Raw genomic sequence first — 72089 nt, 5'->3', positions numbered from 1 at the left:
TATCATGAAATAAGGAAATAAATAATAACTTTATTATTGCCTCTAGGGCATATTTCCTTCAAAGATGCCATGCAAGTTCTTTTCCATAAGCACGTATGACTATGTTCGGAATACATACCTACATTATATCAATGAACTGGAGCTAGTTCTATGTCACCCTAGGTTATGACTGTTACATGATGAACCGCATCCGGCATAATTCTCCATCACCGATCCATTGCCTACGAGCTTTCCATATATTGTTCTCCGCTTATTTACTTTTCCGTTGCTATTGCTATCATCACTACAAAATACCAAAAATATTACTTTTACTACTGTTACCTTTTGTTACCGTTATCACCACTATCATATTACTTTTCTACTAAACACTTTGCTGCAGATATTAAGTTTTCAGGTGTGGTTGAATTGACAACTCAGCTGCTAATACTTGAGAATATTCTTTGGCTCCCCTTATGTCAAATCAATAAATTTGGGTTGAATACTCTACCCTCGAAAACTGTTGCGATCCCCTATACTTGTGGGTTATCAAGACTATTTTCTGGCACCGTTGCCGGGGAGCATAGCTCTATTCTTTGAGTCACTTGGGATATATATCTTCTTATCATTATGAAGAATTTGAGAGATCCAAAAACCAAGATCTATCCCTCAACTACGAGGGGAGGTAAGGAACTGCCATCTAGCTCTACACTTGATTCACCTTCTGTTTTGAGTAAGCTTGCGACACCTGCTTCTGCTATTCGTTCTGATATGTCGCATGTTATTGATGATGCCACTTCTACTATGCATGATACTTATGATGAAACTACCTCTATGCCTGATACTACTATGCCACTTAGTGCTTTTCTTGATGAACAACTTGCTAGGGCTAGAGAAATTGAAAATATTGAATCTAATGATACTGATGAAAGTGATGATGAAGAACCACTTGCCATCCTAAGGGTTATGTTTTTTTATCAAGATGCTTCTTTAGCTATTTTAGCTTGCAGAAATAGAACTGAACTTAAAAAATTATTAGCTAAATGGAGTAAGCAATCTCTAAATGCTAGAATGAAACCTGACCCTGCTTTTGCTACTTCACCTATCTTTGTTACTGATAAGGATTATGAATTCTCTGTTGATCCTGATATAATTACTTTGGTTGAATCTAATCCTTTTCATGGTTATGAATCTGAAACTGTTGTGGCACATCTTACTAAATTGAATGATATAGCTATCCTGTTCACTAAAGATGAGAGAACTCGCTACTTTTACACCCTTAAAATATTTCCGTTCTAATTAAAGGGTGATGCTAAGATATGGTTTAATTCTCTTGATCCTGGTTGTGTGCGTAGTCCCCAGGATATGATTTATTACTTCTCTGCTAAATATTTCCCTGCTCATAAGAAACAAGCTGCTTTAAGGGATATATATAATTTTGTGCAAATTGAAGAAGAGAGTCTCCCACAAGCTGGGGGGAGGCTTCTCCAATTACTTAATGCTTTGCCTGATCATCCTCTTAAGAAAAATGAAATACTTGATATCTTTTATAATGGACTAACCGATGCCTCCAGAGATTACCTGGATAGTTGTGCTGGTTCTGTTTTCAGGGAAAGAACACCAGATGAAGCTGAAATTCTATTGAATAATATGTTGACAAATGAAAATAATTGGACACCTTCGGAGCCAATTCCTGATCCTATTCCTAAATCAACTCCGAAGAAGAGGGGTATTCTATTTCTCAGTCCTGAAGATATGCAAGAGGCAAAGAAATCTATGAAAGAAAAAGGTATTAAAGCTGAAGATGTTAAGAATTTACCTCCTGTTGAAGAAAAACATGGTCTTAATTTACCGCTTGTTGAAGAAACATATAATCCAAATCCTTTACCTATTGAAGAAACTCATGGTCTTGATAACCCGACACAGGTAGTAAAGGTAAATTCTCTCTATAGATATGATAAAGCTATAATTCCATTTACTAAAATTGCTAGCCCATGCTTAGACGAGTTTGATAAATTTATGGCTAAGCAAGAAGATTTTAATGCTTATTTTGGTAGACAATTAAAATACAATTCAAATATGCTTGGACACTTGGGTGATTATATGGCTAATGTTAAAAGTGAACTTAAAATTATTAGTAAACATGCTTCTATGGTTACCACTCAAGTAGAACAAGTACTTAAATCTCAAAATGATTTGCTCAATGAATTGAATAATAAGAATAATGATTATGCTGTTAGAGTGGCTACTAGAACTGGTAGAATGACTCAGGAACCTTTATATCCTGAAGGCCATCCTAAGAGAATTGAGCAAGATTCTCAAAGAAATAATATAGATGCACCTAGTCCTTCTAAAAGGAAGAAAAAGAAAAATGATAGGACTTTGCATGCTTCTGGTGATCCTATTGTTGAAACACCTGAGAATCCAAATGATATTTCTATTTCTGATGTTGAAACACAATCTGGTAATGTACCTGAAACTAGTGATAATGTTAATGATAATGTTCATAATAATGCTCAACCTAGTAATGATAATGACATAGAAATTGAACCTGTTGTTGATCTTGATAACCCACAATCAAAGAATCAACGTTATGATAAGAAAGACTTTGTTGCTAGGAAACATGGTAAAGAAAGAGAGCCTTGGGTTCAGAAACCCATGCCTTTTCCTCCCAAACCATCCAAGAAAAAGGATGATGAGGATTTTGAGCGCTTTGCTGAAATGATTAGACCTATCTTTTTGCGTATGCGATTAACTGATATGCTTAAAACCAATCCGTATGCTAAGTACATGAAAGATATTATTACAAATAAAAGAAAGATATCGGAAGCTGAAATTTCCACCATGCTTGCTAATTACACTTTTAAGGGTGAAATGCCAAAGAAACTTAGAGATCCCGGTGTACCCACTATACCATGCTCTATTAAAAGAAACTATGTTAAAACTGCTTTGTGTGATCTTGGAGCCGGTGTTAGTGTTATGCCTCTCTCTTTATATCGTAGACTTGATTTGAATAAGTTGACACCTACTGAAATATCTTTGCAAATGGCTGATAAATCAACTTCTATACCTGTCGGTATTTGTGAGGATGTGCCTGTTGTAGTTGCAAACGTTACTATTTTAACGGACTTTGTTATTCTTGATATTCCCAAGGACGATAGTATGTCTATTATTATTGGAAGACCCTTTTTGAATACTGTGGGGGCTGTTATTGATTGCAATAAAGGCAATGTCACTTTTCATGTTAATGGTAATGAGCATACGGTACACTTTCTGAGGAAACAACCCCAAGTTCATAGTATCAACTCTATTGGAAAAATTCCATCGATTATATTTGGAGGTTTTGAATTTCCTCTTCCTACTGTCAAGAAGAAATATGATATTCTTATTATTGGGGATGTGCATATCCCCGTTGAGGTAACATAGTGTCATTCAAAATTTCCCCGGTTCCATGTTATTCGGAATGAGTTCGTTAACAAGACTTGATCAACCTTGTTAGTGGATTCCTTTTGATGATCATGAGATGGATGAAACTAGAAGGCACAACTTTCTGTATCCCACTTTTACTTTCTATTATTTATATTAAATAAAATAAAAATAAATATTTATCTGTCTATTATCTGATTATCCGTGCAATATGAAAATACCTCAAAAATAAAAGTTCTCCAAATGCCCTGAAAATTAAATATGATTTTTTTCTAGAATATTTGAGGATTTATGGAACTGAGAACACACCAGGGGGGCCAACCACCTGCCCACAAGGGTGGAGGGCGCGCCCCCTGCCTCGTGGGCCCACGGTGGCCCTCCTCCACTTATCCTTTCACCCATACACTCCTTCTTCCTCCCCCAAACACGAATAACCAGCTCAAACCCAAGTCCAAGCTCGTTTTGCTGCCATTTTCGATCTCCTTGCTCAAAGCACCTCTCATAAAACTGCTTGGGGAGATTGTTCCTTGGTATGTGACTCCTCCATTGGTCCAATTAGTTTTTTTTCTAGTGCTTTATTCATTGCAAATTTTTGCTGCTTAGGTGACCCTGTTCTTGAGCTTGCATGTCAAATTTATATGGTTCCAAGTACTTTTGATGCATGATATAGGCCCTAGGCACTTGTAGGAGTAGTTACTATCAATATTACTGAGTTTGGTTTACTTTTATTTTGAAGTTACTAAAAAAATTCAGAATTTTACAGAGGAAGAAAAATGCTTAGGAAAATGTTCCAAGGTGGTTCTTCAAGGAAGCAAGGACCCAGTCTTGCAATGCGTGCTGCTGACAAAGAGCCACCAAGAGACGCTCCAGTGCGTCCTTGCGAGTGGCCTTCTGAAAATTTTATGGATCGAGCGGGAATAAAAGAAGAATTCAACGCATATTTGCGTAACGCCGATCTCGTGAGCTTTGAGGAAGAGAAGTGCAGTCAGTATCATAATCTCACTAGTTCCTTTGTGAGGAGGTTTGAATTTTCAACTTCACGTAATTCTCCAACTGTCCTGTTTGATCTTTATGATAAATCTTATACCATGGACTTAGAGGATTTTACCACTGCATGCAAACTTCCACAATGGGGTAGTATAAGGGATCCTCGCAAATCTGAATTTAGAGATTTTCTTGCTAATATAACTATAGGAGAATCTAGAGATATTACACAAGCTACCATAGGGAGCATTCACTTTCCTGCTATACATTATTTTGCTCTCTTCATAGGTAGATGCATAATGGTAAAGATGAGGCATGTCACGTGTGTGTCCCTGACCTCAGTATTCTTAGGAGTGCTGTGTTGGGAGACAAATCATATAATTTGGGAGCCATTATTGCACGTAGGTTGCATCTTAATAGACGTAATGGAGATTTCTTTGGTGGAATTTATGCAACCCATATAGATAATTTTCTTGTTATAGATGTACGCGAAGATGATATTGAATTACCACCTGCTTACCTAGACTTTAATGCTATGGTTCATCACCAGTTTGTTGAGAGGAATGAATCACCTCTCCAGTACGACTAATCTTTGACAGACGCCGTGTTGTCCGTATTACTCTCCCCGCCCCTGCCTTCTTTGATTATCAGGCAAGAGGAGGATATACTATTACCAGAGAGGAGGCAGATGAGTACGAGAGGAGAGAGGAGGCCACTCGTCACCATGCTGCAGCTCAGCAGGCGATAGCTGCTGCATCACAGTACGACCCCAGCTACTATTATGGATATCAGCCAGGCCAGCCATGGCCATAGACCAACTTAGGCCAAAATCCTAAGCTTGGGGGAGTACGTATTTCTCACCAACATTACATTTATGTTCACACACTCATTGCTAGATGTCGGTGCTCATACTTTTTGAAAGTACATGTAGTCCCCATGTGTGGTTTTGGTAATTAAATAACAATCCTATAGGACTAATATTTGCATTGAGATATACATTTGAAGGTTAGTCCCATTGAAAAATGATTGAAGAATAATGGAAGACAACTTCTTTGAAGCAACAATTACATCGAGATGATCAAAATGGAGTTCATTGGAGTATCTTAAGGGTTGCGATGCTTAGAGCTATGGTTTGAGCCATAATGGATCAAGATCTTAAAAGGATGATTTGTATGATGAATTCTAGGAGTGGCTCAAAGATATGATCATAATGGACTCATGTGTTGAGTCATGATTGAGAAATATATTCAAGTGAAGAATTCAACATACCCTTCATGACGTCAAGATTAAACATGGAGTAGAGATATCGGTTGACCAAGATGAAGCTTGGAGATCGAACTCTAAATGGTCAACACACGAGCGCAAACAATGCACCACATAGGATCTTGTGGTATGATAAGAAATTATCAATTGCACTCTGTGTACTAACCCATACTATGTGTTGCCTATGGTTTTGAGGGTTAGGTGATTCTCATGGGCTCGCATCGAGAGAGAGAGAGAGAGAGAGATCTCAAGTGTCCATGAGAGGATGACATCAAGTGTTGATGATCATGGTTGACAAGGGCAAGTTAAAGATAGCCATCCCGAAGGATTACATGCTTGAAGCTTGTGGATGATCACGTGATGAATGTATGAAGATGAATACAATGCAATGCTCCCCGCATGGCTTATGGGGGAGCTACTTGAAGCCTTCACCAAGTCTCATGATCAAGATCATCGCTCTGACTTGAGCCAAGCATAAAGGTCAACATCAAGCTCAATTGGAATGCTTTAGTCAAAGGTATTAGTTCCTTTGGCTTTAGTTGTGCGGATCGATGACCATCGAAAAGGATATATGCTCAATAATGAGTTTCCGGAAGCTATCTAATATAGTTCTTTTATGATTCTTGAGTTATAGGGATCCCGCACTATTAAGAGGGGATCAAAGGGGTTAGTGATAGATTTGCTCAAGTCAACATCTTATATTTCTACTTCCTCACATCATATTCCAACATAGGCCTATTTTACTCCTATCCAACACAATTCCACTCATATCCTATATACCAAATAAATCCATAGCCAACTAGGTTCCCCAAAATATATGATCTAACCTTTGCATACTTTGCATCCTCCATTTTGGTTTATCTTGGGTGGTTCTCTATGTGAGGACCTGGAGCTTTTCCATAGCTTCAAAACGAGCCCAAGATCATCAAAATCGGAGTCCGGATGAGAAAGTTATGGATGTTTTACTTTTGGGGCGCCTGCAGTTTTTGTGTTGGCCGGATATCCGGGACTTGGCCTGGAAATCCGGCCGTAGATGTCCAGAATCGTGTTGAAATGCTGGTTGTGTCCTCCGGATGTCCGGCAACTTGGGCCAGATGTCCGGGGCCCCAACTTGGGCCAGATGTCCGGGCTTTGGCCAGATGTCCGGCCCAACACAGCCACTTACTCACAAACGGCTAGTTTTCTAGGCTTGCTATATATACCCCTCTACTAATCCGGTAGAGGGTTGAGCAACACATTCATATGAACCCTAGAACACAAAAGGCTCCCTCTCACTTCTCCTACGCCAAATCTTATATCCCGGAGAGATTAGTGAGAGTTCTTGAGAGATTTTCCAATCAAGTGATAGATCCACTCCCTCTCCCTCTCTTGACCAAAGGAATTCGTGATTTGAGCAAGTCTTGAGCATTTCCCCTTTGTTCTTGTTACTCTTGGAGGTTGGAGACTCCTAGGCGGTAGGAGTGCTCCGGTGAGGAATCAACTTGTGATTTGTCCCCCGGAAAGTTTGTGAAGGTTTGGAGGCCACCTCAAGGTCTACCACTAGTGGATGAGAATCGCCTTCGTGGTGATATCTCAAGGAGAATAGGGTGAGCCTTCGTGGCGTTGGTGTGCCTTCGTGGTAACATCCACCTCTCTAACGGTGACTAGCTTCCCTCCAAGGAAGTGAACATCGGGATACATCCTCGTCTTTGTGACTTTGGTTATCCCTAACCCTAACTCCTTACTTGTGGTTTACTTTGGTCACTTGATCGTGCATTCACTATATCTTGTTGTCCTCATTATATTGTGTTGGCCATTCCCTTGAAGAGATTATTTAGGCCTACACTTTATATTCGCAATTCATACTTTCTACTATTGTTCTATCTTATGCTTAGTGTGAATTGCTAGCTTGTAACATTCATTTCCATATCTTGTGACATAACTTGTGTAAGCTTGTAGTGCTTACTTGAGTTTGCTTGTATCATTCAATTCCATATATTGTGATACAATTTGTGTAAGATTGTATTGCTTACTTGTGGTTGTGTGTATTATTCATTTCCATATCTCGTGATATACATTGAGTAAGTTTGTGTGACTTACTTGTGCTTACTCATATCCTCGTTGTTCTCATCTTGTTTATCCTAAGTTGTTGGTGCACTTAGTGAGCCTAGTATATTTAGGATTTGTGCTTGAAAAGTATCCGCTTAGTTTATTTCCGCATTAGGATATAGCCAAATCTGTAAAAGATTTTAAAATGCCTATTCACCCCCCCTCTAGGCGACATCGTGGTCCTTTCACTTTTTCATTGTATCATCCATGCTAGTTTATTTTCCTTTTTATGCTTTCTTCATGTGTGTTTAATAAACCTTAAGAAAAACCAAAAAAGTAGTTGTAGCTTTTAATTAGTTTACTTTCCATGCTTGTAGTAGTAACTAAAAAGAAAACCCAAAAATATTTCCTGTTCTTCTTTTGCTTGTTGGGAGCTTTCCCGTGTAAATAGTTTTATTTCTTTTCTTTGAGGGTCGATAGGAGAACACCATAATTAAATTGTTGAAGTGGCTCTTATATGCATTATTGTTGATCTGACAAAAGAGCCCATATTGCCTTGTCTTCTCCTATTTATTGAATGCTTGCAGATCCAGCTTAGTCCAATGCACGTGCACTATTATTATTATTCACACTATTCGGTCGTGCAAGTGAAAGGCAATTATGATGATATATGATGGACTGACTGAGATGAGAAAAGCTGGTATGAACTCGACCTCTTTTGTTTTTGTAAATATGATTAGTTCATCGTTCCTGATTCGGCCTATTATGAATAAACATGTTTGCAATGACAACTAGAGATCATAGTCTCTTGTGCCATGCTTGATTAGCTATGATTTATAATGGTTTACCTTGCGTGCCAACATGCTATTAAAATGGTTATGATGTGATATGATAGGTGGTATCCTCATCTGAATGATTTAAGTGACTTGACTTGGCGCATGTTCACGCATGTAGTTGAAACAAAATCAACATTGCCTTCACGATATTTATGTTCATGGTTGATTAATTTTAATGCATGTTCATGACTGTTGTTGCTCTCTAGCTGGCCGCTTCCCAGTATTTTGCTAGCCTTCACCTGTACTAAGCGGGAATACTGCTTGTGCATCCAATCCCTTAAACCCCAAAGTTATTCCACATGAGTCCACTATACCTACCTATATACGGTATCTACCAGCCGTTCCAAGTAAATTTGTATGTGCCAAACTCTAAACCTTCAAATAAATATCATGTTTTGTATGCTCGAATATCTCATGTATCAACTAGGGTTGTCTGTATCTTCCATGTTAGCCGGGTTATTCTCAAGAGGAGTGGACTCCGCTCCTCACTCACGAGATAAATGGCTGGTCACCGGGATGCCCAGTCTCATGATTTATGCAAACTAAATCAAAATAATTGCAAACAAAACTCCCCCTGGGACTCTTGTTAGTTGGAGGCACTCGTTGTTTCGAGCAAGCCATGGATTGATGCTTGTGGTGGAAGGGGAAGTATAAACTTTACCATTCTGTTTGGGAACCGCCTATAATGTGTGTAGCATGGAAGATATCTCCATCTCTTAGTTGTTATGTTGACAATGAAAGTATACCGCTCAAAATATTATTCACCTCTGTTTCAAAACCGAGCTCTGGCACCTCTACAAATCCCTGCTTCCCTCTGCGAAGGGCCTATCTATTTACTTTTATGCCGAGTCATCATCCTCTTATTAAAAAGCACCAGTTGGAGAGCACCTCTGTCATTTGCATTCATTACTGTTAGTTTACATTGAGTATGACTTGACTGGATCTCTTTTACCATGAATTACAATGTCTAATCAGTCCTTGGTCTTAAAAGGTGCTCTGCATTTATGTTTTGCGGTCTCAGAAAGGGCTAGCGAGATACCATCCTGTTATATCATGTTATGATTGTTTTGAGAAAGTGTTGTCATCCGAGTTTTATTATTATGGCTCGCTAGTTGATTATGCTATTGATATGAGTAAACTTGAGACCTTTGCGTTATTGCAAATGTGGTTAGTTATAATCTTTGCTGAAAACTTGAATGCTGGCTTTACATATTTACAACAACAAGAGCAAACAGAGTTTATAAAATTTTTTCTTTATCACTTTCAGTTTATCAACTAAATTGCTTGAGGACAAGCAAAGGTTTAAGCTTGGGGGAGTTGATACGTCTCCAACGTATCTACTTTTCCGAACACTTTTGCCCTTGTTTTGGACTCTAACTTGCATGATTTGAATGGAACTAACCCGGACTGACGCTGTTTTCAGCAAAATTACCATGGTGTTATTTGTGTGCAAGAGCAAACATTCTCGGAATGACCTGAAATTTCACGGAGACACTTTTCAGAAAATAAGAAAAATACCTGCCAAAGATGAAGGCCAGGGGGGCCACCGTCTTGCCACGAGGGTGGGGGCGCGCCTGTCCCCCTAGGGCGCGCCCCCTACCTCATGGGCCCCCTGTTGCCTCTCCGACTCCAACTCCACCTCCATATATTGAGTTTCGATGAGAGAAAAATCAGAGAGAAGAAATCATCGCGTTTTACGATACGGAGCCGCCGCCAAGCCCTAAAACCTCTCGGGAGGGCTGATCTGGAGTCTGTTCGGGGCTCCAGAGAGGGGAATCCATTGCCATCGTCATCATCAACCACCCTCCATCACCAATTTCATGATGCTCACCGCTGTGCGTGAGTAATTCCATTGTAGGCTTGCTGGACGGTGATGGGTTGGTTGGGATCTATCATGTATTCGAGTTAGTTTTGTTAGGGTTTGATCCCTAGTGTCCACTATGTTCTGAGATTGATGTTGCTATGACTTTGCTATGCTTAATGCTTGTCACTAGGGCCCGAGTGCCATGATTTCAGATCTGAACCTATTATGTTTTCATCAATATATGAGTGTTCTTGATCCTATCTTGCAAGTCTATAGTCACCTATTATGTGTTATGATCCGTTAACCCCGAAGTGACAATAATCGGGATACTTACCGGTGATGACCGTAGTTTGAGGAGTTCATGTATTCACTATGTGTTATTGCTTTGTTCTGGTTCTCTATTAAAAGGAGGCCTTAATATCCCTTAGTTTCCGTAAGGACCCCGCTGCCACGGGAGGGTAGGACAGAAGATGCCATGCAAGTTCTTTTCCATAAGCACGTATGACTATGTTCGGAATACATGCCTACATTATATCAATGAACTGGAGCTAGTTCTGTGTCACCCTAGGTTATGACTGTTACATGATGAACCTCATCCGACATAATTCTCCATCACCGATCCATTGCCTACGAGCTTTCCATATATTGTTCTCCGCTTATTTACTTTTCCGTTGCTATTGCTATCATCACTACAAAATACCAAAAATATTACTTTTACTACTGTTACCTTTTGTTACCGTTATCACCACTATCATATTACTTTGCTACTAAACACTTTGCTGCAGATATTAAGTTTCCAGGTGTGGTTGAATTGACAACTCGGCTGCTAATACTTGAGAATATTCTTTGGCTCCCCTTGTGTCGAATCAATAAATTTGGGTTGAATACTCTACCCTCAAAAATTGTTGCGATACCCTATACTTGTGGGTTATCAGTAGGTAAGAACGGTTCTTGCTCAGCCTGTAGCAGCCATGTAAAACTTGCAACAACAAAGTAGAGGACATCTAACTTGTTTGTGCAGGGCATGTTGTGATGTGATATGGTCAAGACATGATGCTATATTTATTGTATGAGATGATCATGTTTTGTAACGGAGTTATCGGCAACTGGCAGGATCCATATGGTTGTCGCTTTATTGTATGCAATGCAATCGCCCTGTAATTGCTTTACTTTATCACTAAGCGATAGCGATGGTCATAGAAGCAATAGATGGCAAGACGAAAATGATGCTACGATGGAGATCAAGGTGTCACGCCGGTGACGATGGTGATCATGACGGTGCTCTGGAGATGGAGATCAAAGGCACAAGATGATGATGGCCATATCATATCACTTATATTGATTACATGTGATGTTTATCCTTTATGCATATTATTCTGCTTTGTTTGATGGTAGCATTATAAGATGATCTCTCACTAAATTTCAAGGTAAAAGTGTTCTCCCTGAGTATGCACCGTTGCCAAAGTTCGTCGTGCCGAAACACCACGTGATGATCGAGTGTGATAAGCTCAACGTTCGTCTACAACGGGTGTAAGACAATTTTACACACGCAGAATACTCGGGTTAAACTTGACGAGCCTAGCATATGCAGATATGGCCTCGGAACACTGAGACCGAAAGGTCGAGCGTGAATCATATAGTAGATATGATCAACATAGTGATGTTCACCATTGAAAACTACTCCATTTCACGTGATGATCGGTTATGGTTTAGTTGATATGGATCACGTGATCACCTAGATGATTAGAGGGATGTTTATCTAAGTGAGAGTTCTTAAGTAATATGATTAATTGAACTTAAATTTATCATGAACTTAGTACCTGATAGTATTTTGCTTGTCTATGTTATTGTAGATAGATGGCCCATGTTGTTGTTCCGTTGAATTTTAATGCGTTCCTTGAGAAAGCAAAGTTGAAAGATGATGGTAGCAATTACACGGACTGGGTCTGTAACTTGAGGATTATCCTCATTGCTACATAGAAGAATTACGTCCTGGAAGCACCGCTAGGTGCCAGGCCTTCTGCAGATGCTATTGATGACGTTAAGAACGACTGGCAGAGTAAAGCTGATGACTACTCGATAGCTCAGTGTGCCATGCTTTACGGCTTAGAACCGGGACTTCAATGACGTTTTGAACGTCATGGAGCATATGAGATGTTCCAGGAGTTGAAGTTAATATTTCAAGCAAATGCCCGGATTGAGAGATATGAAGTCTCTAATAAGTTCTACAGCTCCAAGATGGAGGAGAATAGTTTTGTCAGTGAACATATACTCAGAATGTCTGGGTATCATAACCACTTGACTCTACTGGGAGTTAATCTTCATGTTGATAGTGTCATTGACAGAGTTCTTCAATCACTGCCACCAAGCTACAAGAGCTTCGTGATGAACTATAATATGCAAGGGATGAACAAGACAATTCCTGAGCTCTTCGCAATGCTAAAAGAAGGGGAGGTAGAAATCAAGAAGGAGCATCAAGTGTTGATGGTCAACAAGACCACCAGTTTCAAGAAAAAGGGTAAAGGGACGAAGAAGGGGAACTTCAAAAAGAACAGAAAACAAGTTGTTGCTCAGGAGAAGAAACCCAGGTCTGGACCTAAGCCTGAGACTCATTTCTTCTACTGCAAACAGACTGGTCACTGGAAGCGGAACTGCCCCAGGTATTTGGCGGATAAGAAGGATGGCAAGGTGAACAAAGGTATATGTAATATACATGTTATTGATGTGTACCTTACTAGAGCTCGCAGTAGCACCTGGGTATTTGATACTGGTTTTGTTGCTAATATTTGCAACTCGAAACAGGGACTACACATTAAGCAAAGACTGGCTAAGGACGAGGTGACGATGCGCATGGGAAATGATTCCAAAGTCGATGTGATCGCCGTCGGCACGCTACCTCTACATCTACCTTCGGGATTAGTTTTAGACCTGAATAATTGTTATTTGATGCCAGCGTAAAGCATGAACATTATATCTGGATCTTGTTTGATGCGAGACGGTTATTCATTTAAATCTGAGAATAATGGTTGTTCTATTTATATGAGTAATATATTTTATGGTCATGCACCCTTGAAGAGTGGTCTATTTGTGTTGAATCTCGAGAGTAGTGATACACATATTCATAATGTTGAAGCCAAAAGATGCAGAGTTGATAATGATAGTGCAACTTATTTGTGGCACTGCCGTTTGGGTCATATTGGTGTAAAGCGCATGAAGAAACTCCATATTGATGGACTTCTGGAATCACTTGATTATGAATCACTTGGTACTTGCAAACCATGCCTCATGGGCAAGATGACTAAAACGCCGTTGAGGGAGTCCTGGATTAGGGGGTGTCCGGATGGCCGGACTATACCTTCAGCCGGACTCCTGGACTATGAAGATACAAGATTGAAGACTTCGTCCCGTGTCTGGATAGGACTTTCCTTGGCGTGGAAGGCAAGCTTGGCGATACAGATATACAGATCTCCTACCATTGTAACCGACTTTGTGTAACCCTAACCCTCTCCGGTGTCTATATAAACCGGAGGGTTTTAGTCCGTAGGACAACATAGACAACATACAATCATACCATAGGCTAGCTTCTAGGGTTTAGCCTCTCCGATCTCGTGGTAGATCTACTCTTGTACTACCCATATCATCAATATTAATCAAGCAGGACGTAGGGTTTTACCTCCATCGAGAGGGCCCGAACCTGGGTAAAACTTCGTGTCCCTTGCCTCCTGTTACCATCCGGCCTAGACGCACAGTTCAGGACCCCCTACCCGAGATCCGCCGGTTTTGACACCGACATTGGTGCTTTCATTGAGAGTTTCTCTGTGTCGTCGCCGTCAGGCTCGATGGCTCCTACGATCATCAATAGCGATGCAGTCCAGGGTGAGACTTTCCTTCCCGGACAGATCTTCGTCTTCGGCGGCTTCGCACTACGGGCTAATTCACTTGGCCATCTGGAGCAGATCGAAAGCTACGCCCCTGGCCGTCAGGTCAGATTTGGAAATTTAAACTACACGGCTGACATCCGCGGGGACTTGATCTTCGACGGATTCGAGCCACTGCCGAGCGCGCCACACTGTCCCGACGGGCATGATCTAGCTCTGCCGCCGAACAGTGCCCCGGAGGCCACACCCACATCAGCTTCGACCCTTAAGTCGGAGCCAACTGCACCAATCGAGGATGGGCGGTTGGACGCCACCTCGAGGGCTGCGATCCCAACGACGATTGAGCCAAACACCAGCCCTGTACTCCGCGAGATTCGTGACTCCAAGGAGCCGTACTCCTCTTCGGACTCTGAACCCTCCGCGCCCCTGCCGATCGAATCCGATTGGGCGCCGATCATGGAGTTTACTACCGCGGACATCTTTCAGCACTCGCCTTTCGGCAATATTCTGAAGACACTGAAATCTCTCTCTTTATCAGGAGAGTCCTGGCCGGACTACGGTCAGCAAGGTTGGGATTCGGACGATGAAGAAATTCAAAGCCCACCCACCACCCACTTTGTAGCCACTGTCGACGATTTAACCGACATGCTCGACTTCGACTCCGAAGACATCGACGGTATGGACGCCGATGAAGGAGATGATGAAGAACCAGCGCCTACTAGGCCCTGGAAAGCCACCTCGTCATATGACATATACATGGTGGACACCCCAAAAGAAGGAGATGGCGACGGAACAGCGGAGGATGACCCCTCCAAAAAACAGCCTAAGCGCCGGCGTCAGCGGCGCCGCTCAAAATCCTGCCAAAACAAATGCGGCGATTCCAGCACGGGAGATAATAACACTCCGGAAAGCGCCAAAGAAAACCCCCTCCAGCAAGATTTAGCATAGGAGGATGGAGAAACTAGCCCTCATGAGAAGGTGGCTGACATAGAGGTCGAGGACGATAATTATATGCCTCCCTCCGAAGACGAGGCAAGCCTCGACGACAACGAATTCGTCGTGCGAGAGGACTCCGTTGAGCAAGAGCGTTTTCAACGCAGGCTTATGGCCACGGCAAGAAGCCTCAAGAAAAAGCAGCAACAGCTTAGAGCTGATCAAGATTTGCTAGTCGACAGATGGACTGAAGTCCTTGCGGCTGAAGAGCATAAACTCGAACGCCCCTCCAAGAGCTAGCCAAAGCGCAAGTTGCTACCCCGACTAGAGGAGGAAGCACTTGATGCGGCCGACCGACCACCTCGTGGCCGGGACAGAGAGGCCTCTCGGCCCTCCACTCAAGCCGCACCCCGTACCAAGGCACGGGAATATGCGCCGGACTTGCGAGATATGTTGGAGGACAAGGCAAGGCAAACAAGATCGATCTACGGATCGCGCGGGGGCGCCACGGCTCGAGACGATAACCGTCACGCCGGCCACAAATTCGGCAGGGCCGAACACAACAGACAAAGCTCATTGGAGCTACGTCGTGATATAGCCCAGTACAGAGGCGCCGCACACCCACTATGCTTCACAAACGAAATAATGGATCATAAAATCCCTGAGGGTTTCAAACCCGTAAACATCGAATCATATGATGGCACAACAGATCCTGCGGTATGGATCGAGGATTATCTCCTTCATATCCACATGGCCCGCGGTGATGATTTCCACGCCATCAAATACCTCCCACTCAAGCTTAAAGGACCAGCTCGGCATTGGCTTAACAACTTGCCAACAGGATCAATCAGTTTTTGGGAGGACCTGGAAGCCGCATTCCTCGACAATTTCCAGGGCACTTATGTGCGACCCCCAGACGCCGATGACCTAAGTCACGTAATTCAGCAGCCAAAGGAATCGGCCAGGCAATTCTGGACACGGTTCCTAACAAAGAAAAATCAAATAGTCGACTGTCCGGACGCGGAGGCCCTAGCAGCCTTCAAGCACAATATCCGTGATGAGTGTCTGGCCCGGCACCTTGGACAGGAAAAGCTGAAATCTATGGCAGCACTCACGACACTCATGACCCGCTTTTGCACGGGAGAAGATAGCTGGCTCGCTCGTAGCAACAATATGACCAAGAACCCTGGTAATTCGGATGCCAGAGATAGCAGCGGCAGGTCACGTCGCAACAAGCAGAAGCACCGCATTAACAGCGACAATGCTGAGGATACGGCAGTTAATGCCAGATTCAGAGGCTCTAAATCCGATCAGCGAAAAAAGCCATTCAAAAGGAATCCTAGGGGCCCATCCAGTTTGGACCGAATACTCGACCGCTTGTGCCAAATACATGGCACCCCCGAAAAGCCGGCCAATCACACCAACAGGGATTGTTGGGTGTTCAAGCAGGCAGGCAAGTTAAACGCCGAAAATGAAGATAAGGGGCTGCATAGCGACGACGAGGAGGAGCCCCAGCCGCCGAAAAAAGTGGACAGAAGGGTTTTACCCCACAAGTGCGGACGGTGAACATGATATACGCAACCCACGTCCCCAAAAGGGACCGGAAGCGCGCTTTAAGGGACGTATACGTGGTAGAGCCAGTCGCCCCAAAATTCAACCCATGGTCCTCCTGCCCGATCACTTTTGACCGAAGGGACCATCCCACTAGCATCCGTCATGGCGGATTCGCCGCATTGGTTCTAGACCCAATTATTGACGGATTTCATCTCACTAGAGTCCTTATGGACGGCGGCAGCAGCCTGAACCTGCTTTACCAGGATACAGTGCGGAAAATGGGCATAGATCCCTCGAGGATTAAGCCCACCAAAATGACCTTTAAAGGCGTAATACCAGGTGTAGAGGCCAACTGTACAGGCTCAGTCACACTTGAAGTGGTCTTCGGATCTCCGGATAATTTCTGAAGCGAGGAGTTAATCTTCTACATAGTCCTGTTCCGCAGTGGTTATCACGCACTGCTCGGGCGAACTGCATTCGCCAAGTTCAATGCGGTACCGCACTACGCATACCTTAAGCTCAAGATGCCAGGCCCTCGAGGAGTAATTACGGTCAATGGAAACACCGAACGCTCCCTCCGAATGGAGGAGCACACGGCGGCCCTTGCAGCGGAAGTACAAAGCAGCCTCTCCAGGCAGTTCTCCAGTCCGGCCATTAAACGACCGGACACCGTCAAGCGCGCCCGGAGTAACCTACAACAAGACCGCCTGTCACGTTCTGAGCAGGCGTAGCAATGCGGCCCCAACCCCAACCCTCACAAAAAGGCGACATCAGTGCTTCGCGTACATAACTACGCCCTAAAAATACCATGGGTACAGGGGGAGGGGCACCATCACGGCACGCCCGAAACGCGGCTTAAACCGTACCGGGGGCTGCCGATTTTTTAATTTTCTCTTATTTTCAGGACTCCACCCTTCGGAAGGCCTATTCGGCAGTTCAATTGCCGCACAAACGATGCAAGAACCCGGGAGGCAGACAAGCCACGCCGCATTTCGGAACTCATAGGTGGTCTCTATCACGAGCAGTATACCTGTTTCGCATACTATTCCGCAGCTTGCCCCTGGAGCAGACATGTTAAATAGTCCAACTTTTTGTCGCATTATTTGTATCATTCTGCTTTGATCACAGCTATTTTTAATAAACAATGCATAGCTTTTGTCTATTTTTGCATTACCTTTTTATAAATATATGTTCCTTAACGACATGTTGCACCCGTACAATTTGGTACGGCCAAAATACGCCAGGGGCTTTAGTACCCCTCAACATGGTGTGAGAAGTCCGAACACTTTAACAAGTGCGGCACCCCGAACTTATAGCATTATATGCATCGGCTCCGAATCATGTCTTGGGTCAATAGTTGGGTTTGCCCGGCTCCTATGTTTTGGTGCCTTATGTTCCGCTATATCGGCTAAGGTAGCACTAGGAGAACCACTGCGATTGTGCCCCAGTTGAGCTGGGCCGAGCACCTCAGTGGAGAAAGCTAAAATTGACTGTCATGATGAGGCGAGAGCTAGTCGCTGTTCGAGAGGTCTTTCGAGTCCCTAAAGACTTATGCCGCTTAGGGCGAGGAGCCGGCTCTGTCCGGCCAAGGCGTGGATCGCGCCCCGAACTCGGTCTTCCGAATACCAGGGGCTTCGCCGAAATTTAAAATTATAGAATTCTATGGCTAAGTGAGAGTGTTCACGCATTATAGTCCGATTGCCTTGTTCGTTGGGCTGAGCGCCTCCCTCGAAGGACCCAAACATGGGGAAAAGAGCACTTAGGTTTATCCCCGAACACCCCAGCACTAGCGGCACGGGGGCAGAAGCCGACGACTCGCCATCTCTCAGAATTGATAAACAGCCGCACAGAAGGTAATATTTTAAATTACAAATAGCATTGCTTAGCGCATATGAACAAGTTTCCAGCGCACAGGACAAAACGAGCAAGTTTCACTCAAAAATTACATCCCTGGAACATTCATCCGCCACAAGGCAGGCACCCTTCAGAACATCCTTATAATAATTCTCGGGCTTGCGATGCTCTTTCCCCGGCGGTGGCCCGTCCTTCACAAGCTTCTCGGCATCCAGCTTACCCCAGTGCACCTTAGCACGGGCAAGGGCCCTACGGGCACCTTCAATGCAGACGGAGCGCTTGATGACTTCGAGCCTTGGACAGGCCTCCACCAGCCGCCGCACCAGCCCGAAATAGCTCCCAGGCGAAGCCTCTCCAGGCCACAGCCGGACCAAGAGGCCCTTCATGGCCTGTTCGGCCGCCTTGTGGAGCTCGACTAGCTGCTTCAGCTGGTCGCTCAGGGGTACGGGGTGTCCGGCCTCAGCATACTGAGACCAGAACACCTTCTCTGTCGAGCTGCCCTCCTCGGCTCGATAGAATGCGGCGGCATCGGACACACTCCGGGGAAGATCTGCGAACGCTCCTGGAGAGCTCCGGATTCGGGTAAGTAACAAGTAACTCACGTTTATATGTTTGCTTTGCATAAAGAATGCCTTACCCACCGCTATCTTCTTCACCTCATCCAACTCCTGGAGGGTCTTCTGAGATTCGGTCTTGGCAGACTTGGCATTTTCAATAGCCGCCGTGAGCTCGAACGCTCGCGTCTTCGAGTCAAGCTCCAAACTCTCATGTTTCTTCATGAGAACCTGGAGCTCTTGCCGCACTTTGCCAACCTCGGCCTCATACTTCTCCCGCTCTGTGCGCTCCGTGGCCGCCCTCTTCTCGGCCTCGGCCAGCGCCTGCTTCAGGGTCACCACCTCAGACGTGGCCCCTACAATAGCAACGATAGTCCTGTCATTTTTTGCAATTACACATTTTTATACATATTCAAACAAGGTATTTCTTACCTTCCTTCTCCTCGAGCTGCTTCTTGGCACGCCCGAGCTCTTGCTCGGACTTCTCGAGGCTCTGCTTCAGCGTGTCCACTTCCGCAGTCAGTGCGGCGGACGCCAGCAGAGAAGCCTGCATACGCATATTGACTCCTTTTGTTAGACTCCTGCGAATTCTTTGGTCCTCTATTCGGCTTTTCTTCTCGAACGCCCAACAGAGCATCAGGGGCTACTGTCTATGCGGTAATATTATTCACACATCCTTTACTTACCTCAAAGCCTGTTAAAAGGCTAGTACAAGCTTCAGTCAGTCCGCTCTTGGCGGACTGAACCTTCTGGACCACCGCACTCATAATAGTGTGGTGCTCCTCGTCGATGGAGGCGCCTTGGAGCGCCTCCAACATACTGTCCGGTGCCTCCGGTTGGACGGGGGTCACCGGCGCGGTGGGCTTGCTCCTCTTGGAAGGAGGTCCCCCGCCGGACTCTGGAACCTTTGAAGGTTCCAGAGCGGTGTCCGGCCTGGAGCCGGACTTGGAGCCCTGGGGGGTTTCATCCCCTTTACTCCTGGGGTCCGGGAGGTCGCCTTGCGGCGCCTCCAGGACCACCTCCTCCCGGCTTGGGACCTGTCGGGACAACACTTCGGTGTTGTCCGTAGGGCGGGGGGAGGAAGCCGTCGGAAGCGAGTTCACATCCGACGAATCCAGTGAGCCACTCGACGATGCGTCGAGCCGGTCTTTGGGCGGGCTGCATAAACGTATTCGGTGTAAGGGAAAGTTGTGCAATAAATGAATACTATGAATTACTCCGCTGTCCGGATACTTACGATTTTGCTAGGGGCTTGGCCCTGGGCTGCCACTCCTCTTCGCCGTCGTCGGCGTCGGTGGAGTAGTCCGGAGGAAGGGCTTTCCCCTTCTTGGACCCTCCGGCCTCCCCAGAGAGGGCGGCCTTCCTTTTCTTCTCTCCTCCCGCTGGAGGGGGAGAGGTCTCTTCTTCTTCCTCCTCGTCTTCACGAGAGGAATGTGCCTCGGAACCGCCAGATGATGGAACCGACACCTCCTGGCGCCGGGCACTCTTTCGAGTCCACGTGGCCTTTTTCGCGGCCTTCTTCTCTGGCACCACATAGGGTGCCGGAACCAGCAGCTTCACCAAGCGAGCGTCCGCTGGGCCTTCGGGCAAAGGAGCCAGACAGTTGATCTATCCGGACGTCACCTGCTAATCCTGTCAAAGGTAAGGGAGCTTAGACCCCGCACGGGGTCAAACTATGAAAAACTGATACCCTGTAAAAGGAAAAAAACAGCTTACCGCGAGAGCGTGACGCTGCGCACTAAATCCGCGATCCTCGGTAGCGGATGCGGGAGCCTCGGCGCCTTTGAAAAGCACCTTCCAGGCATCTTCGTACGTCATGTCGAAGAGTCTGCTCAGAGTTTGGTGCCGCGCCAAGTCGAACTCCCACAGGTTGAAAGCCCGTTGTTGACACGGGAGGATCAGGCGGATGAGCCTAACCTGGACTACGTTGACAAGTTTGAGCTTCTTGTCCACCAGGGTTTGGATGCATGTTTGGAGTTCGGTCAGCTCTACTTTTTTACCCCAAGACAGGCATGTCTCCTTCCAGGAGGTGAGCCGCGTAGGGGGTTCGGATCAGAACTCGGGGGGTGCGACCCATTCGGCGTCGCGCGCCTCGGTGATGTAAAACCACCCCGATTGCCACCCCTTCAGGGTCTCCACAAAGGAGCCCTCGAGCCATAAGACGTTGGCCATCTTGCCAACCATGGCGCCTCCGCACTCTGCCTGGTTGCCGCGCACCACCTTCGGCTTGACATTGAAAGTCTTGAGCCATAGGCCGAAATGGGGGCGGATGCGGAGGAAGGCCTCGCACATGACGATAAACGCCGAGATGTTGAGGATGAAGTTCGGGGCCAGATCGTGGAAATCCAGGCCGTAGTAGAACATGATCCCCCAGACAAATGGGTGAAGAGGGAAGCCCAGTCCGTGGAGGAAATGGGGGAGGAACACCACCCTCTCATGGGGCCTAGGGGTGGGGATGAGCTGCCCCTTTTCGGGAAGCCGGTACGCGATGTCGTTAGACATGTATCCGGCCTTCCTCGGCTTTTTGATATGTCCCTCCGTAACGGAGGATACCATCCACTTGCCTCCTGCTCCGGACATGGCTGGAGAAGATTGAGATTTGAGTGCGGACTGGGGCACTGGAGCTTGAGTGTGCAAGAATGGATAGGCAAAGGAGGAAGAAGGCGTAGGTGGAAAGGTGGATCCTTATCCCCTTATATGGGTGGACGCAACTACATGTCCCCACCAGCCTGGTAAAACTCGCCTATCTCCAAGCGCCGTAATCAATGGCGCGGTTGGGTTACCCACGCCCGTATTGATGAGAATCCCGGAATAAGGGACACGATCTCTGCTTTGACAAGACGTGCCAAGGAAACCGCCTCACATAACGCGCGAAGGTGGGATAATGAAACGACTCGGATGAAGGCTTGGCCGTGGTGTGTCGCACTTCGGAATGCGTCAGCAGATTGGATTTGTGTAAATATTATTCTCTCTATGGCAATATGTGGAAACTTATTTTGCAGAGCCGGACACTATCTTTGTGTTCAAAATCTTCTATGAAGTACTTGGAGGAGGAACCCGCCTTGCAATGCCGAAGACAAACTGCGCGTCGGACTCGTCGTCATTGAAGTCTGGTTCAGGGGCTACTGAGGGAGTCCTGGATTAGGGGGTGTCCGGATGGCCGGACTATACCTTCAGCCAGACTCTTGGACTATGAAGATACAAGATTGAAGACTTCGTCCCGTGTCCGGATAGGACTTTCCTTGGCGTGGAAGGCAAGCTTGACGATACGGATATACAGATCTCCTACCATTGTAACCGACTTTGTGTAACCCTAACCCTCTCCGGTGTCTATATAAACCGGAGGGTTTTAGTCCGTAGGACAACATAGACAACATACAATCATACCATAGGCTAGCTTCTAGGGTTTAGCCTCTCCGATCTTGTGGTAGATCTACTCCTGTACTACCCATATCATCAATATTAATCAAGCAGGACGTAGGGTTTTACCTCCATCGAGAGGGCCTGAACCTGGGTAAAACTTCGTGTCCCTTGCCTCCTGTTACCATCCGGCCTAGACGCACAGTTCGGGACCCCCTACCCGAGATCCGCTGGTTTTGACACCGACAGCCGTTCTCCGGAACAATGGAGCGAGCAACAGATTTATTGGAAATCATACATACTGATGTATGTGGTCCGATGAATATTGAAGCTCGCGGCGGGTATCGTTATTTTCTCACCTTCACAGATGATTTGAGCAGATATGCGTATATCTACTTAATGAAGCATAAATCTGAAACATTTGAAAAGTTCAAAGAATTTTAGAGTGAAGTGAAAAATCATCGTAACAAGAAAATAAAGTTTCTATGATCTGATCGTGGAGGAGAATATTTGAGTTATGAGTTTGGTCTACATTTGAAACAATGCAGAATAGTTTCGCAACTCATGCCACCCAGAACACCACAGCATAATAGTGTATCCGAATGTCGTAATCGTACTTTACTGGATATGGTGCGATCTATGATGTCTCTTACTGATTTACCACCAACATTTTGGGGTTATGCTTTAGAGACGGCTGCATTCACATTAAATAGGGCACCATCGAAATCCGTTGAGATGATGCCTTATGAACTGTGGTTTGGCAAGAAACCAAAGTTGTCGTTTCTTAAAGTTTGGGGCTACGATGCTTATGTGAAAAAGCTTCAACCTGATAAGCTCGAACCTAAATCGAAGAAATGTGACTTCGTAGGATACCCAAAGGAAACTGTTGGGTACACCTTCTATCACAGATCCGAAGGCAAGACATTTGTTGCCAAGAATGGATCCTTTCTAGATAGGGAGTTTCTCTCGAAAGAAGTGAGTGGGAGGAAAGTAGAACTTGATGAGATAACTGTACCTGCTCCCTTATTGGAAAGTAGTTCATCACAAAAAACGGTTCCTGTGACACCTACACCAATTAGTGAGGAAGCTAATGATAATGATCATGAAACTTCGGATCAAGTTACTACCGAACCTCGTAGGTCAACCAGAGTAAGATCCGCACCAGAGTGGTGCGGTAATCCTGTTCTGGAAGTCATGTTACTTGACCATGATGAACCTACAAACTATGAGGAAGCGATGATGATCCCAGATTCCGCAAAATGGCTTGAGGCCATGAAATCTGAGATGGGATCGATGTATGAGAACAAAGTATGGACTTTGGTTGACTTGCCCGATGATTGGCAAGCCATCGAGAATAAATGGATCTTCAAGAAGAAGACTGACGCTGACAGTAATGTTACTGTCTACAAAGCTCGACTTGTTGCGAAAGGTTTTCGACAAGTTCAAGGAGTTGACTATGATGAGACAATGACTTCATCACCGACACCGATGCAAATGACAAGGACTACTCCGCTCCCACCTACTGCTTCATGGTACGTGGTGCCAAGGTAAACACACGCACTACTCACTATCAAACATCCAGTGAAGATGACTCTGATTGTGGTTCCAAACCCAGCTACAAAACACTTGCTAAAATTGCAACTGAACAACAGAAAGCTATGGAACATATTCAAAAACTATTAGACAAAAGCGATGACCTGTTAGACGCTGAAATGACTCGATCTTAGTCCTTAATTGAAGACATAAAAAATCTTCATGTTAAGTATGAGGAACTTGAAAGTCATCATGAAACGCTCTCAACAACTCATGAAAAGCTTTCCTATGATTATCTTCAAAGGAAGCAAGATCTTGAGAAATTGAGAGCGGCTCATGAAGATCTTCAAAAGGAAAACGAGTCACTTCGCTCCAAACAGATCAGTCCCGCTCAGGAAGCATTTGAACCACCATGTCTTACATGCATTGAGCGTGACAACGCTACTTCTGTTGCTGGATGTTCTACTTCTGCTACTATTGCAATATCTTCAACTGTTGATGTGGTAACTAACCCCTCTGCTGAGGATACCACTGCTATTGCTGATGAAAATGCAAGGTTGAAGACATTGCTTGAAACAGGGATGTACAAAAGTCTCAAAGGGCATCAGACACTATGTGATGTTCTCAAAAGGCAGATCCTGAACCGAAACCCTACGAAAGAGGGTATTGGGTTCGAAAGGAAAATGAATGCTGATGGCTCTTACTGGAAACCTGAGCAGTACCCCAAAACCACATGGGTTGCTACAAAGGAACCCTCAGTGGATCCATCCACCATGTCAAGCTTCAATTGTGCTAATCCCATTGTTATTGATGAATCCTTTGATGCAAACTATAAACTGTTTAAGAATCAGAATGGTGAAGTGTTTGCCAGGTATATTGGTACTAACTGCAGGAATGGGCCACCTGTGAAGAAAGTCTGGGTGCCGAAAAGGTTGCTGGAGAATCTTCTTGTGAATGTCATCATGACACCACAAGTGAAGAAGACAAACCCCAAACCACAGGCTTCATATGGTCCAGAGGCTTCATACAGACAAAGGACTCACCTGAGTCGCACTAATGCAAATGTTTTGCAGGGAAGCCATACTCAGGCCGATGAATATGAGCGCGTTTCATCAAACCGCCATGTTCATAAGACCAAGAACTACTCTGCTTATTCTTATGAGTACTATTGTCCACCTGCAAGACTTTTTGCTAGGGCTCCAAAGCCAAAATTCTCAGATGCTGCACTTAGACTCATTGCTTCGAAGCCACCCTTGAAGATGTGGGTGGCTAAGAAAGCTTAACTCTCTTTTGCAGGGAAAGGTCTCCAGCCGACAATCAAATTCGTCTGAAGCTATTGCTGGGGACCTTAAACATCTTGTAGGACGCAAGATCAAATGCCCAAATGGTCTTATTATGTATTTTGTTCCTGAGTCGCTTGCTACTTGCCCTATCAGTCCTAACCTCGATCTAAGCTTTCATAATCCACTTGCTCGTCAAATGTTTATGCTTCACAATTCTCTTCGTGAAGCCTATCCCCCTAACTGCACTGTAGGGTACGACACCATCTGCTTCAGAATGGATTATTGATAGTGGGTGTACTAATCACATGACTGGCAAGCGAAGTCTTCTCATGGAATCAACCCTACGTCCATATGACAAAAGTCACATCACATTTGCTGACACTGGTAAAAGCAAGGTATTGGGTCTAGGTAGAGTTGCAATCTCAAGGGATCAACACATGGATAAAGTCATGCTTGTTGAATCCCTTGGCTTCAACTTAATGTCTGTCTCAATGCTTTGCGATTTGAACATGATTGTGATGTTTGGAAAATATCATTGCCTTGTTCTAATGGAATCTGATAAGTCTCTAGTCTTTGAAGGGTATCGGAAAGATGATTTGTACGTGGTAGATTTCTTAGCCCTTCGAACTGCTCAACTCTTCGGTCCCACTCATTACTCAACTCTTACTACTACTGCTTGTCTCTATGGCTTTGTCATTGTTGATGATTATTCAAGATATACTTGGGTGCATATAATCCTCTACAAGACTGAAGTGCATGATGTCTTCAGACGCTTCGCCAATCGAGCCATGAACAACTACGGCGTCAAGATCAAGCACATCAGAAGTGACAATGGCACTGAATTCAAGAACACTGGCCTAAATACTTATCTTGATACTTTGGGCATCACACATGAATTCTCAGCTCCGTACACGCTGCAGCAGAATGGCGTCGTGGAACGCAAGAACAGAACACTTATTGAGATGGCCCGGACGATGCTTGATGAATACAAGACTCCAAGAAAGTTCTGGCCTGAAGCCATTGATACTGCATGCCATATCATCAACCGTGTTTATCTTCACAAGCTTCTGAACAAGACATCCTATGAGCTCCTTACTGGCAAGAAGCCAAATGTCAGTTACTTCAGAGTATTTGGCGCCAGGTGCTGGATCAAGGATCCACATCACACTTCAAAATTTGCACCGAAAGCACATGAAGGTTTTATGCTTGGATATGGAAAGGATTCGCACTCCTACAGAGTCTTCAACCTCTTTCACTATAAAGTGGTTGAAATTGTGGATGTGCGGTTCGATGAGACTAACGGCTCACAAAGAGAGCACCTGCCAAATGTGCTAGATGAAGTTCCATCCAGTGAATCAATCAAACTTATGGGAACTGGAGAAATCATACCATCTGAAGCTCAGCCTGAAGAGAAACTTATCATCTCTGCACCTGATCAACCTGAAGACAATGCTCAGCCTGAAGAAAATCCTTCTAACGATGACAATGATCAGCAAGAGCAAAATCTTCGTCCTGTCCATCCTCGTGTTGCAAATGAAGTACAGATTGAAAGGATAACTGATAGCATCAATGCATCGGGTCCACTCACTCGTTCAAGGGCAACCCAGCTAGCAAACTTCTGTGGGCACTTCGCATTCATCTCAATATCTGAACCCAAGAAAGTTGATGAAGCCTTCATGGAACCTGAATGGATTCAGGCCATGCAAGAAGAGCTCCAGCAGTTTGAGTTGAATAATGTTTGGGAACTGGTTAAGCGTCCTGATCCTCGTAAGCATAATATAATAGGCACTAAATGGATATATCGCAACAAGCAAGATGAGCATGGTCAAGTTGTCAGAAACAAAGCTCGTCTCGTTGCTCAAGGATACACTCAAGTTGAAGGGATTGACTTCGATGAAACATTTGCTCCTGTGGCTAGGCTTGAAGCCATATGCATACTGCTGGCCTATGCAAATCATCATGACATTCTTCTATATCAAATGGATGTGAAGATCGCTTTTCTCAATGGTAAGATTGAAGAAGAAGTGTATATTGCACAACCGCCTGGCTTTGAAGATCCAAAACATCCTGACATGGTGTATAAGCTCAACAAGGCACTATATGGCCTCAAACAAGCCCCTCGGGCTTGGTATGACACACTCAAAGACTTCCTGAAGAGCAAAGGCTTCAAACCTGGTTCTCTTGATCCCACTCTCTTCACGAAGACATATGATGGTGAACTGTTTGTGTGCCAAATATATGTGGATGACATTATCTTCGGCTGCACTAATCAGAAATACAGTGAAGAGTTTGGATATATGATGCAAGAGCAATATCAGATGTCCATGATGGGTGAGCTGAAGTTCTTCCTTGGTCTTCAAAAACGTCAGCAACACAATGGCATCTTTATATCCCAAGAGAAATACCTCAAAGATTGCCTGAAGAAATTTGGAATGCAAGACTGCAAAGACTACACGACTCCAATGCCAGCCAAACACCATCTGAGACCCGATGACAATGGTAAAGAGTTCGATCAAAAGTTATACCGCTCCATGATTGGTTCCTTGCTTTATTTATGTGCATCTAGGCCAGATATCATGCTTAGTGTTTGCATGTGTTCCCGGTTCCAAGCGGCACCAAAGGAATCGCATCACTTAGCTGTGAAGCGAATTCTCAGATATTTGGCTCACACCCCAACACTAGGATTATGGTATCCAAAGGGCTCAGAGTTTGATCTAGTTGGATTCTCGGATGCTGATTATGCTGGTGACAAGGTGGATCGCAAGTCTACATCAGGCACATGTCATTTTCTGGGACGATCACTTGTATGTTGGTCTTCAAAGAAGCAGAACTGTGTATCTCTCTCCACTGCTGAATCTGAATACATTGCTGCTGGATCTTGCTGCGCTCAACTTTATGGATGAAGCAAACACTCAAAGACTATGGCATTCATCTGAAGCAAGTGCCACTCTACTACGACAACGAAAGCGCCATCAAGATTGCCAACAACCCAGTTCAGCACTCGAAGACAAAGCACATTGAAATTCGTCATCACTTTCTCAGAGATCATGTTATGAAGGAAGATATTGATATCATACACGTCAACACTGAAGAGCAATTGGCGGATATCTTCACCAAGCCCTTGGATGAGAAGAGATTTTGCAAGTTATGGTGTGAGCTAAATATCTTGGAATCCTCAAATGTCATGTGATCAGGCACACATCCTAACACTTAAGCATGTTGACGACTTAGATGTGCAAAACACAAAGTAAAGTATATCTTGAAACAATGAAGACTTACATTCTGAGTGTGAATACATTAATGTGGAATTTGACTTCGGAGCGCCAAGATAATTGTGCGTCGTGTCTGGGTCTAATATTTCCTATACGGTGGGTAACGCCACCACCAACATTTTCCCTTTGAAGTGTCTATCTCATGGCGTTACATTTGCAAAGTCTTCGCATTTTGTTTGTCTTCAATGATTAAAAGTTCTCATGTTTATCTTCAATTTGGTTTCTGTCCTCTACAACATTCACTTATAGCTATGTCTTCACGTTGAATCTTTTGACCTAAGTGAATGTGATCGGACCCTAACCCCTATATGCTTCTATCTCAAGTCTATCTATCCAAATCATATGCATTCAATTGACACTGTCAAACTGTCTTCTCTGCGTCCTTGTCAGCAGAAGACATAGAGACAAACATTAATCTGGTTTTCAATGCTAAATCCTTTCACCTGAAACCCGGAGAAGTGGGAACGACCACCCGACAATCTAGGCGTGCGTGGGAACATGGAACAACCTCCAATGTGTTGCATGATAGCCACGTGTCCTTCAGATGTGAATCGCCAGGGGCACCTGTGTAATAACACTGTGCCGTCCCTATCCCTATAAATACATGCCTCACCACAGTCATTATCCCTTCTTCCACTCTCGCACAAACCCTAGCGCCACCGCTAGCCCTCGACGACGCCGGCGATGAAGCGCTTCGCTGCCGCGACCTCACCGACGTCGTCTTCACGCCGACCGCGGACATCGTCTTCTCCGCCGTCGCCGTAGGTGTCCTCCGTCGCCAAGTTAGGGCACAGAAGATTCGAACTGCCCGGCCTCCTCTTCCACTCTGTCTAGCAGTTCTTTGTGTGGTAAATAAAACCTCATTTTTACGGCCCCTTTGATCCTATAGATTCATCATTTTCTACCACAAGCAGTTTCTATTCACACAAGTTGAATCTATTTCATACTGCATCTCATAATATGCCTAGTATGTCCACTTGTGCTTCACAAAGTAGTTAGATTCCTCACTTGTACTTATTCGTGGATTCGTACAAATCTGGAACCAACTTTCTAACTATGAGTGAATGTCTTTGCACTATGAGGTCAATGTCTTCTAAACTGATTTATCTTCAAAATCTTCTGAGAATGCATATGACCTCTTCCCCTTCCCTCGCACCTTAATGTTGTCACAGGTACATGTCCGTGGGAGAATCCCTTGGTTCTCATAGTCTGCATTCATTTGTAGAATTCTTACAGCATCATATAAATTCTCCTGAAGCCAGTTCTTGTCAGACCAGTAGACGGAAGACTTTGACAGCTTTGAAGCCTTTCAGTTTAAACTTCATGGCACCAGAGAAATCTGTAAGGAAGGGTGGCAAACAACATCGTGGCAACACCTCAAGAGATTTGCCTCCTGACCTCTATGAGCTGTACAAGACAGATCCAGAGGAGGACTACAATCAGCGAAAAACTCGAATCCAATGGATTCGAAGATATTGGGCAGAACAGTGGTTCAAGTACAGGTTTGTGACCCAGGAGTATGCTGAGAAGAATGCCATCAAACGACCATGGGGAGACATTCTATACAGAAATCTTCAACCCAGGTCCAGAGCTGAAGCCATTGAACAAGGCTTCTATCCTTGCATGGTCTGTGGACCACAGCCTGCAGATGCAGACCCATCTTCATTATTGTGGTGCCGCGACGATAATCTGTTCAAGCGCAACTTCCAATTTGCCAAGAATTCGGCCAAAGAAAACAAGAAGTCACGGGGATTCGACTTCAATCCAGGCCCCTCTGCTCCTCGTGCTGATGGCACACGCGAAGCTGAACCCAATCTTGTTGGCCCCTTCTACAATCTAGAAGGTCTCATCACTCATATCATGGTTCAAGGGACAGTCATGGATGAGCCTGCAGACGACGCTGATTCTGACGAAGCGCCTGCACCACCGAAGCCAAAGAAGTTGAAGAAACCTCAAGCTTCGAAGCCTTCCACAACACCAAAGGCCTCACGAGCGAAGCCTCTGGCCACTGCACCTCCTGAACACAGTGTGCAGTCTGAAGATTTGTCACGCATCTCCAAGCCCTCCAAAGTGAACATGCCCTTGCAAACCACTAGCCAAGCACTGACCGCTGCTGCTATTCTGCGCAATGACGCCATTGATCTGTCCAGCGACGACGATCTTGGCGATGATGCTCTTGAGCAGCTGATCAAGAGCAAGCAAGAGGCAGAAATCTTCAATGACCTTCCTCTCTTTGATGTTGAAATCATCAACACATTCATTGATGAGTGGTTTGACAGCCCAAATGTCAGCTTTGATGATCTTCAGCTTCCGATTGGCCTAAGCGTCGCCTTCCATGGAGCCATTGCTGCTGAGCTGGCTCTAGCTCAGAAGATTGTTGAACTGAAGCATAAGATCGATTATGAAAAGGTTCAGTTCAAGAAGCACATGGCCAAGCTTAACGTTGAAGACATTCAGAACTTCCAGACCATGATGCATGAGCTTAAGGAAGCTTTCCGAACCAAACGCGAAGAAGCCAAGGGTTCTTGTGAGCGCATGAAGGATCTTGCCGCTAAATGTGTCAAAGGATACAATGAGGCTGAAAAGCGCAAGGCTTTGGGGCGACCAGGGATCGACCCCCGAATGGCAGCCAAGAAGAAGAAGAAGCCAGCTGTGGCAGAACCTGAAGCACCAAGGCAGGAAGTACATCCAATTGTCTTCCCAGCTAGTAGGACAGGCTCGAAGCCTAAGGTCCCCACAGTGGCTTCAGAACTGAAGAAAACAAGGGCTGCTGAAGCTGAAGCCAGAAAGCGCAAAACCAAGGGCACCACTGATGATGCTCCTCCAACTAAGAAATGCAAAACCAAGAAGAGAGATTGGGCTGCTCCCACAGAGCCCCTTGAGGTCGAGCCAATCTCAGTGGCTCGTCCTGCATCTGAAAATCAAGAACGCCAAGTGGTAATTCATGAGCCTGCTTCTCCAGAGGCTCCTGAAGCTGAAGACAATCCAGCTGTTAACCCCACCGCAGCTGAAGACATTGGTCCTCATGACAATGTTGAAGATGATGATGTCCTTCCTCAGATCGAGCACCAATTGGTATCATCGCCTATGCTCACGCACAGCAAACTCATCAGCATTGGTCGTCCTCTGACGCCAACTGCTCAAGATGCATCGTGGGCTGATTACCCACAACGGCAAGACACTCCAAGCTCTCCCCAACCGCAAGCTACCCACCAGTGCAAGAAGACGATGACTTTGAGGCCCAGCGCACTCCATCTCCACAAGTGTCACCAGCATTACGCAGGCTTCGCAAAGGACCAAGGCCCCAAGTCACTCCCACTATGCACGTGTCTGAGTCCGAAGCCAAAATGGCTGAAGATATTCTGGCTGCATCAGCCGATGAAGAAGAAGCACCAAGAATTGAAAGAGTTGCTACACCCCCGTCCCACCAAGATGTTGTTCTCGCGGAGAACGTGTCCGACCCTCCAGCTCCTGAAGTGGAGGTTAACAACCCTGAGGCGGCCACCAACATCACCGCTGAAGCCAATGACGTCGTCATGGCTAAAGCTAATACGGTGCCTGAAGCTACTGCGGTGCCAGAAGTCCAAGCATCTGAAGCCACTGCAGCACCCGAAGTCAATGCTGAAGCACCTGAGGTACAAGCACCTGAACCCAATGTGGCCCCTGAAGCTCATGAAGACAATGTCAATGCTCCTGTTCCCCATCCAACACCTCATACAATTGAGCTGGCATTTGATCATGGTCAGCCTGTTATGGTCCGCTGGCCCATTCTGGTTCCTCCACCTGCTGCGGGTCCACAATTTGAGTATCATGTCGAGCACAGACCTCAAGTCCAAAAGCCCAAGCCAAGACTTCCACGATTCCCAGGCACTGCCACTTCACCTGGGGTCTTCAATGTGAATGGCTTCGTGGCACATAACACCTTCTTCAACAGCTCCAAGAACCCTTATACCAAACCTTGCATTTCATCAGATCGGTTCTGGAGCTATCAGCAGCGCAGCTACTATTCCTGCATCCTATACAATCAAGAGCGCATATTTCCGCATATGCGCCTAGACTCTGAAGCTATAGCTGGCCTGCCCTGCCTTGAAGAAGTGTTAGATTGCTTCAGAGATGCTGGTCTGTTGCAGTTTGTCACAGATAAGGAGCACTGGAATGAAGAGCTTCTACTACAGTTCTATGCAACTCTCCACATTCGAGGCTACAACAGGGATCCAAAGACTTGGGTCCTTGAGTGGATGACAGGCAATGTCCATCATGAAGCTAAAGCTCTTGATATCATTGAGCTCACAGGACTGCCCACTCCTGGTGAATACTATGAACCAGGTTGTCAACAACACCAAAATGCCTTGGAAAGCATCTTTCAGAAGCTAGAACCCAACATGAGTCAAATGATGAGCATGATGAAGCCTCTGCCTCATGACGCTGAATACCCATCTGAATTCTTTGTTGAAGACCTCGAGTACCTGCCCCGCACCATTTACCATATCATCAGGAAGACTCTATGGCCTGTCAAAGGACATTCATCTGCAGAGCTTGAAGGAGCAATGAAGACTTTGGTTTTCTATATCTTCAATAGCATCAGCTTCAATGCTCAAGACTTCTTCATCAGGCAGTTGGCTGCATCTGGCTCCGACATCTTTGCGTTGAAATTCTATGCTCCATGGGTCATGCGTCTTATCAAGCGTCACTCCGCCTTCAACTATCAGCCATCTGCGCGCAATCATCTCATATTCTTGCCAGAGGTTGATCTGTCAGTTGAAGCTATTTACCCAGAGCTGGCTAAGGATCCCATTTATCTTCACGATGTTGATCACCAAAACTTCACCCAGCCTATTGAAGGAGTTCCAGCAATTTTTCGTGTTTATCCTCTTGCTGGTAACACACGTGCCCCTCGCGCTCAGACTGACACCACTGGTAGCACCATTGCGCAAAGGCCTTGCAGGCGATCTCGTGTCCTAAATGACCGAGAGCTTCTCGTCGCGCTGCATCAGAAACAGGACAAACATCACGACTGGCTTAAGCGTCAGATGCAAAGCCTCTTGGTGGATGTCAACCGCATTCGCAATCTTGCCACCAAGAATGCCTTTGTCACTCATGAAACCTGTCGGAGGTCGTGGAAGAGTTTGACCTTGCTTAGTGCTGAAGCTGATCTGCAAGACGACGGCTTCACCGAGCGGTTCAAGTTTGACTCAACTCCTCCCAGAAATGCTCACTTGCATTGGACTCCCTCACTTGAAGACTCTGACTACTCGTCCTCAGCTGCGACAGTGAACGCCAGAGTCATCGATGACCAAGATGATGCAACTTCACCTCCTCCAACTTCAGCGCGTGTCGACACTGCACCAAGTTCTTCTGCACCACCGGACCTCAACGACGATCCTGCTGCCTCACCTGCACCTCATGGGAACGAGTAGGCGCTCTATGTCTTCAAACCTTTTTGGTCCTTACTGACAAAAGGGGGAGAAGCATATGAGTTGATAGTCTTCAAGCGGGTCCATATGGGTGGTTGCTTTACTTTTTGCTACTTTTTCCAAGTGCTTACAACTCTCGTTTTCGATACATTTGGTTCTTTGAGTTGTAACACTTAAACTCGATGGTCGTCTGCTACTTATTTGCCATTCTGTGATGCGATGATAAATTCCGCATGTGCGATGATAAATTCCGCACTTAGATCATTTTGCAAATGTCCATTTTTCATTATGCATGTCATTATCTTCGTTACATCATATCATGAATGATGAATTGTCATCATAGGTTGAAGAGGATCTCCACAAGTACAACCTGCCATGTGCATTTGAATTCCAAGATCAAATTACTTATATGCACATCTTCAGGGGGAGCCTTTGCAACTTATGAGGACAATACCCTACCCTTTACAATTTCACATATTTTATTCCCCATTGAAAACTTCAACCAGTTTGTCATCAATCACCAAAAAGGGGGAGATTGTAAGTGCATCTAGTGCCACCCCTAGTTGGTTTTGGAGTATTGACGACAAACCTGGTTGAGGAACTAATGTGTTCGTGAGAATTGCAGGATAACACATGTAGAAGTCCCTCATTGATTCGGTTTTCCTACCAGAGATGACCCCTAAAAATGTATGAAGACATTGAAGTCAAAGGTGGTATGTGAAGACAGTCACATTGAAGACTATGACAAGAGAAGACATCGAGTGAAGACTATGAAGCGCGAAGACTTAGTTGTTTCGTCATTCTTTTTCTTCTTTGTTGAGTCATAGGAACCACCGTACTGTTAAGTGGGGTCCAAGTGAAGCAGTCAGAATGACTGAAGTGATGCTTAACCAAAAATCCTATGTCTTCGAGCGAAGACAATGAGAGCAAATCTTATCCAGAGCTGGATAAGTCAGCTTTGCTTGTAGCCCAAGTAAAGTTGTCATGTGTGTTTGAAATCTGACCATTGGAACACGTGTCAGTTCCTTAGTGACCCAGGGTCATTTCGGACAAAGCAGGTCGGGTTGCCTAGTGACTATAAATATCCCACCCCCTACAACCATAAACGGTTGGCTGCTCAGAGTTAGTGTACGGCTTTTGTCGTTTGAGAGCGACCCACCTCGAAGCCTTTGAGAGAGAATTCCTTGTGAGGATCAAGCCCTAAACACCCAGAGCCAAAGAGTGTTAGGCATCACTTAAGTCGTCCTGTCTGTGTTATCTGAAGACTTATTACACTTGAGGACTGTGAATCCTCCAGCCGGTTAGGCGTCGCGTTTTGAGCATCCAAGAGTCATTGTGGATCGCCGGTGAACGAAGTCTGTGAAGGTTTGGAAGTCTACCTTGAAGACTTACCAGAGTGATTGGGCGAGGACTTGGTGTCCTTAGCTCAAGGGGAATAAGGTGAAGACGTGGTCTTCTGAGTTGAATCTCAGCCTCCCTAACCAGACGTACAATTGTCACAGCAACTGGAACTGGTCCAACAAATCATTGTCTTCAACGAGTCACTGGTTTCATCCTTCCAATTTCTTTACTTAATGTTGACTCTAGTGAAGTCATTGTATGATTGCATTATCTTTTGTCTTCACTGAGTGACCGCTTGTTTTGATTGTCTTCACACTATCTTCCTACCTGATCTATACTGCCTAGCTGCTATTAGTCGTTGTGCTTTCACTTCATTGAATACTTGACTATGGCTTGCTTAGTGTAGTCTACCTTCCGCTGCATGATAATAGGATTATTTCTATCGTTTGTCTTCGAAACTTCCATGTTTTGAAGACTTTCATAGAAATCGCCTATTCACCCCCCTCTAGTCGATCACTAGCACTTTCATGATCACCATGTAATAGGTGATGCTTGAGCAACCCCAAAGTCCACCGTATGGTAAGAAGTGACTATGATACTCTCATGGTTTAAGGAGCAACATCACATGTTAACACTCCATATTATTTGATACATCTCCAACGTATATTTTTTTATTGTTCTATGCTATTATAGTATCAATCTTGGATGTTTTATATGCAATTATATGCTAGTTTATATCATTTTTGGGGACTAACCTATTAACCCAGTGCCAAGTGCTAGTTGTTGTTTTTTGCATGTTTTTGGTGTTCCGGGAAATCAGTACCAAATGGAGTCCAAAGGCTATTAAACTTTTTGACAATTTTTTGTGGGCAAGAGAGACCCTAGAATCTTCGGGAGGAGACCAGAAGGCAAACGAGGAGACGATAAGGCAACAGGGCGCGCCCAGATGCCTTGTGGGCCCCTCATGGCTCCGTCTGACCTAATTCCACTTCTATAAATTCTCAAATATTGTGAAACCAATAGTGAGCCACCCAAAACACTTTTTCTGTCACTACAAGTCTTTGCTCTTTCACGATCCCATCTAGCGGCCTTTTCCGATACTCTGCCGGAGGGGGGTCGATCACGGAGGGCTTCTACATCAACCTTACTGCCCTTCCGATGATGCGTGCGTAGTTCAGCACAGACCTATGGGTCCATAGCTAGTAGCTAGATGGCTTCTTCTCTCTCTTTGATCTTCAATATGATGTTCTCCTCGATCTTCTTGGAGTTCTATCCGATGTACTCTTCTTTTGCGGTGTGCTTGTTGGGATAGGATGAATTGTGGGATTATGATCTTAATATTTATGAATATTAATGGAGTCTTTTTTGAATTATTACGCATGATTGTTATAGCTTTGTATTTCTGTCTGGTCTATCCGTTTGGTTTGGCCGACTAGATTGATTTATCTTGCAATGGGAGAGGTGCTTTGTAATTAGTTCAATCTTGCGATTATGTATATCCCAGTGATAAAGTAGGGGACAAGACACGTATTTGTTTTATTGCATTATAAGGGTAAAACGATGGGGTTTATTCATATTGGTTGGGCTTACTTTGTCTCTATCATGTCATCTTGCTTAAGGTGTTACTTTGTTTTATACTTAATACCCCATGTGCATCCTGGATAGCGGTTGATGGGTGGATTAATAGTAGTAGATGCAAGAAGGAATCGGTCTACTTGTCTCGGACGTGATGCCTATATACATGATCATTGCCTTGAATATCATCATAACTATGCGCTTTTCTATCAATTGCCCAACAATAATTTGTTCACTCACCGTATGCTATGTGTTCAAGAGAGAAGCCTCTAGTGAAAACTATGGCCCCTGGGTCTACTTTTATCATATATAAAACACAAAAAGACCTTGCTGCACTTTTTCTATTTTATTTTATTTTATTTTATCTTTGCAATTTACCTATCTACCACTACGAGATTTAATCCTTGCAAATAACCGCCAAGGGGATTGACAACCCTCTTGTTTGCGCTGGGTGCAAGTATTTGCTTTTGTGTGTGTAGGTGCTGCTAATGAGGTTTTGTGTGGTTCTCCTACTGGATTGATAACCATAGTTCCTAACTGATGGAAATACTTATCTCTACTGTACTGCATCATCCTCTCCTCTTCAGGGAAATCCCAATGCAACTCACAAGTAGCATTAGTACAATTGATTACAGACGATAGTATCTCAATTCATAACAAACAAGTTTGGGTCAATTTAATATGATCATTCTTCCAACGTATAACCGCGTTGTTGTTTTAGGACTATCATTACACTTAATGATATCCTAAGATTCGGAAAATATGATCACCAACAACATTTGAGCTAGTCTTAGAGGCGGGACTAGGAACCTTTTATTTAACCGTTTATCATTCCACACGTGCATATGAGTTTTCCACTGAATCGCATATTCCAGGATCATAGCAGTTATAGCGTAGAATATAAACTCTTTAATTATGAATATGGAAATATAATAATACAAATATTATTGCCTCTAGGGAATAATTCCAACACATAATGAGCATGAGAATGACTCAAGAGGACTCTGATACATCTCGTCTCAAGTTTTGGAAAGTATAGTGAAGATAAGGGAATAGCACATGATAACCAAAGATTCACCCGAATGCCATTTGTGTATTCATAGGGATAAATATGGATGTCCATTGTTCCGCTATTGATCATTGAACGAAAGGGGTTTTGTTCATGTCTATGTTTTACTGAACCTACAGGGTCACAAGCTTAAGGGAATCACGGTATGTTGGGTGTTATTGTTGTAAGAGTTATGAGAAAATATTTATTAAATAGTTTTATTAATATTAAAAATAGTTTCGAGAAAAACCAGAAGTGTTTCAGAGTTATCGGAAGAGCTCCGAAGTTTGTTGGGTAATACGGGGAATTAATATACAGGTGGAAAATATTTTCGAAGATCTTAAATTAGTAATAAAAGGCTCTAATATTGATTATGAGGCTTTTATATTTAATTAAATATCAACATGTCAAGAAAAATACTAAAAAGCCAAGTGATGGGTATTATTGGGCCCTAGGGCCCAATAACAATATATGAAGGCCCTAGCTTGTATGGCAAGCTAGGGGTGGTCTAATTGGAAGCCCCCCCCCCCCCCCGGGCCAGCGCAAGGGGGAGGAGTCTCTCCTCCTGAGACTCCTCCCCTAGTGGCGCCCCTCCCCCCCCCCCCCAACCTACATATACTAGAGGATTTTGGCCCTTGGAGATACACAAGTTTTGAAGCCTCCTCTAGTTCTCTAGCTCTAGTTCTAGTTTGGAGTTCGGTTCTCTTCCTCTTCCTCTAATTCTTCGGTGACGATTAGCTCTAGATGGCGAAGCAATTCCAGATCATGAAGCCCGAATGCTTGTAATCTTTAGAGAGGCCATGCTTTCGGTCTTCGGTTCGAGGGATCGTTCATGAACAGTTCGAGGGACTTCAAGTACGATCTACACCAACTCTTCTTCCCCTGCAACTCAGAGTTGGTAGTGATTCGATCTAAACCACTTATTCATCATCGTAGTGTTCCTAGTGTGATCGCAGGACATTTTTTTTCTACTATGTTCCCCAACAATCTTTTCCTTCTTCTTCTTCTTCTTCTTGCTCGGATTGGGATTTGATGTTGTCCCAACTTAAAATGAAGGACCGGTTGGATCCACCAATTCGTACTCCATTTGGGTCGGATCTTGATTATTATTGATCATGTCCAACATGATCAACTCCTGATGGTCAAGCATTCATCAAGTCCGAAATGAACTAGCGGTATATGAAAAACATTGAACATGGCATATGCAAAATTGATCGGACAGCAGCAACAAGAACATACCGAGTCTTGCTATGTCATTTTGTTGAACAGGACGAGGGTAGCCCAGGCGCCATCGGTGCCCGTGCTTGTCCGCACCCGAAGTAGCTGCGGTGAGTGACAGACGTCCACCGTTGACATTTAGGTGGGCGAAAAGCTCTCCAGAATTCCCCAACCGGTCGTCGGATCCTCCTGTGTCCCAACCTGGTCCGACGGTGCGGTCCTTGGCGACGAGTAGATGGATGGGGTGCGAGGTCCCGGCGTGGCGTGGGGGGAGGGGGAGCGGCTCATCCATGTCCGCATCCGCTCCCTGCAACGCCAACGCTTCCCTCTCTTGCTGCCTCCGTCGCTGATCCCTCCGGGCGACGTTCTCCGGCTTGCAGGACGATGCCGAGGATGGGACATCGATGGACGAGGCGGACGCAACCTCTATTGCGGCGGTCGGGGACGGGCCAGACGACATCTAGTGCGACGGATCGGGACCGACAGCGAGGGCTCAGATGCGGAAAAGGCAGGAGGGGGAAGGGTTTAGTAGATTTGGTGCAATCTGTGGTGGGGTAGGCCTGTCGGGTCCAACGTGGCGGACGCACCCGGGTCTCTCCATATTAGCCCCATATTTTGGGCTAGATATGAGGGTGTGCCTATCAGCCTGGACGTCTGAGGCCCGTTTGAGGCGCTCGTCTAAGTCATTTTTTTGACCGGTCACTGACCGGGCCGTCTGCCCTAGCATTTGAGGCGGGTTTGGGGCGGCTGATTGTGGATGCTCTAAGGTGGGTGTTTTACCTATACATGGTGACATGATGACTTGGTATAGTTGCGTGTTAAGAAAATCAGAGTTAGGTGGGATCAACTATTTAGTATAAAGAATTGGAATATATCATAGGAGTTCACTAAAGTATTGACAATTTATACGTTGATCCTTTTAACTTGAATTCAACGATAGTTGTTCCACACAATGTACATGCAACTATCGTATAAATTGTAATCAAAAATAGTTAAATTGAAATTCAGAAAACTTGGAAATAAAATATTTTGGAACACAACTAAGACTATAGTTCAAAAAAAAATTATAAGTATTACGTAACTTGAAGTTAAAACAAATGAGATATAATTTACTTACTTATTAACATTTGGGACAGGTCATAGAATTATTTTATAATAGAATGTGACCTGGCGTCCATGTGGCGTCTGAGTCAGCTGCCATGTTAGCCTAACATGTGGCCTGAATAAATTTTGGTAAAAAGGGTAAGTCGTGTAATACAACAGAAGTAAAGAGGATAAATGTTACACCTAAAATCATGTAACTGCTGACACTCTGCATTTATTCGGAGGTAAAAGTGGATTCTACTTGAAAAACCTAGCCCGGTACGTTTCACAGAATTTTGACAAGCCAGGCCTACTTTGCTGCTGCCAAGGTGCCCTTTGATTCGAAACGTAAATCAACCAGCTGGGTCAGGAACTGTACTGCCCACAGCCCTACACCAATGGCTGCTCAACAACTCAAGCATATGAACAGAGTCCATATGCTCAGGTACCCCGTATCCAACACCGAGAATCCTGCTTCCATGAAGCCCAAAAGGCATGCCCATAAACAAGCCACAGTGCCCCTGCTCCAATGGCCGAGACCCAAGACCTCACCTCACCCATGAGCTGTGCGTGCTCCGTTGCAAAGACAAAGGCATCGCGCTTTGCAGCGTCAGATAAAAGAATTCCGTCTGCGGCTGATCGATCCCCTCTTATCCGGCATCGCGCGTCCATGCATGAGCCACGGCGACGACGGAGATTTGGTCTGTTTCTTTTTGGCCGGATGGGGACAAGTCCGCGGATCGCCGCGATGAGCTCTTTTGGCCTGTCCATCGTCCGTTTCGGTGCCGTCGCATAGCAGCCGGTCCGTTCCGCGTACCAAGAAGCGCGCGTGTGTGTGTGTTTTCCGTTCCGCCCGTGAGATAATGCCTGAATATTTCATGTCGTGCGCCCGCGTTAGGTGCCCACACCCCACTCACACCTCTCTATACTGTTTGTTTATTAGTATCAGTACGTACGAGTACGGATCAATTTCAGACCGGCCAGTTACCACTCATTACCACACGGTTCACTTCTTTGTACTAGTACTTCCTCCGTTTGGAATTACTTGTCGCAGAAATGAATGTATCTAGATGTATTTTAGTTCTAGATACATCCATATCCGAGACAAGTAATTCCGAACGGAGGGAGTATTAGTTTAGGATCATCATTTTTTACCTGTATGTGTGTTTTGAAGGGAGTCACTGGAGCAAGGCATGTGACGGTCGAATCTATGCCTTGTGATCTCTGCTCTGCTAGCTATGGTACGCAAAAGCAGGGGAGCTTTCCAGCAGCAGATTTGGCGCTGCCGTCTTTTTGAACAGCACGCCAAGAATCAGGAGGCATATCTATCTGTCTATCTTGGCATATGGGGAGCTAGTATTCCTACATAAGCCATCTATATTGTGGCTTGCTAATTACTCCCTCTGTAAACTAATATAAAAGTGTTTAGATCACTAAAATAGTAATCTAAATGCTTTTATATTAGTTTATGGAGGGAGTATTAGCATGCAACTTGGTCGTGCAAAGTCTGTCAAATATATCTCCGTTCCGAATCATTGATCACATCGTTCATAATAGGCATCCGATCTGCCGCATGTACGAATGTAGTGTCCCGTTGCACGATCTAGATGGTCCTCCATCCATCGACATTCCTGGTACGTGCTGGGAGTACAGTGTACTACGTAGCTAGGGTACCTGCCTCAGCTCTCCCGAGAGAGAACCAATACCTGCGCGGGTGTCGGGTGCACCGTGTCACTGTCTGCGCCAGAAACGAGGACAGGTAAACACATCAATTCCACTATATTTAGGGGGCCATCAAGTAGTTATCCTGTCGTGTGGCTGTGGTTTTAGCTGTCGAACAAGCTCCTCACTGATAGGTCATCCAGAAAAAAAACAAAAAATAACTCACCAATATAGATAAAGCAGTATATCTCAGTCAAAACTTGGGTCAGGAAACAACTTCCCTCTATCTGAACGTCTCTGCCTCAGTCAATCCGCAACACAAAAACAACAATAAATTGTTGACCTGGAAGCTGACCGCTGGTCGAGATTTCCAGCAAAGCAGAACAAGGAACACACATCGTACATGGACCTGCCCAACAATTAGAGCAAGTCAATCCATATCCATATCCATACGCCATCTGATGCATGTGTGTGCACGCGCCTTTTGGCCCTCCCAACTCAGCAGCAGCTCCTCACACTCACACGATCGCGGGCGGCACTGCACACCTGCACTGCGCTGCCACTATGGAGCGATACCGACCCCGAAATTCCGACGTGAAAGGGAAGGCCACTAGCTCAACGCCCCTTTCGGCATTCGTTGATTCACAACTCGCAAGAGAGAGCAGAGTCATGGCCGTGCTGTGCTCCGCCGCCTATAAATAATGCCCCGACCACCAACATGGCATTTACCTACGCAGCACAGCAGCAGCAGAGCAGAGCTTCGCCATTCAGCTAGAGTGGTGCTACCTACCTAACCCGGTTGACCCCTAGAAAGCATGGACGTTGAGAGCTCCGCGGCGCATGAGGTCTCCGTCGACTGGCGGGGCCGCCCCTGCGAGCCGGGCCGGCACGGCGGCATGCGCGCCGCCGTCTTCGTCCTAGGTACGTCGTGCTCCTACTTATACATCAAGTTGGCTTGTTATACGGAGGAGCGATGGAGCAATGTCCATCCAATCCATGGCGCGCGCGCGCGTGCTGACTGGTGAGGCTGATGTGCAGGCATCCAGGCGTTCGAGATCATGGCGATCGCGGCGGTGGGGAACAACCTCATCACGTACGTGTTCGGGGAGATGCACTTCCCGCTGTCGGAGGCGGCCAACGTGGTGACCAACTTCGTGGGCACCATCTTCCTCCTCTCCCTCCTCGGCGGCTTCCTCTCCGACTCCTACCTCGGCTGCTTCTGGACCATGCTCACCTTCGGCTTCGTCGAGCTATCGGTACTACTCCTGCTTCACTACCGCATATGCGTAATCTCTCTATCAATCTATGCTCACCAATGGGTGGCCTGCGCGTGTTTCATTCAAGTTCAAGACAAGAAGATGAGGAAGATGGAACGTGTGAGGGTGTTTTTCCTTTGCGACCGACCGATTGACTTGTTTTCACGTAAAGGGAGATGAACTTGGATGGGCCTGATAAAAAAAGGCTCCAATCACCATGCATGGACCCGGTTTTGGGACCAGGTTGAATTCAACGCACGCAGCATGGCTCGTAATTAGGAGTAGTTTTTGTTTTCTGAAAGCAAAGCGAGTACAACTACACACACACGCCAGTGGGAATTTGTTTGTTGTTGTTGTTGGGGCTTGCCTGAAAACAACATGTCCAAACAAAGTTGTGCTAGTGTTACTTGCCTACTTTACTTGGCACTCTCACAATCCCAGTCATTTTTTTCTTTTACCTTAAAAAACCCCATTAATGGAAATATGGAATCGAATAAAAAAATCTATTTTCATTAAGAATATTTTTTTTAAAGAAGGAAAGCCCCCGGCCTTTGCATTAGAATGATGTATGGAGCCATTTTCATTAAGAATATAATCGGAAATACTAGTACTGTTTTGCAATGGATTTTTATTGGTAGGTGTTTTCTTTTCATCTGTCCTCAGGGCTTCATACTACTGTCAGTGCAAGCACACCTTCCGCAGCTGAAGCCGCCGCCGTGCAACATGGCGTCCATGGACGGCAGCTGCGAGCAGGCCAGGGGCTTCAAGTCCAGCATCTTCTTCGTCGCGCTCTACCTGGTGGCGCTCGGCAGCGGCTGCCTCAAGCCCAACATGATCGCGCACGGCGGCGACCAGTTCTCCGGCTCCGACAATGCCAAGAGTCTCTCCACCTACTTCAACTCCGCCTACTTCAGCTTCTGCCTCGGCGAGCTCGTCGCGCTCACAGCGCTCGTCTGGGTGCAGACGCACTCCGGGATGGACGTCGGCTTCGGCATCTCCGCCGCCGCCATGGCCGCCGGCCTCATCAGCCTGGTGTCCGGCGCGGCCTTCTACCGGAACAAACCTCCTCAGGGCAGCATCTTCACTCCTATTGCAAGGGTAACAATAATCTTCACTTCACTATAGTAATTAAGTCAGTAATAACTCAATGATTGTAAAGACGGACATGTTAATGGTCTTTCCTACAAAAAAAAATCAACTGGCTGAGTGCTTGTGTTCTGACAAACTTTGCGCGTTCAAAAAAATTGGACGAAGTTTGGACCGTTAGGTTAGTGGCAGGTTGCTGTATGACAGTATGTCAAACATCTCCTTTCTGCTAAAAAATCCTTTTCAGAAATTTCCAAGATACTGCAGCATATGCAAGAATTTTGGCCAAGACCAATGATCTGATCACATTACTATATCCCTCCCTCTAGTACTCTATGGTTAGATTAGCTATTCTTGAAATAGTAGGTAGACTTAGTTTCGTCATCATTCAGTCAGTCAGCTGTTCTTGCATTATGCTCACCTTGTCACATTCAACAGTTGTGCAATTTGGGGCCATATGATAGGTACAAGTAGTTTACATTTTTGCCTGCCGATCAGATCTAGTCAGATACACCTAGCCAGAAACGATGTGCTCTCTGCAATGCAAGTTGTGTCTGTGGTGCAGTTCTTAAAGGTTTGTCACTTATTGACTGTTAGGATGTCAGTTCTGTGCGCAGCGGTGGTTTTGGTCCTGTTGGTAACGACAGAACTGACTGCGGATTATGTATGCTGAATCACGTGTGCTGATGTGCGCACTTGCATTATTCAGCATTGGTTCGAGATGACAGGCTCTCTCTGTGCAAACAATGATAAAATATTGGGCCGTGCTTTATGCTGTTTTTGTCAAACGAGGTTAACATCATTTTGACACAGAAATGTACAATTGGACTTTTTTTTTTGTTAACCAAGATACAATTGCGTGGCAATATCATTTACATCAGATTTGCAACTTGCTGTTTTCAAAAGAAAGAAAAAAACTGACGAAGTTGCTGCGAACTGCTAAATTCTGCAGGTGTTCGTCGCCGCCTTCACCAAGAGGAAGCAAATCTGCCCTACCAATACTGGCAACGCCGGAGTTGGCGAGCCGGCACGCCTCGCCGGCAGCTTCCGCCACGGCAACAAATTCAGGTGGAGCGCCGCATCCATCGTTCTGGTGACCAGATTGCTCTGAGTTGTCGTTCTGCGGCCTGACTGACATGCTGTGAAACAACGTACGCAGGTTCTTGGACAAGGCGTGCGTCAGGGACGCGGCGCAGCAGCAGGGGGGCAACACGAAGCCGGAGAGCCCATGGCGGCTGTGCACGGTGTCCGAGGTGCAGCAGGCCAAGACCCTCCTCGCCGTGACGCCCATCTTCGCCTGCACCATCGTGTTCAACACCGTGCTGGCGCAGCTGCAGACCTTCTCGGTGCAGCAGGGCAGCGCCATGGACACCGTCCTCGGGGGCGCCTTCCGCGTCCCGCCGGCATCGCTGCAGGCCATCCCCTACGCCATGCTCCTCCTGCTCGTCCCGGCGTACGAGCTCCTCCTCGTCCCGTTCATGAAGAGGCTCACCGGGACGCGCTCCGGGATCACCCCGCTGCAGCGCATCGGGGTCGGCCTCGGCACCGTGGCCTTCTCCATGGTCGCCGCCGCCACCGTCGAGCGCCGGCGCCGCGACCTGTCGGCGTCCGGGGGGCGGATGTCCGTGCTGTGGATCGTGCCGCAGTTCCTCGTGTTCGGGGTGTCGGAGATGTTCACCGCCGTGGGGCTCATCGAGTTCTTCTACAAGCAGGCCTGCGCCGGCATGCAGTCCTTCCTCACCGCGCTCACCTACTGCTCCTACGCCTTCGGCTTCTACCTCAGCTCCGTGCTGGTGACCACGGTGAACAGGGTCACGGCGAGGCACGGCGGCGCCGGCGGCTGGCTCGGCGACAACGACCTCGACAAGGACAGGCTGGACCTCTTCTACTGGATGCTCGCTGCGCTCAGCGTGCTCAACTTCTTCTGCTACCTGGTATGTGCAAGGTGGTACAACTCTGGTGCCGATGGCTCTGATGCTGCCTCGGCTCAGATTGCAGCAGAGGGTGATGCCAAGGAGATCAGCTGAACACCTACTACATGGAGACTGAACCTGTATATGCGTATAGATATATGTAGAAATGCATGAAAAGTAGTGACGGGGAAAGAAGTGCTAGGTTAAGAAGAAGGTTTCCTTTGATAAGGAATAGAAAGTACATTAGCATGGCTAAGAAAGTACTTTAGCATATGTATGCTAGTTCTACTACCACAAAGCATAGTCTTCAGTAAAAACTTATTTCAACATAGCGAATGAAGCAACAGATAGCACACTAGCACAAACCTCACTTGGCATGAAACAAGAATCAACCAAATTTCAGAACACATAATGCATGCAAGATCTACATATCATAGCCAAGCATACAGAATTCAATCTAAACTCAAAACAAAATCTTGTTCAGGTCTTTCATGATGCTCGATAAGTAGTACTACTAGCAGTTACGGAGTTTCCAGATAGCGAAGCATACAGAATTCATACATGCTGCAAATTTTGTCCAACAGTCCAAGGACACCATCTTACAGAATGATTCATTTGCTGCTAGATTTGTTGGCCTCTTCTTCAGCCTTCTTCAGGCTATCCTTCAGTGCATGAATCTCTTCTCTCAAGCTGTTCTCTACGGCTTGCCTTTCTTTCTGCTCTTCGTGCAGCTGGGTTTCCAGCCTTGCAATTGTACTGTTTAACTTTTCCTCCACCTATAAAGACAGGTTCCAAACCGTATTTAATCTATTAAATTATTAAAACAATAAGAAAAGTATACTTCTCAGTTGATTTTGTTAATTATAATATATTTAAAAGTAAACGTAGGTGATCATAGATGTTTGTATCCAATACTGTGACATACTATTAAGCTACAAATCGGCCGGACATGACATCAATTACATCAGAAAACAGTGAGAGTCCAATTGGTCTTTTCTTTTTTTCCTCACTCTAGTTCAAAAAAGAGCGTATTTTCATCAGTTTTTTTATTGTCTATGGCCAAATATGGTTTCTTGAAATCCCTAGGATACACAACTTCATGTCCAATTGTTTGATGACTTTCATTCATACTGCATCAAAACATATGAGCTTTATATAAATAGATTCATTTTACAATTTATAGAGACGCAAATATATATACATATATATTATATATATCTATACTATATAGTGTACCAGTTTTGAAAGTTTGATTTCTTGCATCAAAATGCATTCCTGGCCGTTCATTGGGCTCCATCCGACGGCTTATAATGCAGGGATTCGCCGCTACAGTAGCATCAGTGTTGTCTGCGTCACTCTAGAAGCATCTAGGAGTATGTGTTAGCACAGAGTAGCGACCCCACTGCATGTCAGTTCTTTGGAGCTAACAAAGTCACACCATGCCATAGTCGAATCGCCTGGAGCAGTGCAAATTGTTTTACTACAGATGCCCGCAGAGCTACGTGGCACGTGTGGTTGCAGACACAAGTGAGATCTGTACCACTAAGTCTGACAGGAGGTAACTTAAAAAAAAGTCTGACAGGAGGTGAAGAATAAGAATAAAAAATTAAAAGATAAACAAAACAAAACAGTGCATAGCGCACATATGAACCTGTCTCACGTGCAATTCTGGGTGGAAAGTTACAGTAAAACATAGCCATAGGTAGAGGAGGCACTACCTGAACCTAGGTACGTACATACATATGAACCTGTTTTTAAAAAATGGATTTTGAACGTGCGTTAAAATGTGAAAAAATACCAAATAAAATTTCACGCATACATCTTCGCAATATATATGCGCGATACAAAGTTTTACGAAAAAATGTCTTTTTATTTTGCCTCCGCATAAAAGACAAATTTCAGTGCTTCTAAGTAACATTTTACGACACGTTGTTTTGTCTTTTTTGCATATGCAAAAAAAATGTTTTTCCGTGAAAGTTTCTGTGCAGAGATAGAACATGGAGATGTGCGCGTGCAGCTTTTTTAATTTTTTTTGAGGATTTAGAAATGTGTTTCCAAGGTGAGTTCATATATACCCTGGTTCATTTATATATTTTCCGCAATTGGTACCCTAATTTTTTTGCAAATTACATATTCATGTAATAGTTACTGTCGTAAGAACGTGACAAGCTTTCTTATGCTAATTCCTATTATTTTCTTTATGCTTCTATACATGCACAATGGTCATTTGTCTTGAATCATTTCTCCAGGCATTTTCATGACTTATTTTTACCGAAATCACTTTGCAACGTAAAGACGCGCATTGCACGTGCACGCATACTAGTCCTATATAGTGTAGCAGTGTGACCTATGATAGGTACACCCAAAACTGTCCCCAGAATATCCTACATGACTTGCATGCCATTGATTTACAGCATCGGACGGTGTTAAATGGGCGAAACCCTAACGAATGCTACTGTACAACCGCGAATCCCTGCATTCCTGGCCGTAGATCGGTCAAATCGGACAGCTACCATTCCCCGTGTGCATGTGTGGTGGACAGGTTCTGGACATTTCACTCGACGCATGTGTGGTGCATAGGCTATAGTGGCTGCCTGCACAGTGCACACATGATGGTGACGGCCTGAACAGTGCACAGTGCACAGCGAAAGAGAGATGCACACATACCGGTGCAGAAGAAGCAGTGGGAATATTTTTTTATTTTTTAGTTGGGGGATAGGTTCAGAGAGATGTACTCCCCCGACATAGCCAATTAAAATGAAGTACTCCCTCCGGTCCTTTTTACTCTATATATAAGGATTATCTGAAGTCAAACTTCATAAAGCTTAAACATATTTATATGAAAAAATATTAACATTTATAATGCTAAATTTATACGATATGAAAAGTAAAGTCATGACGCATCTAATGTTGTTGATTTCACATTCTAAATGTTTGTATTTTTTTCTATAAACTTGGTCAAAGTTTACGAGGTTTGACTTCAGATAAATCTTATATGCGAACTAAAAAGAACGGAAGGGAGTACAATAAAGTAATGCTGTTGCAAGGGAGAGCTTTGGCGTTAAAAAACAGTTTTACTTATAATAAAGACGACGGTTGGGGTTGTGAAGGTTAATTTTCATCTAACATATTTGCAAAAACATTATTTATGAACACTTTTTTATAGAAATAACAACTAATTGACAATAATAATGTAACAACTCATGTGTGAATTTAAGTACATGGAAGAACACAATGGATTATATTATTTTTGCAAATATATTATTATTTTTACAAACTCATGTATAAATTTCATGGTTGATGTATTAATTAAGGAATATATAATTGCTAGGTTAATTATGAAATCCGGGAAAGAACTGTACAAATGCCCAAAAAGGTATTCATGACATTTTTGTTTTAAAAAAATAAAGGCTTTGCCTAATGCATTGTTGCATTTTTGTGATCTGATGTGAAGAATCAAAAAGCTTCCATGAGTTCCCACTAAAAAGTAGAAACCCCTTTTAAAAATTACATCATGAATTTATCATAACATTGGTGCTTTAGTTGTAATTCTAATGGTTTAGTGTTTTCTATTACATAATAATCTGACGTGCAAAGCACATGCAAATTACTAGCATGTGTGTGTGTGTGTGTGTGTGTGTGTGTGTGTGTGTGTGTGTGTGTGTGTGTGTGTGTGTGTGTGTGTGTGTGTGTGTGTGTGTGTGTGTAGATATAATCACTGCCATGGAACAAATACAGTATTCTGCAAAACTTCAACAGGAAACATTATCACATTTACATGGTGAACTCAAATTATATATTAGAAAACCCTTACCATCTTGCTTATCTGTTTAAGGTAGTCATCATATATCTCTTTATTTGATATGGATACTGGATGCATTTCCTGCAACGAGAACAAAAAACACTGATGTGAAAACTGAAAAATCAGTCAAAGATAATACTACTCAACATTGAATTACCTTAATCTGAGTGAACATCTGGTTGCAGAACGGTCTGCCATGATTTCTTGATATGACAAAATCCACCGCACGGAACAAATTTTTGAGCTGATACTCGCGCTGCTGCATATCACTGGTGTTATTGTCAAAGAGAACAACTCTGTCTGCAAATAGGTCCACCATGTCCTGTAAAAACGAGCATTCAAGTGTAAGCGACATGCAAACAGATTGGACTCAAGGATATCATGAAATGCAGTCAAAATTAAAGCTCTTTGCGAGTGATCGACAGACATGAAATTAACCTGGAGATATGCTGGGGCACTGTCAGTTAACTTTTTCTTCCAACGGCTTTCGCCCCCTACTACATCTCCATGTGTGAAAACTAATATCATGTGATCAAGGACTTCATTGCCAAAGAGCAGTTTGATTGACTCAATTGCCTTCTCATCTTCACAAGAAAACCGAGACTGAGCTGAAAAGACCATAAGCATAGCATCGAAGCCATCTTTGGCCATGTCCATGCACTTGGCTATCTCTTTCTGAACATCTTCAGCTGTACTATCCATGTCGAATAGGCCTATTCAGAAAAGAACATGATAGTTCAATGAATTGCCAGTGCATGCAGATTTTGCAAACATGGAAGAACAAAACAAGCAAGGAACTCTCTTCTCGAAACAGGCTTTCGCCCCATTTTATATATAAAGCAACATCGGAAGAAGTACACGGCCGAACGATACAAGGTGGTGAGGTAACCCTCTTACAGAGCCGATCCTGTGATAAACGACACACACAATACGCACGCGACTACGCTACCGACAAAGAACACCGGGAGAACTAAACACACTCCACGCTACGACCTAGCACATCTAAACTCCACGACAACGTCCCAAGAGGGAAAACGGCGCATAGCCTCGCCGTTGCCGAGTCCACACGGGACAAAGGTCATGAAAGAAATGAACACATACAGTAACAGTAATGACAGAAAAGGATCATTGTTGTATCAGTGCTGTTAAGTCCACTAGGAAAAAGCATATTCACATTTTACAAGTGGGATAAGTATATTTTTCGACCTTCAACTCTTTCAAAAGTATAGCAATAGTCTCTCGACTCCGAAACCAGCAAAACTTAGTCCTCCAACTTTCAAAACCGGATAAGTTTAGTCCCTCAACTTTCAAAACCGGATAAGTTTAATCCCTCATCTCGCTTAGGGTGATTTTCTGCTGACGCGGTGTGGTTTTTGACTCGGACACGTGCACGAAAGGTGCTCGGTATAATGCTCAGCGAGCGGCAGTGCGTGTCGACGGCGCCCGGCAGTGTGTGCAACGAGCAAATACGGCGGCGCCTGCAGCCAGCGTGGTGCGGCTCAGTGCGCGTCGGCCCGGGCGGTCCATGGGCGGTCCATGGTGAGGCTGATGAACGATGGCCTGTGTAGGATGCCCTTAGTCTGCTAGAGTGCTGAAGGCAGGGTCAACTGCGTGAAGCTCCCAAAGCTGCTCTTTTACTCCTGTCGCTGCCACCGCTGGTGGCTCAAGTCTGCCCGCTCGCGCGGGATCCTCATAAAAACAAGGTCTGCACTTACGGACTTACCGTTCTTCAATTCATGTTGTGGTTGGGCTTGACATGGCCGTAGCTAGGATGGATGGAGGGGCACCAAGCGAGCTCCTGCAATGAGCCGGTGCACCAGGGCGCGGCCATGGGTCTCCTGTGAGGCAGGCGTGCTCCAGGAAGGAGCGCGAGCTGCGCTCGACATGTGCGCGAGATAGAGGTGCTTGGCCCGCTTTCCATGCGTGCGGCGGCTAGTCGATGTTTCCTGACAGAACACGAAGTGCAAAGAAGCTGCTGGATTGATTCTAGCCGCCGGCAAAACACGCAGGTACTCCCTCCGTTCCAAAATAGATGACCCACACTTTGTACTATTAGTACAAAGTGTGGGTCATCTATTTTGGAACGGAGGGAGTACACAATGAACATGCTGATCCGATCTCGCCCAGAATACATACGCACACGATGTGTTGCTCCCTGGACTGCATCTTACACGCCGCTGCATACGATCGGATGCATGGCCAATGCCGTCAGCGGAGGTGCCCGCAAAGGGCTTGTCCGAGCTTGCCACCTCGAGCTCCTCCTCCTGCTCAGGTTTCCTGTCCAGAAGGTCAGCGGCGTCGCGTCGGGCGCAGGCTGCTGCTCGACGGCCCGTGCAACAGGGAGGCCAAATCACTCGTCTGCCAACGCCACGCCCTGGGTCGCCAAGCTCCTCTGGCCGCTCGAGCGCTTTATCTCCGCCGCATGACCATCATGGACGACGCTGCCCGACACTGTGTTTTGAAAAAAATGACATGAACTGTGACGTGGCGGTCAAACTAGGTGACGTGTCAAGTTTTTGGTCAAAACCATGTCCACATCAGATGGAAACCACGAGCGGTATGAGGGACTAAACTAATCTGGTTTGAAAAGTTGAGGGACTAAAGTTTGCCGGTTTGAATTCAGGGACTATTTTTATACTTTCGAAAGAGTTTAGGGACAAAAAATATACTTCTCCCTTTACAAGTAAGACACAGCACCTGGTACTCCTAATCATTTTAACTTGATAGAGGAAATTGCTTGGTATATGCAAACCTATACCTGTGATGTTTGTGGTACAGCTACTGGACTCTTGCCCCTTAATTTGAGACTTCTTCTACAAAATTTCTGCTTACTAGCTCTTCAGCACTAACTACTACTAATAACGTTTTTTTTGTTTAACTACCATAGGAAATGCTCCACAGCATATCTACATTCAACAAACTCAGGAAATGTTCCACTGCATGATCACAAAAGGATTGTAGCTGCAAATCGCTACAGGTCAACCGATCAAACATCAGTGTTTGCAACCATTTTTCAGATCATACATCAGTCCTTTCAGGAATTGATTAATGAAAACATATGGATTTCCACGGTAACTATGGGCGTCTTGTGCTCAGATTGACTGAGAGTGCTTACCCGGAGTGTCTATGACATTCACGGTACGGGTCGCACAGCCATCGTGGAACTCCCTGCTTCTCTTCTGACAAGTTTCAGTGACAGCTCTATAAGAGTCCTTCGATTCAAATGCGTCGTCTCCAAGTATGCAATTTGCGGTTGCGCTCTTGCCGGAACCAACTTTCCCGACCAGAGCAAGACTAACATCGGCAAGGCGGGGAGGGCAGGGCAGCACCGCCCAGTCGCTGTAGCCGTCGCCGTCACTGCCCCCGCCGCCCATTGACGAAATCGAGGAATGGCCGCGGATCTGCAAGTAAAAGGCCTCCACCCATCATCACCAACCAAAATCTCAACTCGTAGGATAGGAACGAGATGGAAATGCGTGTGCGGAAGCAAAGAAAAATGTACAACCAAGTCATATAGCGAAGAAAAAGAGGGGACGAACAAGAGAATCACTTACGGCAGCAGGCGGAAACCTCACCAAACCCTTGCTCCTTGGGTAAGACTTGAGACGGCGCAAGCAATGGATGAGTGGAGGGCATAAATAGGAGAGAGAGAGAGAGAGAGAGTTCACTGCCCCGGAAGTTGAAGAATAAACTGAAGCGGCGCCAGCGAAAACCCAAATGCATCGGGAGTCTCTGCTTTTCTTTTGAGCTGCCGCTTCGTGTTCCGCCCGAATTTGTGTTTCACCTATGGGTACTCCCGTAGCTCCAAGAACTCTTGGCCCCGCGTCGCTCCCCCGCGGGCGACCCGAACGCCCCAAACCTAGCCGCCAGAACCTACCCCCACCCGCTCTCTCGGTGGCGCGGCTTGGTTCTTCGCGGAGGAGCGGGTCCGTCCGTCGCAAGGCCAGCCTTTGGAGTGGGCGTAGGCAGTTGCGGACGGTCATGGACCCTGCCGGAGGTGGGGGTGGCTGTAGTCTCTTGTTCAGGCTGGGAGTTCGTGCGGTGGCCGGGTTCTTCTTGGTCATGCAGCCGGTCGTCGGTCCTCAGCTTTGCGGCTACTTCGACTTAGAGTTGCGGTGGCGGCGATGCGAGGCAAATTGAACGGTGTAGCCCATTTCCAGAAGGCGTGGTGATGTGCGTTTGCGCGGATGAAAATCCTGCTTGGCTTATGCCGGGCCGGCGGCGATGGCACCTGTGGGTGTCATTTCCTTCTTGAAGGCGTCACCGAGGTGTGTGCTCCATGCCCCTCGCTCACTTGGAGTAGGTGGCTGTCTCCGGACGAAAGCCTCGATTTGATGTTGGATCGGCACATTGGCGGCGTCCTCAACGTCGTATCTCTGTTGGGAGCTTTGTGTGTGGAGACATGGTCGGGTCCTTATTGCTCTCCTCCGGTGTTCGCCGCTGTCCTCTGTTGATTCTTTGCGACGCTATGTATGCTCATCGCTGGTGTCTTCAAGAAGGTGCTTCTCTTAGATTGGAGCAAGTCTCGCTTTCCATTTGCCACTTCCTCTTAGGCACTTAGAGTGGATGGTACGTCGACAAGCGATGTTCTATGGAAAGTGGTGGTCTTCAGAGGTATCCGGCGTCGGTCGAGACGCGGTGTGTGTCAGCTGAGGATAGGCTCTTCTGTGTTGTAGCTTGCTTTGCGGTGTTGTCCGTTTGTAATCTTGGTCGTGAGTGGTGTGGTGTGTGCTACACTCGTTGTTCGCAACGAGTGGTAGCTTCTTGTAATTTCATTTCTGCCTTCTATAAAGCTATGGTACGCCTAGGCGTACTCTCGAAAAAAAACCTATGGATACTCTCTCCGGTCATTTTTGCTTCGTGTATGCTGTCAGAGGCATTTGCGAACGAACCACATGGCATTTTTAGTGTTACTAGGGTGACATTTTTAGTATAGTGCATGGCAATTTGTTTATTTTTTAGGCAAATTTCTTCAAAAATTGCCATCCGAGCGATTTGGATCATTTGGATCATGTGGTTGTGAGGTACATCCATAGGGAACGCCAGTCAGATGGCATTTCTTAAAGTTCAACTTTAGACAAACCTTATATACGGAGTAAAAATGATCGAAGACAGTACTTAAGCGCATGTGCCTAGATGAAACATAATTTTGAGTCTACAACTAATTAAATAAAAGAAGCTTAGCAACAAAAAGCTAACCACACTGCAGGTGTGGTCAGCCCTTCATATTGATGAGTACTTGAATGATGTTGAGTGTAAGAGGGGAAGAAGAAGAAAAGGAGGCTGCCCTCCCCAGGGCGACTCAAGGATGCCTAGGGTTTCCTCGGCGCCGCCCCTCTCCATCCTTCCTCCCTCCCTTGCCGCCACCGGAGGCGATCGCCGGGCAGCGCCTGGGCAGCTGCCGATGACGGTGGCGGCGAGGTCTTCGTTGCTTCATTCTTGCGAAGAACTCCGGATCCAGGGCGGTGGCCCTGGTCGGCGAGGCGGCGCCGTCTCTTTCGGCTGGCGGCGTGCGCGGGAGGTGCGGGCCGTCTACCTCGGCTGCTCGGGCGGCGAGGAGCAGGCGGGTAGCGGTCGCGGCGCAGCAAGGTTTCCCTTCCTCCGTTCCAGATCTGAAGGTCAGGCTCCCCCTCTCTGCTCTTACTCCGCTAGTCCACCTGATTTGGGGCCTCTGGCTGCCGAATCCGGTAACGGCGGGGTGCTCCCCGAACTGGTGGTGCGGGACGAGCCCGGGGGGAACCCCTGTTTGGTTTTTCCAGCGCGGCGGCGGCGCCGCCGCCATCTTGCGTCGTACTACTCCCTGGAGTCACCGCTGTGGGCTCCCCTCCCCATCCCGGCCAAACTTCCCGGGCGAAAGCTCGAATCCCGACTGGATGGGCGGCGGCGGCGCGAGGTGCGTCGTGTCCTCCTTGGAGGCGCCGCCTGGGGAAGATTGGTGCTTTGGGTTGTGTGCAGCAGCTTGCAGGTGGGCGGCTGGTGACTGTCGAGTCTCTGTGGCTCGGTAGCTCCTTCATTTCGGCGACTCTTCCGGCGGTTTACCCTCTACTATCGGTCTCCTTCGGTGTCTGCGGTGTTGCCGATGTGTGTGTGCTCTGACTTGTGGTCGTGCTCCGTGGCTGCCCCAGACTCGAGACCAACCATTGCTCTAGCTCTCGGGTGAGCGTCTCTGCATTCGATGGTGCGGCGCCTTCGAGCCTAGGCGAGGGGAAGGGATCCCCTTCGATGTTAGAGGAGGCAGGTGTTGGGTCATCTCCAGCCCTGGTTTTCAGCCCCTGAGTTCGACTTCTCTGTCGGTTGCTGATCCTCAAGGCTTCACTTGTAGTCGTTTTAGGTGCCTTTCTGTAGTGGGCTTCTCCTTCACTAGCAGTTCTTCATTAGTTATCTTTTGTTTGCTAGTTGTAGGTGTAGCGTTGTAAGCTGTTCTTGCAGCCCCCTTGTATCGTTTGGCCGATGTTGTGTGGTGGTCTCGCTCTTGTACTCCTGTCCGGTTGATGGCTTTGTTAATTCAAAGCCGGGCTCTTCTTGAGCCTTCGTTCTAAAAAAAGAAGAAAAAGAAAAAGGCCAAAAAAGCTAAGCATCTACAGATTGAGGACTTAAGTTGTTAATGCATTTAATGCACTTAGCACCTTCTCTAAGGCTGGCCATTGTGGGGAGTATCATATATATACTAGTATCATGCATATGGGAGGTGGATTAAGAGCACACGGCGATGACGCCCTCCGAAATCACGGCCTGTCGTCTACCCCCCTAGGGATTCGCGTCACTCTAGCCAAACTGATTTTTTACGCATGAATACACGACGAAGTTGTATAGGGTAGCAGTGCGTAGATGTCCTTTAACATTTAATATATTTGACACTTAATGGTATATTTGTGCAGCGTGGTGGGGTAGCATACTAAACTGGGCAGCAAAAGTCAATATTCTCAGTTAATGTCGCGCGTTTGCATGCAAGAAAGGTTTATGTGATGTCCTTTGTCCGCACAGGTATGTCAAAGTAGTTATTAGTACTACGTAATCAATGTGTTGTGTTGGAGCTCAGAGGTATGCCATGACTCAATAAATAAAAACAAAACAGTTGCATGCAATGTAATTATCGTTAATTCATCTTGGCTGCGCCATGAAGATGAACGATTAAATGTGACTACGCTGCATTGATAAACCAGAAAAGGTGACTAATAATATAGTTTTTAGAGAAGAAAAAGTTTTGGAATTACTATAATTAATTTGTCTAGAATTATTATCACGAAGTTCTCGGGTTTAATTAAAATAAAAATAAGAAGACTTAATTTCATGGAATTTATTCCATGAGTTTTCCAGCAATTATAATATTGGAATTCTCTCTTTATTTAAAATTCTAATAATAATGAAATCCACTATTTTAATTGTCATAGGATGAGGCTCTCAATTTTATAGAAGACACATAACTTGGATGTTTTTTTCTTCGATATTACAGTTTTAAAACTGAAACAAAAACATAATCTTGCAAAGGATATTGTCAAATGAAAAATAATAATACAGTTTGAAAACTTGGTAGAAACTAAATATTAGATGTGTTATATGATTCAAAACGCATGGCTCAATAAAATCCGCATGCATGTAGGGCCGCTGTCAGATGCAGCCATCCACATCTCCATACATTTATTCTTAGTGAGAGATCATTTAAAGTTTGAAAGAATACAAACCCTATACCTCTCCTAAAAGAAAACATACGTCAATCTAAACTGAAGAATATATGATGTCTAAGACTAGCCACAATGGGTAGTAACATGGACTAGTAACTGCTACCTCTTGAGCACTGGTTGGATTTCCCCGAAGAGGAGAGAATGATGCAGCAAAGTAGCGTAAGTATTTCCCTCAGTTTTTGAGAACCAAGGTATCAATCCAGTAGGAGGCTACGCGCGAGTCCCTCGTACCTACAAAAAAAATAGCTCAACGCAACCAACGCGCTTAGGGGTTGTCAATCCCTTCACGGTCACTTAAGAAAGTGAGATCTGATAGAGATGATAAATAATATTTTTGGTATTTTTGGTATAGAGATGCAAAGTAAAAAGTAAAAGAAAAGCAATAATAAAGTGATGGAGATTGATATGATGAGAAAGAGACCCGGGGTCCATATGTTTCACTAGTGGCTTCTCCCAAGAGCATAAGTATTCTACGGTGGGTGAACAAATTACTGTTGAGCAATTGACAGAATTGAGCATGGTTATGAGAATATCTAGGTATGATCATGTATATAGGCATCACGTTCAAGACAAGTAGACCGACTCCTGCCTGCATCTACTACTGTTACTCCACTCATCGACCGCTATCCAACATGCATCTAGAGTATTAAGTTAAAAACAGAGTAACGCCTTAAGTAAGATGACATGATATAGAGGGATAGTTTCATGCAATATGATAAAAAACCCATCTTGTTATCCTCGATGGCAACAATACAATACGTGCCTTGCTGCCCCTTCTGTCACTGGGAAAGGACACCGCAAGATCGAACCCAAAACTAAGCACTTCTCCCATGGCAAGAACAACCAATCTAGTAGGCCAAACCAAACTGATAATTCGAAGAGACTTGCAAAGATAATCAATCATACATAAAAGAATTCAGAGAAGATTCAAATATTATTCATAGATAGACTAGATCATAAACCCACAATTCATCGGTCTCAACAAACACACCGCAAAATGAAGATTACATCGAATAGATCTCCACAAGAGAGGGTGAGAACATTATATTGAGATCCAAAAAGAGAGAAGAAGCCATCTAGCTACTAACTATGAACCCGTAGGTCTGAAGTAAACTACTCACGCTTCATCGAAGGGGCTTGGATGATGATGTAGAAGCCCTCCGTGATCGATGCCCCCTCCAGCGGAGCTCCGGAACAGGCCCCAAGATGGGATCTCGTGGATATAGAAAGTTACGGCAGTGGAATTAGGTTTTTGGCTCCGTCCCCGATCGTTTGGGGGTATGTAGGTATATATAGGAGGAAGAAGTACGTCGGTGGAGCTTCGAGGGGCTCACGAGGCAGGGGTGCCCTCCACCCTCGTGATCGCCTCATGGCTTTCTTGACGGAGGGTCCAAGTCTCCTGGATCTTATCTGATGAGAAAATCATGTTTCCGAAGGTTTCATTCCGTTTGGACTCCGTTTGATATTCTGTTTCTCCGAAACACTGAAATAGGCAAAAAACAGCAATTCTGGGCTGGGCCTCCGGTTAATAGGTTAGTCCAAAAAATAATATAAAAGTGGAAAATAAAGCCCAATAATGTCCAAAACAGTAGATAATATAGCATGGAGCAATCAAAAATTATAGATACGTTGGAGACGTATCAAGCATCCCCAAGCTTAATTCCTGCTCGTCCTCGAGTAGGTAAATGATAAAAACATAATTTTTGATGCGGAGTGCTACTTGGCATAATTTTAATTTAATTCTTCTTAATTGTGGTATGAATATTCAGATCCGAAAGATTCAAGACAAAAGTTCATATTGACATAAAAATGATAATACTTCAAGCATACTAACTAAGCAATTATGTCTTCTCAAAATAACATGGTCAAAGAAAGTTCATCCCTACAAAATTATATAGTTTAGTCATGTTTCATTTTCGTCACACAAGAATGCTCTCATCATGCACAACCCCGATGACAAGCCAAGCAATTGTTTCATACTTTAGTAATCTCAAACCTACAAACTTTCACACAATATATGAGCGCGAGCCGTGGACATAGCACTATGGGTAGAATAGAATATAATGAGAGGGGTTATGTGGAGAAGACAAAAATGAAGAAAGTCTCACATCAACGAGGCTAATAAATGGGATCTGGAGATGCCCACCGATTGATGTTAATGCAAGGAGTAGGGATTGCCATGCAACGGATGCACTAGAGCTATAAATGCATGAAAGCTCAACAAAAGAAACTAGTGGCTGTGCATCCAACTTGCTTGCTCACGAAGACCTAGGGCACTTGAGGAGGCCCATTGTTGGAATATACAAGCCATGTTCTATAATGAAAAATTCCCACTAGTATATGAAAGTGATAAAATGAGAGACTCTCTACTATGAAGATGTAACGCCCCGAGACCGATGTGCCATGTGTCTTCCAGTTATTCGCTGTTGTTGCCTTGTCATTTGCTTGTGTGTCATGCATTTCATATCATGTCATCATGTGCATCGCATTTGCATTCGTGTTCGTCTCATGCATCCGAGCATTTTCCCCGTTGTCCGTTTTGCAATCTGGCGCTCCTATGTCACCCGGTGTCCCGTTCTACCTCTTTTCGTGTGCGGGTGTTAAACGTTTTCGGATTGGACCGAGACTTGTCATGTGGCCTTTTACTACCGGTAGACCGCCTGTCAAGTTTCGTGCCATTTGGACTTTGTTTGATACTCCAACGGTTAACCGAGGGACCGAAAAGGCCTCGTGTGTGTTGCAGCCCAACACCCCTCCAAAGTGGCCCAAAACCCACCTAAACCCCCTCCATTATCTCGGTCATTCGACCACGATCGCGTGGCCGAAAACCGCACCTCATTTGGACTCTCCTAGATCCCTCTACCTATAAATATGTGACCCTCCCAGAATTTTCGCGCAGATGAAACCCTAGCCCCACTCCTCGCGCCGCCGGACAAAATTCCCACCACCGGCCGGACATGTCCGCCGCCCCAGCCACCTCACTCTGACCAATCGGAGCGTGCCACGTCAGCGCCGCCGCCCCGCTCGACCACTCCCCTTGCGCCACCTGTCGCCGCCACTCTCCTCCACCGCGCCGGCCCGCGGAGCCCATCACGGGCCCGCACGGGCCCGGTTGCCACCGCCGCCCGTCTGTCGTCTCTCCGACGCCCCGCTGCCGCCCTTCGCCCGGCGCCGACCACCGCGCTCGCCGCCGAACTCGCCGGCGTTCGTCACCGCGCCGCCCCACCGCCATTCTTCCTCGCCGGAGCAGGAGCTCCTCGACCTCCTCGACGTCCCATCGCTGGTCGACAAGTCTCCGGATCCTGCCGGCCACTGCACCTCTACTTCCGTGCCCGCCGCCTCGGCCCCTCACCGGCACGTCCCCCTCCTTCGCCGCCTCGCCTCGCCGGCGGGAACCGCCGTCGCCGCCCCTACCTCCCCGATCCGATCGGGATTGAGGGAGACGACGACAGTCTCGTTGACCCTCCGCGTGGGCCGCGCAGGCCAGATCCAGCCCAGATCCACCCGGCCCGCCTGCTTCCTCTCCAGATCTGGCCCACAACTTAGGGTGAGCGAGACTCCCCTATCCTCCGCTCAGTGCATCCTGTAGCTATCCCGCGCCCATGTTTTTTCCCTCTAAGTCCCAGATCTGCATATTTTTCTAGCCCTGTTCATCATGTCATAACTCTGCATCCATGGCTCCGATTCGTGCGTGTAGCATATCAAAATGTTCGTCTCGACGAGTACATCATTTCATCTCATTGCATCATTTTCATTTGAGCTCATCTTGATGCCCGAAATACTGTTGGAAGAGGGCTATGTGATGGATTTGTCAGATCTGTTTCAGCAAATGGCCTTTTGTCATTTTTGTCATGATTAATGTGTGCATGCTATGATCCTGAGCTCTACATGTGTTTTGTTATATGCCATGCCATCTTTACAGGGGTGTATGCCATGCATTTTTGTGATATTTGTGGTGACTAGCACAAGCTTGCAAAGTAGCGTAATCGTTGATGCTGATTTCAGGGACTTAGAATTTTACTAAGTCCTTGTTCTGTTTTTGTTGTTATGCCATATGTTCATGTTGTTTTCTAGTGATCCGTGCCTCTTTTGAGGATGATCAGTAAGGATGTTTTGTTAAAATTGTGGTGCTCTATCCATCCATTTTTTGTTTGCATTTATGGAGCAACCTAACTTGAGTCAATCGAGCTCTACTTTTGCTATAAAATGATCCTGGCAGATTGTTGACATGTTTAGTGATTTTGCCGAGGATGTTGCTATTGACCCATGCATGATATGTTGTTGTTATTGCCATTTCTAGCTTATATGCCATGTCTTCTTGATGGGTGTATGCTTAGTTTGTCATGCCATGCTCTGTAGTGAGTGCATCGAGCTTGTAAACATGCATACTCGTTAACTATTTTGCATGCTCCAGTTTTTCACTAAGTCTGAATCTGTTTATGTTTTTTCTATGTTCACATGCTTGCAATTGTATTTTGTGATCCCTTTTGGCTCATGGTCACTAAGGGACTTTTGTTAAGTGCTTTGAGTAGCTTCATGCCATTCCTTGCTTTGCCATGTTAAGTTCCTGTAGCATGTAGTTTTCATGCTCTAAAGTGTGCTTCCTGATGATAAATTCCAGACTTGTGTTAATTTCACTAAGTCTGAAACCTGTTATCATTTGCACTTTTGCCATGCTTGTTTGAACCTGTTAGTGAATGTATTAGCCGTAGCTCAGTGTTCATCTTTTGTCAAGCATCATGAGTGGATCCCTGCCATGTAATTTGTTGTCATGTTTGAGTGCTGTAGCATATTTATCTTGATGCTTTTAGTTGGTCACTTGCTGATTATCGCAGACCGGTGCCATATTTGTTTTGCTTGCCATTTCTGAACCGTGCATCCGATTCCGGTGATCTTTATATCGATTTCAATCAAAATCAACTCACCTTTCTAGTGGCACTCTTGGTTTTCCAAGTTGAGGCCAGGTTCAATCATTCCTTTCCAAATCATGCATATGCATCACATACCGCATCCCGCATATCATACCATTTTCATGTGTTGGTTGTTTACTATGTTGTGTGCTTCTTTCCGGTGTTGCTTCTTCGGGTTGGTTCCGATAACGTCGCGTTTGTGAGGACCCGTTCGACTACGTCCGTTTGTCTTCTTCAGGGACTCGTTCTTCTTCCTTGCGGGATTTCAGGCAAGATGACCATACCCTCGAAATCACTTCTATCTTTGCTTGCTAGATTGCTCGCTCTTTTGCTATGCCTATGCTACGATACCTAACACTTGCTTATAATGCCTCCCATATTGTTTAACCAAGCCCCTAACCCACCTTGTCCTAGCAAACCGTTGTTTGGCTATGTTACCGCTTTGCTCAGCCCCTCTTATAGCGTTGTTAGTTGCAGGTGAAGATTTGGAGTTGTTCCTCGTTGGAACATGGATATTCTGTTGGGATATCACATTATCTCTTATTTAATTAATGCATCTATATACTTGGTAAAGGGTGGAAGGCTCGGCCTTATGCTTGGTGTTTTGTTCCACTCTTGCCGCCCTAGTTTCCGTCATATCGGTGTTATGTTCCCGGATTTTGCGTTCCTTACGCGGTTGGGTTATAATGGGAACCCCTTGACAGTTCGCCTTGAATAAAACTCCTCCAGCAATGCCCAACATTGGTTTTACCATTCGCCACCTAGCCTTTTCTTTCCCTTGGGTTCTGCAGACTCAAGGGTCATCTTTATTTTAACCCCCCCGGGCCAGTGCTCCTCTGAGTGTTGGTCCAAACAGAGCCACTTGCAGCGCCACCTCGGGGAAACTCGAGGGCTGGTTTTAGTTGTACGTAGTGCTCATCTGAGTGTGCCCTGAGAACGAGATATGTGCAGCTCCTATCGGGATTTGTCGGCACATTCGGGCGGTGTTGCTGCACTTGTTTTACCATTGTCAAGGATGTCTTGTAACCTGGATGCCGAGTCTGATCGGAATGTCTTGGGAGAAGGAATATCCTTCGTTGACTGTGAGAGCTTGTGATGGGCTAAGTTGGAACACCCCTACAGGGATTTGAACTTTCGAAAGCCGTGCCCGCGGTTATGGGCAGATGGGAATTTGTTAATGTCCGGTTGTAGAAAACCTGAAGTTGACCTTAATTAAAATACATCAACCGCGTGTGTAGCCGTGATGGTCTCTTCTCGGCGGAGTCCGGGAAGTGAACATGGTGTTGCGGTTATGTTTGACGTAGGTTGTTCTAGGATCACTTCTTGATCATAGATTTCTCGAGCATGCTTTGCCTTCTCTTCTCGCTCTCTTTTGCGTATATGTTAGCCACCAAATATGCTAGTCGCTTACTGCAGCTCCACCTCATACCTTTTACCCTTCCTATAAGCTTAAATAGTCTTGATCGCGAGGGTGTGAGATTGTTGGGTCCCCGTGACTCACAGATACTCCAAAACCAGTTTGCAGGTGCCGATGTTATCGAGCAGGTGACGCAACCGAGATCAAGGAGGAGCTCGATGAAGAACTTGTCCATTGTGTTGTTTCGTTTCAGTCGATCAGTAGTGGAGCCCAGTTGGGTCGATCGGGGATCTGTGTAGCATTTGGGGTGGTCTTCTTTTATTTTGGTTCCGTAGTCGGACCTTGATTGTATCTGGATGATGTAATGCTTTATTCATGTATTGTGTGAAGTGGCGATTGTAAGCCAACTATGTATCTCTTTCTCTTATTGTATTACATGGGTTGTTGTGAAGATTACCTCACTTGCGACATTGCTTTCAATGCGGTTATGCCTCTAACCTGTGCTTCGACACGTGGGAGATATAGCCGCATCGAGGGCGTTAAAAGTTGGTAATCAGAGCCTTGCCCGACTTTAGGAGCCCCCTGCTTGATCGAATCGCTGGCGTTATTGAGTCTAGAAATGTTTTGAGTCATTTAGGAATTATATATATCGGAGAGTTAAGACTTCTTTTTACTCCTCAGTCCCTTCGTCGCTCTGGTAAGGCATCCTGATGTAGAGTTTTGACTCTTCTCTTCAAAAATTTCACTAAATTTTTTTTAGGATCACGCGGGTATCTTGGAATCGTTCCGATGGTTTTGTGACGAGAACATTGTTCTTGGTGCCTCCTGACATTTAGGAGTTGTGGCAGTGTCCCGGGGAGTTGAGCTCTGAGGTATTGTTGTCACAATTTTATCGTTGCAGTTCTGGAATACCTGAGTTTAGGTTCGCCGACATCGAAAATCTCTTTTATGCAATTGTTGGTGAGATAACCTCGACGCCACGCAGTACTGGGGCGGGAGTTCGGAAGTATTGCCATAACTCGTATAAGGGATGCTTTTCGAAGGTTGAGGTAAACGATTTCCGAAGGTTTCTTGGTTATGTGTTGAAGGATGGATACAGCTGGATGTAGGATTTATGTAGTTTTGGGTGAGATATTATGCTTCCCCTGTATCCCCAACACCTGATTGCATAACCGGAAAGTTTCGGGAGTTTATAAGTGGGAATTCAAGTAGCTCTTAGGATATCTTTCCGACAGATGTATGATATGATATTGGGGTTCGACGTCTAGTGGTCCGCCTATCCACGGTTGGTTTTACAGTGGTCTCGTTGTGTCTTAAAGAGTCCTTGGATATGTCGACTCGGGGACGCTTCGTATGTCATGTGAACTGCCTTGTACATGATGGTGCTGTACAATCGAGCCCGTGTAGGCCCCACCATGAAAACTTCGGACGAAATCTCTATCATATGTTTGTTCCGGCTTATTCTGCAAGCCAATCCTTTGTTTTTGTTTTTGAGTTGTGGTATTCGAGTTGCTTCAATGTCAAGTGTTGATTACATACCTTCCCTAAGCGGTGTTCTCATATTCCTATGTGAATACTAATCCTTCTTGATAATCGAGATTGGCATGCCAATCTTGTTCAACTGGTTTGACTCTCTTCAAGTGGATCCGATCACGTCAACATTCGCAAGATCAATTATCAGTTCTTTTCAACGGTGATTACTTCATCTGTCTTCAAGTTGCCTTTGTTTTCCCACCCTCCCACCCTTTTTTCTTCAAGGACTCAGATTTCTCAATCAAGTATCCTCTTATTGATGAGAAGTCTCTCCATTCTTTTCCGTCAATGTTCTTACCCGGTGTTGCTCATGAAGATGCTAACGGAGCTTCTAGTTCATCATTCTTCATTCTTTTTCTTCTCCGGTGGATTCAATTCAAGCTTTAGGTGTTGATCATATTCTTTTCCTTGTTTGAAATAGCTTCTCATACCGGTGCACCTCATAATAATTCACTTCTCGCTATTCATTTGTTCGGGAGTGCTGAAGATATCTCGGAAGGCTCGTCTTTCCATTCAAGTTCTGTTCAAACCTATCTCGAGGTTGTTATCTCATCCAAGCCATTTAAATCATCCGGTGCAATATCTTTCAAGTAATCGTTCTATGGTGTTTCTTTTGAGTGGGCCCTAACCCACAGGCCTTTTCCAGGATCTTACCTGACTCTTCTTATTTTCCTGGAGCTATCCTCAAATTTATTTTCGAAGTTTGACGTAAGAATGGTTTATCATTAGTCAAATGCCTTTCTCCAAGATCTTATAATTCTTTTCATCGCTGGTTCAACCTTTCCAATTTTAATCCCGGAGTATCTCAACGATTTTTGGTGGTGTTGTTCTCGTCATTCTCGGATTTGAAGACCGAAGAAGAGTTTCTCTTTAATCTTTCTCCATTCTCTTCAAAGATTCGTGATTCTAGCTTGTTGCCATCATCTCATAATTGTCTTCGGTTGTGAGAATTCTTTTCATCTATCCAGAGCAATTCAAGAGTCTTCTCAGTTTGATTATCCGGAGTCCATCAATTAAGATTTATCCATTCCCGCTTTCAGTTATCGTTCTCCTAATCTTACCGGTGCATCGTCAAATATCCTCTAATCAGTTCATGATCTCTTCGTTCTCTTGTATCTAGTTTGTCTCAAGTTTGTTCGTTCAGTCGTTAATTCTTACCAGTGATTCATCCCTTTACTTCATTCATTTTCAATTCTTCCCAGTGTTTCGTTATCTTTTACTTCGTTCATTTCCAATCTTTACGGTGGTTCTTCCAAGATTCTTCTTCCTTCATTTATCATATCAATGTATTCGTTGGTTTCAATCCTACCGGTGGTCCATTGAGTTTATGTTATATCTCTCTTAATCTTTTCTACGAGAATAAGTAATATGCCAAACCCATTGCTTGTCATCAATTTAATTGATGAAGGATAAGCATAATGTAATTCTTATTCTTGTTTCATCCAAGTGATTAATTCCTTATCCCGGAGGTTCATCAAAATTCTTGTTTTCTTTTGCTCATCTTTCTTTTCCGGAGTTCCAAGTTTCCACTTTATCTCGTCGCAAAGCTTCATCTAAATCATTGCAAGTCTTCACCTTGTGTTTTCAACTTCTCTTTCATTTCTATTGATCATCCCTTTGTTTACCGGAGTTCTTCATGAAGGTGCTACATGGTGGTTCATCAAGGATTTAATTCCTTCTCGAAGTGTTCATCGAGATTCTTTTCAGAGGAGTTCAAGTATTCTTTATCTTGCATTTCAAAGTGCAATTCTTTCAACCGTATCATTTGAGGTGGTATTATGTCATTCTTGATAATTTGAGTTCATGTCTCATGATTCACATGTTGTTAAGAATGAGGTATTTTAAATCCATCAACCTCTTCGTTGGAGTTATCTTGTGTCATGTTTCACCTAAAGCCTTCCCTAAGGATTTATGCTATTTATGGTGCTTATAAATGACCCAAGTTCTTCATTTATCCTCCCGGTGAAATAAGTTTCTCGTCTCCTTCTTGATATCAAGCCAACCTATTGTTTCGTTAGTGGCAGAATTTCACCTCATAATTTTGAGATGTTTTACATAAGTCCACAACAAGTTTACTCTTTTTTTTGTTTGTTTTCCAACAACTCTGTTCAACCCTTCTCCTAAAGATGTTGCTTTCCTCTCTGTTCTTTTGAATCCATTCTTACATTCGTTCCGGAGGCATTGTGATGTTGCTCTTTTCTACCCGTCTTCTTCTTCTTGTCAGGACCTTGTTCTTTTCATGCCTATCCATTTAACCAGAGTGTTGTGCCCTCTGCTCAAGTTCTTTTCATCTTATCAAGTTTCATATCACTTTTCAATCGGAGTGCTTTCAACTTTGTTCTTCTTCGTTGCTTTCTTTCTTTCAATTTGCTCAACCTCGCAAGGTTCTTTGGTTTCACTCATTTGTCAAAGAAGCAACTTAGTTTTACCTCTTCTCTTTCTCTTCCGTTTTCCCTCCGATGCCATTCTAGATCTCGGGACGAGATCCTCTCGTAGTGGTGGAGTGTTGTAACGCCCCGAGACCGATGTGCCAGGTGTCTTCCAATTATTCGCTGTTGTTGCCTTGTCATTTTCTTGCGTGTCATGCATTTCATATCATGTCATCATGTGCATCGCATTTGCATTCGTGTTCGTATCATGCATCCGAGCATTTTCCCCGTTGTCCGTTTTGCAATCCGGCGCTCCTATGTCACCCGGTGTCCCGTTCTACCTCTTTTCGTGTGCGGGTGTTAAACATTTTCAGATTGGACCAAGACTTGTCATGCGGCCTTGGTTTACTACCGGTAGACCGCCTGTCAAGTTTCGTGCCATTTGGACTTCGTTTGATACTCCAACGGTTAACCAAGGGACCGAAAAGGCCTCGTGTGTGTTGCAGCCCAACACCCCTCCAATGTGGCCCAAAACCTACCTAAACCCCCTCCATTATCTTGGTCGTTCGATCACGATCGCGTGGCCGAAAACCGCACCTCATTTGGACTCTCCTAGCTCCCTCTACCTATAAATATGTGACCCTTCCGGAATTTTCGCGCAGATGAAACCCTAGCCCCGCTCCTCGCGCCGCCGGACAAAATTCCCACCACCGGCCGGATATGTCCGCCGCCCCAGCCACCTCACTCCGACCAATCGGAGCGTGCCACATCAGCGTCGCCGCCCCGCTCGACCACTCCCCTTGCGCCACCTGTCGCCGCCAGTCTCCTCCATTGCGCCGGCCCGCGGAAACCATCGCGGGCCCGCACGGGCCCGGTCGCCACCGCCGCCCGTCTGTCGTCTCTCCGGCGCCCCGCTGCCACCCTTCGCCCGACACCAACCACCGCGCTCGCCGTCAAACTCGCCGGCGTTCATCACCGTGCCGCCCCGCCGCCATTCTTCCTTGTCGGAGCAGGAGCTCCTCGACCTCCTCGACGTCCCATCGCCGGTCGGCAAGTCGCCGGATCATGCCGGCCACTGCACCTCTACTTCCGTGCCTGCCGCCTCGGCCCCTCGCCGGCACGGCCCCCTCCTTCGCCGCCTCGCCTCGCCGGCGGGAACCGCCGTCGCCGCCCCTGCCTCCCCGATCCGATCGGGATCGAGGGAGACAACGACGGTCTCGTTGACCCTTCGCGTGGGCCGCGCAGGCTAGATCCATCCCAGATCCACCCGGCCCGCCTGCTTCCTCTCCAGATCTGGCCCACGACTTAGGGTGAGCGAGACTCCCCTATCCTCCGCTCAGTGCGTCCTGTAGCTATCCCACGCCCATGTTTTTTTTCCTCCAAGTCCCAGATCTACATATTTTTTCTAGCCCTGTTCATCATGTCATAACTCTGCATCCATAGCTCCGATTCGTGCGTGTAGCATATCGAAATGTTCGTATCGACGAGTACATCATTTCATCTCATTGCATCATTTTCATTTGAGCTCATCTTGATGCCCGAAATGCTGTTGGAAGAGGGCTATGTGATGGATTTGTCAGATCTGTTTCAGCAAATGGCCTTTTGTCATTTTTGTCATGATTAATGTGTGTATGCTATGATCCTGAGCTCTACATGTGTTTTGTTATATGCCATGCCATCTTTACAGGGGTGTATGCCATGTAGTTTTGTGATATTTGTGGTGACTAGCACAAGCTTGCAAAGTAGCGTAATCGTTGATGCTGATTTCAGGGACTTAGAATTTCACTAAGTCCTTGTTCTGTTTTTGTTGTTATGCCATATGTTCAGGTTGTTTCCTAGTGATCCGTGCCTCTTTTGAGGATGATCATTAAGGATGTTTTGTTAACATTGTGGTGCTATATCCATCCATGTCTTTGTTTGCATTTATGGAGCACCCTAGCTTGAGTCAATCGAGCTCTACTTTTGCTATAAAATGATCCTGGCAGATTGTTGACGTGTTTAGTGATTTTGCCGAGGATGTTGCTATTGATCCGTGCATGATATGTTGTTGTTCTTGCCATGTTTAGCTTATATGCCATGTCTTCTTGATGGGTGTATGCTTAGTTTTTCATGCCATGCTCTGTAGTGAGTGCATCGAGCGCGTAAACATGCCTACTCGTTAACTGTTTTGCATGCTCCAGTTTTTCACTGTCTAAATCTATTTATATTTTTGCTATGTTCACATGCTTGCAATTGTATTTTGTGATCCCTTTTGGCTCATGGTCACTAAGGGACTTTTCTTAAGTGCTTTGAGTAGCTTCATTCCATGCCTTGCTTTGCCATGTTAAGTTCCTGTAGCATGTAGTTTTCATGCTCTAAAGTGTGCTTCCTGATGATAAATTCCAGACTTGTGTTAATTTCACTAAGTCTGAAACTTGTTATCATTTGCACTTTTTCCATGCTTGTTTGAACCTGTTAATGAATGTATTAGCCGTAGCTCAGTGTTCATCTTTTGTCAAGCATCATGAGTGGATCCCTGCCATGTAATTTGTTGTCATGTTTGAGTGCTGTAGCATATTTATCTTGATGCTTTTAGTTGGTCACTTGTTGATTATCGCAGACCGGTGCCATATTTGTTTTGCTTGCCATTTCCAAACCGTGCATCTGATTCCGGTGATCTTTATATCGATTTCAACAGAAATCAACTCACCTTTCTAGTGGCACTCTTGGATTTCCATGTTGAGACCAGGTTCAATCATTCCTTTCCAAATCATGCATATGCATCACATACCGCATCTCGCATATCATACCATGTTCATGTGTTGGTTGTTTACTATGTTGTGTGCTTCTTTCCGGTGTTGCTTCTTCGGGTTGGTTCCGATAACGTCGCTTTTGTGAGGACCCGTTTGACTACGTCCGTTTGTCTTCTTCAGGGACTCGTTCTTCTTCCTTGCGGGATTTCAGGCAAGATGACCATACCCTCGAAATCACTTCTATCTTTGCTTGCTAGATTGCTCGCTCTTTTGCTATGCCTATGCTACGATACCTACCACTTGCTTATCATGCCTCCCATATTGTTGAACCAAGCCCCTAACCCACCTTGTCCTAGCAAACCGTTGTTTGGCTATGTTACCGCTTTGCTCAGCCCCTCTTATAGCGTTGTTAGTTGCAGGTGAAGATTTGGAGTTGTTCCTCGTTGGAACATGGATATTTTGTTGGGATATCACATTATCTCTTATTTAATTAATCCATCTATATACTTGGTAAAGGGTGGAAGGCTCGGCCTTATGCTTAGTGTTTTGTTCCACTCTTGCCGCCCTAGTTTCCGTCATATCGGTGTTATGTTCCCGGATTTTGCGTTCCTTACGCAGTTGGGTTATAATGGGAACCCCTTGACAGTTCGCCTTGAATAAAACTCCTCCAGCAATGCCCAACATTGGTTTTACCATTCGCCACCTAGCCTTTTCTTTCCCTTGGGTTCTGCAGACTCTAGGGTCATCTTTATTTTAACCCCCCCGGGCCAGTGCTCCTCTGAGTGTTGGTCCAAACAGAGCCACTTGCAGCGCCACCTCGGGGAAACTCGAGGGCTGGTTTTAGTTGTACGTAGTGCTCATCTGAGCGTGCGCTGAGAACGAGATCTGTGCAGCTCCTATCGGGATTTGTCGGCACATTCGGGCGGTGTTGCTGCACTTGTTTTACCATTGTCGAGGATGTCTTGTAACCTGGATGCCGAATCTGATCGGAATGTCTTGGGAGAAGGAATATCCTTCGTTGATCGTGAGAGCTTGTGATGGGCTAAGTTGGAACACCCCTGCAGGGATTTGAACTTTCGAAAGTCGTTCCCGCGGTTATGGGCAGATGGGAATTTGTTAATGTCCGGTTGTAGAAAACCTGAAATTGACCTTAATTAAAATACATCAACCGCGCGTGTAGCCATGATGGTCTCTTCTCGGCGGAGTCCGGGAAGTGAACACGGTGTTGGAGTTATGTTTGACGTAGATTGTTCTAGGATCACTTCTTGATCATAGATTTCTCGAACGTGCTTTGCCTTCTCTTCTCGCTCTCTTTTGCGTATATGTTAGCCACCAAATATGCTAGTCGCTTACTGCAGGTCCACCTGATACCTTTTACCCTTCCTATAAGCTTAAATAGTCTTGATCGCGAGGTTGTGAGATTGCTGAGTCCCCGTGACTCACAGATACTTCCAAAACCAGTTTGCAGGTGCCGATGTTACTGAGCAGGTGACGCAACCGAGATCAAGGAGGAGCTCGATGAAGATCTTGTCCATTGTGTTGTTTCGTTTCAGTCGATCAGTAGTGGAGC

General features: G+C 45.5%; 2 protein-coding genes across 2 annotated transcripts; one reads left to right on the top strand and one right to left on the bottom strand.

Moving 5' to 3' along the window:
- The first annotated feature begins 42466 nt into the window (after positions 1-42466).
- Positions 42467-46463, top strand: LOC125529201 (protein NRT1/ PTR FAMILY 4.3). The gene is made up of 5 exons (XM_048693611.2): positions 42467-42800; positions 42918-43135; positions 43799-44233; positions 45174-45289; positions 45381-46463. The coding sequence occupies exons 1-5, from the start codon at positions 42695-42697 to the stop codon at positions 46246-46248; spliced, it is 1743 nt and encodes a 580-aa protein (XP_048549568.2). The 5' UTR covers positions 42467-42694; the 3' UTR covers positions 46249-46463.
- Positions 46464-46595: 132 nt separating this feature from the next.
- LOC125529202 (immune-associated nucleotide-binding protein 9-like) lies at positions 46596-53823 on the bottom strand. Its single transcript, XM_087544217.1, has 6 exons — positions 53491-53823; positions 53052-53337; positions 50375-50649; positions 50094-50258; positions 49949-50017; positions 46596-46910 (listed from the first exon to the last, which is right to left on the bottom strand). Exons 2-6 carry the CDS (start codon positions 53308-53310, stop codon positions 46746-46748), a joined length of 933 nt encoding a protein of 310 aa, XP_087400343.1. The 5' UTR covers positions 53311-53337; positions 53491-53823; the 3' UTR covers positions 46596-46745.
- Positions 53824-72089: the final 18266 nt, after the last annotated feature.

This window comes from Triticum urartu, chromosome 2A (assembly GCF_056163025.1).
Source record: "Triticum urartu cultivar PI428250 chromosome 2A, HENAU_Tu73, whole genome shotgun sequence".
Taxonomy (NCBI): domain Eukaryota; kingdom Viridiplantae; phylum Streptophyta; class Magnoliopsida; order Poales; family Poaceae; genus Triticum; species Triticum urartu.
This window is presented reverse-complemented; position numbering and strand designations above follow the sequence as displayed.

What these genes read in the sequence shown, in the direction of transcription:
- LOC125529201 (XM_048693611.2), top strand. Translation starts at nt 42,695, where the DNA reads ATGGACGTTGAGAGCTCCGCGGCGCATGAGGTCTCCGTCGACTGGCGG. An exon ending in CGCCGCCGTCTTCGTCCTAG is followed by an intron (nt 42,801 to 42,917) that starts GTACGTCGTGCT and finishes GCTGATGTGCAG; the next exon opens with GCATCCAGGCGTTCGAGATC. An exon ending in CGCCACGGCAACAAATTCAG is followed by an intron (nt 45,290 to 45,380) that starts GTGGAGCGCCGC and finishes CAACGTACGCAG; the next exon opens with GTTCTTGGACAAGGCGTGCG.
- LOC125529202 (XM_087544217.1), bottom strand. Translation starts at nt 53,310, where the DNA reads ATGGGCGGCGGGGGCAGTGACGGCGACGGCTACAGCGACTGGGCGGTG. An exon ending in GAATGTCATAGACACTCCGG is followed by an intron (nt 50,650 to 53,051) that starts GTAAGCACTCTC and finishes TTTTCTGAATAG; the next exon opens with GCCTATTCGACATGGATAGT. An exon ending in GTGCCCCAGCATATCTCCAG is followed by an intron (nt 50,259 to 50,374) that starts GTTAATTTCATG and finishes TCGTTTTTACAG; the next exon opens with GACATGGTGGACCTATTTGC.